This window comes from Mustela nivalis, assembly GCF_964662115.1.
Source record: "Mustela nivalis genome assembly, chromosome: 10".
Classification (NCBI taxonomy): Eukaryota; Metazoa; Chordata; class Mammalia; order Carnivora; family Mustelidae; genus Mustela; species Mustela nivalis.
The window spans coordinates 54,633,691-54,705,779 of NC_139029.1; positions in this window are offsets into that span (position 1 = coordinate 54,633,691).

Genomic DNA, 72,089 nt, shown 5'->3' on the forward strand with positions numbered 1-72,089 from the left:
ATTTTATTATTTATTGGTTTAAATAATTGGCTGCTCCCATGTTAGGGGCATAGATGTTTAAAATTGTTAGATCCTCTTGTTTAATGGACCCTTTAAGTATGATATAATGTCCTTCCTCAACTCTTATTATTGTCTTTGGCTTAAAATCTAATTTATTAGATATAAGGATCGTCACCCCAGCTTTCTTTTGATGTCCATTAGCATGGTAAATTGTTTTCCACTGTCTCACTTTAAATCTGGAGGTGTCTTCAGTTATAAAATGAGTTTATTGTAGACAGCATATTGATGGTCTTTTTTTTTTTTTAATGCATTCTGATACCCTGTGTCTTTTGAATGGGGCATTTAATCCAGGGTAACTATTGAGAGATATGAATTTATTGCCACTGTATTGTCTGTAAGGTGGCTGTTACTGTATATTTTCTCTGTTCCTTGCTGGTCTGTTACTTTTAGGCTCTCTCTTTGCTGAGAGGACCACTTTCAATATTTCCTGTAGAGCTGGTTTGGTATTTGCAAATTTTTATAGTTTTTGTTTGTCCTGGAAGCTTTTTATCTCTCCTTCTATTTTCAGTGACAGTCTACCTGGATATAGTATTCTTGGCTGCATATTTTCCTGATTTATTCCTCTGAATATACCTGGCCTGCCACATATATGGCAGTGAATGTGTCTGCTGTCAATCTAATATTTCTACCATTGTATGTTACAAACCTCTTTTCCTCCCAAATTTTAAAGAAAGAAAGAAAGAAAGAAAAAATATATATGAAAATAAGAGTAAGCATGATAGGGGATGGAATATGACCATAAAGATGAAAATTTAAAAAGTTTCTAAAATAAGAATTGATAAGGTAAGAAGTTGGTCAAAGAAAAAAAAAAAAAAAGAATGTGTTCAGGATGGAGACTAGAACAAAGCCATGAGCTAGATTTAGGGTATATTTTGATCTTAGAAGAAATTGTATCCCCCAAATTTAAAGAAATAAAAATCTATATGTATACAGAAAGTAAGGTTGAATACAATGAGAGGGTAGAATATGTCTGTAAAAATGAAATTTTAAAAAGTTTTTAAAAAAGGTATTGATAAGATAAAATAGTTAAAAACGTTAAAATAGGAAAGAAGAAAAATCAAAAAAATAGAATAAGAAAAAAAAATTTAGAAAAATTAACTTTGAAAGACTAAAGAATCATGAGAAGAAAAAGCCATAAATTCTATGTTCTGTATTCCCAGAGCTCTGAAGTTTTGCAGTTCTCATTGATTGGTGAACTTGGTCTTGGCTGGATGTTCTTGTTGATCTTCTGAGGGTAGGAGCCTATTGCAGTGCTTCTCAAATGTCTTTGCTGGAGGCAGAATTGCACCACCCTTGCCAGGGGCCAGGCTAAATAATCTGCTTGTGTTTGCTTTCGGGAGCTTTTGTTTCCTAAATGCTTTCTATATAGCTTTGGAGGAGGAGAATTAAAATGGTGGCCTCCTATTCTCTGACCAGGAGGAGCTGAGAGCTCAGGACCCACTCCTCAGTATGCCATCAGAGAAAAGCAGTCAATCACTCCTGTCTCCCTGGTCTCTGGTCACACTCTGTACTCACCCAGCCTGTGACTAAACATTTTTATCTCTGGCACACAGTCTGGTTTGGAGTCTCAATCCCAGCAGATTGCTGTAGTATGCTCCTATGCCACTTCTCCCAGAAGAGGAAGGAGGGAGTCTCCTCAGATCTGTCCCTTCTGGATTCCCTGCTTGAACAAGAGTGGCCCAACTGCCTCAGATCATGGTTTAAGGTAATCCTGAGCTGAGAATCCACTCCTTGGTTCTGTCTCTGCAGCCAGCTTCCCCTCTCTTATACCTGGTAGCTCTGCTGCACTCAGGCACCCCCTGGTCATTTTGTGACCCTTTGGGTCCTGAGACCACACTGTCCCCACAAGGGCTTCACCCCACGCTTAGCCTCTGGAGTGACAACCCAGGGTGGAGCAGACTTCTAAAAGTTCAGATTTTGTGCTCCACTGCTCTACCACTTGCCGGGAGCCGGCCCCTCCCCCAGCAGTCTATCTTCCCATTTATCACTTCGGATTCGCTTCTCTTCGTGACTTAGTTCCAGAAGGTGGTTGCTTTTCTGTTCCTAGAATTGCTGCCCTTCTTCTCTTCTATGTCCTATTGAGTTTGTAGGTGTTCAGAATGGTTTCAGAACTATCTAGCTGAACTCCTGGGACCCTGGTGATACTTACATCTCCTACTCCTCTGCCATATTGCTCCTCGTCTTTCTTCTAATTATTTTTTAAAGCAGTTTCATATTTTGGGAGCATTTTAGCTTTTTATTATAAGAAACTTTGGATGTAGAATAAAATGAAGATAATAGAATAATGAAGTCTCAAATGTTCATCATGCCAATTTAGTAACTATTAATTTATGGCCAATCTTATTAATCTATATTTTTCCCTATCACTAGATATTTTGAAGAGAATCCATGTATCACTCGACTCATAACTAATTTAGAAAGTATCTCTAAAGTATAAGATGTTTTTAAAAATATAGTAACAATCTCATTCTTACATCCCTTGAATTAATAATTTATTAATATCATCAAATAAGTATTCAATGTTCACATTTTACAAACTGTTTTTTTTTTTTTTTCCAGTGGTTGGTTGGTTTGTTCAAATCAGAGTCCAAACAAGGGCTGCACATTGAATTGGTTGGTGTGTCTCTTAAGATTATTTCAATCTGTATATATCTTTTCTCTTTCACTTGTTTCCTTAAAAATTTATTTGGTGAAGAAATGGGATCATTAGTTCTGTAAACTTTCCCATATTCTAGATTTTGATAATTGGATTGTCATGATGTCCTGTACAATATTTGTCCTTTGTGTTTTCTGTAAATAAGTATGTAGATCTAGAGGTTTAGTACATCTTAGGTTCTATTTTTTTGTTAATGACTCATAGATGCTGTTGGAGGGCATTTCTTAAATAAAAGGCAGCTAAAGACTGCTGGATATCTGAGAGTTGGAGGAGGGGAGAACTCACTAAATGGTCCAAGGCTAGGTAGTTTTTGGCTATACAGGCTTTGGAAACTTTAATTTTTCCTAATATGGGTGAGGTACCTTGTGAGGAATAACTCACTCAGACGACTCTCCTGGGAAGTGCTTATAAAGTTGTGTCCATTGGTTTCTTAGAAAGTGGTGTATGTGTCATGGCACAGAACTACCTTGGATTTAAAAGGATAATAGAAGCAAATTTTCAAATGTTATTAGATTCTTGGAATTTATGCAAGGGTTAGAATTTAAGAGGTAAGAGAAGAATGAAGCCTATTGATTTTGACCTAGATAATAAGATAATAAGAGAATGTGCTCTTTTTTTATTTTTTTATTTTTTGAGGGTTATATAGTGATTACTGAGTGTCAGAGATTAAATAACTTAGAAGTCAGATTCGAGGGTTTGTGGATACAATCACTGTCCCAAAACACCTTTTGAGGAACTATCTTACTGCTCTGCTAAAATCCTTTAGTGTTTCCCATTGAAAATATCCAAATTTGCTAATATGGTGTACAAGGCTCTTCAGACATTGCTTATCACGACAAGTTCATCTCTGGAAATGACGTTTTTCCTCTCCTGCCCATCCCTAGAAGCAAAGATAATACCGGATCCAATTGCACTGAAATAATTTTACTTCTTTGAATGCACCATGCTTTCCCACTTCTTGGCCTTTGATATGCAGTTTCCTGTATCTGAAGTAGTCTTTCTTATGTCCTTCCCACTGCCACCCTTCATCATATTAATGCTTACTTATCCTTCTGGTTCTCGGTTCAACTTTCTTTTCTCAGGAGTCTACTAATGACCTTCACCTGCATGTTAGCAGCTCCTCTGAGCAGTCATGAAATCTGTTTTTCTTTTTTTAAAGTTTTTAAAAAAATTTATTTTTAAAAACTTATATTTCTAAGATTTTATTTCTAAGGAATCTCCACATCCAAAGAATATGTGTTTCTGCTGTGGGGGCATTTAGTACACCATAATTCTATCCCTTCTCTGAAAATAAGACCAGAAGATCTGCAAAGCTATCTCATTCATCATTCTGTACTAGATACCCTACTGTTTGCCTGCAACATACAAAATGCTTGAAAATATGGTTTGAGTGAAGGGCAATTAGGCTAGTACCCTTAGATACAAAAAGGCTTAGCCAGAAAGAACTGCTCCAATGGACACTCAAACCTCACTTCTCTGATGATGCCCATTTGCTTCAAACTAATATCATAAAGTGAGGTTCTCAAATCCTTGCCCATTACTGTGGTCTTCCCTGACACACTTAAACCTTTTGGGGAGCTAATCTATTTTGCTTCAAGCCCTGTCCTATAAGTAAGTTGGAAAAGGCACATAGAATCTGTATTCCATGAGTACTAAAACCTCACCATGGCTGAGAATTTTTAAAATAAAGCATGTTTGTACACGGAACTGCATTTTATAAAACCCCATTAAGAGGCATGGGGGCAGCGATCTGTGGTGATCATTCATCACCCTGCCCACACAGCAATTTTAAGTTACTTTGAGGCAGTGTTTTCTTTCATCTGCAAACTGATAGTTCACCAGGGGGCTGGAATGCTGACTAATATATGTAGCATTATTGGTGGCTGCTTAGAAACCCTTGTTTCCCAGAATCATGTAAATTGTATTATTTTGACTCCTACTGACGATGTAGGACTTCTGTTAACTCTTCTTGCCAAACTTCCTTCTTTTTTCTTTGTCAAGTTCTCAAAGCACTTACTTCTCAGTAGGACTTAGAAAATTACTGAGGATGTTGTTAGAGCATATGTATTTTTATGTATAATACAACCTATAAAATAGCATGGATATTATAAGGAGAAACCTAGCCTCTCTTTTCCTTTTTTATTTGAAAGTATATATGGAATATTTAAATATAAGAGGGCATTTTGTCATTGTTTGTGTTACACCTTAGCTACCAGGTACTTCCTGACACAATATCCACTGACCGTGCTACTGGAATACTTGCTAGATAGTCATCACTCTAAAATGATTGGATTATCAGAAATCTGGTCCTTCCTCAAAGGATGGAGATAAAGAATGCTGTGCTGTCATGATCAATGAATCTCTTAAATAATTCCAAAATGATAATTGATTAGACTGATTTCCTTGTTTCCAAATTTCAACTCTTTTTTTGGAAAGTTGGCTTCTCAAGGACAGAAACAGTATTTTATTCATGTATGTATCTCTTCTAGGGCATAGTTCTGTTTCATGTATAAAACAAGTTATTCAATATATGTTTAATTTCACTGAATATTCATTGTCCTGAATTCTGAAGTGTTGGTCCTGATTAGAAAACATTAAAACATAAGTACATTTTAAGATAGATAGGGCATGCCACTAAATAGATATGATCCAAGATTTTAAAATATTAAAATATTCAACTTCAACACTTCAATAAAAAAAGTTCTGTTAGGTACAAAGGCCATAGAAAGATGATTGTGATTGATATCTGAATATAGATGCAATATAGCCAAACATACAAGCAAGGATTCAGTTATTCTGAAGGCCTTCTGAGTCAGCATTTTGTCAACTACTGGCTGCTTAATTGCATCTAAAAAAAATCCCTTCACCTATACCATATGCTGTTGGCTAGAAGCAAGTCACAGATTGTTATGGGCTAAATTGTATCTCCCCTTTCCCACCTTTCCTTCCCCTCCCCTCCCCCACCAGATTAATATATTGAATTCTTAACTCCCAGTACTTCAGAATGTGACTGTATTTGGAGATAGGGCCTTTAAGGAGGTAACTAAGTTTTAAATAAAGTCATTAGGGTAAGTCCTAATTCAATATAACTGGTGTCCTTATAAGAAGAGGAGATAAGAACACAGGGGTGGCTGGGGGTGCTCATAGGTTAAACATTTGCCTTCAGCTCAGGTCATGATCTCAGGGTCCTGGGATTAAACCTGCATTGGGCTCCTTGCTCAGTGGGGAGTCTGCTTCTCCCTCTCCTTCTGCCCCTTCCTCCCCACTACCTGCATCTGCTCCTCCATTCTCTCTCTCTCACATATAGACACACAGAGGAAAGACTGTATAAAGACAGAGAAGACAGCCATCTACAGCCTAAGGAAGAAGACCTCGGAAAAAATCAACCTTGATCAATACTTTGATTTCAGACTTTTAGCCTTCAGAATTGTGAAAAAATTAATTTCTATTGTTTAAGCCTATGGTATTTTGTTTAAGTCAATGTTTAAGTCTGTGGTGTTTTGTTATGTAATACACACATCCCACCCCAAATCAAGGAGCAGGTGTGTGGGTGGTTGGGACTAGGGATGCAGGGCATGAACACCAAGGGATAGAAATCATGGAATCCATCCTAGGGTCTGCCTTTCTTGGCAACCACCCCAAATAACTTAATCTGGGGAAGAAGGAATGGAGGAGCATTATTCATCAATTTTGGGATCTCCTTTATTTCTAAGAACATGGAGGATTATACTTCTCTATCCTTTTAAAACCAAAGAAATGGGAACAAAAGTGTCCAGTATCACTTCCAAAATGAATTATTTAGCGCTGGTTTTCACTGCTCTAGCCCTCATTCTCTTGCCTTTTTGGGGTGGACCTCAAGACTTTCTATTGCAGTGATAGCGACTTAATATGGTGAACCTCCATCAAACTGGGTCCCTAAATACTATGAATAGAGCCCCACTTAACAGCTCACACTTAACATGTACCTTAAAGAAGAAATAAACCTGTGTTAATTTTAAGCCACTGGCCCTTAGGAGTTGTTTATCCTAACACATAATCTAGCCTAACCTGTTAAGACAATTGAGACAGAGTTAAGTTTTACATTGTTAATGAATTTGTGGAGTTAAAATAACTAAACAGTAAAAACAAAAGTATTTGAACAAATTTGTGCAAAACTGTGAAGCAAGGTAGCCATTTTCTTTATAATCTATGGACTTTATACTTTTTATACTTTATACTCTATGTACTGCTATCAGAAGGTTGTACAATACCTGTTAGGACTATGAAATAATAATTGAAGTTCAGATGAAAAATAAGACCTGCCCCTCTGAAAGATTCCCTGATCAATAGTTTATATAAACAAATCTTCTGAGTCATCAGCTCCTGTAATAGAGCTGTATCTAATATTGTAGTAGAAGGAAACTATATAAGACAATCTTAGAAAATTCACTATATCTTTGAAATGAATAACCATCAAGGTGAATTAAAATTCTTACAGTATTGTGTCCATTTCACTTTCTCTCTCTCACTTGCTCTCTTTCTCTTTATTCCCAATCCTCTTGAATCTTTCTCCTTTCATTATTCTCTGGTGGTTTCTGTTTAAATAGTACACTGAAAAATCTTTTTTTTTCCTGGTTTGAGATCAAGAAAAATTAAGGAGGAGCTACAAGAGTATGTTTTGCATAACTGAGAAAAGGAGTTGCAGTGAGATATAGCTGAAGCAACAAGAAAGAATTGAAGATCTGGAAAAAAAAAACTTTTATAATATAATTCATACCTAATTCTTAGCTAGCATTCATGAATGGGGGCAGACACATCTATTCTATGAAGTCATTTTTGCCTTTCTGTATAGTGCTATCTTCAAATAAATGCTTTCAGGTAACAATACTTTAGCTCATATAAAGGGAAGGGGAGCTACCCTGACTAATAGGAAGAAAGTCAGCAATTTATCCACTTTTGGCAAGTGACATAATAATATGTCAAATTCTGTGGCCTTATCCCCTTTGTGAGAATCATCTCACTTTTCTCTTTCCAGTCCATCATCCCCACTGAAGCATTCCTTGGAAATGTCAAAGCCATCTGGAAAAGATCAATCTTTTTTGGTTAGGAGACTGTGAGAAAGAAGAGACATTGGGGGATGCATGCAGAAGAAAGAACAGGTTAGCTAGCATACTACTTAAAGATAAATTGGTTGTCACTGTCTAATATATATATATATATATATATATATATATATATATATATATTTATATATATATATATATTTTCAATTAGCAGAGAGTCAGACCAATAAGTATTCTGATTACTCTGGAGACCAAAGTAGAGCCTGGGGAATGTAAGAATTTTATTTTTGAATGTTAACATTTTGCTACCATTCTAGAATTAAAAAAAAAGTCTTAAATTACTTTAATTAGAAGTATTTAACACCTACTATGAAATGGGTTTGATTATGTCTAGACAAGCATAGAATTTTTAATGTGTGTCTTTGTCACTCCACAGATGTGTCTATTTTCCCACTTTGAAAAGAAGTTTTGAAAGCATGCAGTCCATTTCCTGAACATTGACAAGAAGCAGAGTATTATACTCCATTTGAGCATATTTGTATTCTTAAAGTTTAGGTAAACAAACAAGGGGGTTAAGTGAAACCAGAGAGAAGGCCAGGGGAAAAAAAAAACGAGCAATGATATTACCTCTCTCTGTGATGAATCTACATATTCGAGGGTTTCTATGTGTATGGATGTGTGAAATAACCTTGGTTTCTGTAATAGAATATGAAGTGAAATGGAAATTATAATTTTACATCTTAGAAAATCACCTGGATATTTAAGGTGAGTTTTAAATGGCTTGAATAGCTGTAACATGATTAATTTTACCTTCAGGAATTTAAAGCATTATTTTAGATAAACTGCTTTTTGAACTTTAAACTATAAGCCATTGTGTTTAGGAAGTCATATGAAGCACAATTCATGATTTTCCCCCCAGCCTTCTCAGGATTAATGAGAGAGAATAAAATGATTTTAATACAACTTAAGTTGTATAGGAGTGCCCAAACATGGTTGCCAACCATTCTCCTTACTAGTCCTTTTGCCTCTTCCCCATTCCCATTTGTAGTCCTTTTCTAGAATCCTTTTAATTTTTAACATTTGATTTTTCCCCTCTAATTTATCTACATCTTTCTACCCCCAAAGCATCCCCTTTTCTGTCATCTCATCCCTACTCCACTATAAAAGCCCACTAAATAATCCCCAAGCTTTGTTCTTGCCCACTTCTAATTCATATCCCACATTTTGGTAGAATACTGTATTTAAGACAAATTTGATTGTGTCACTCTCCCAGAATATTTCAAAGGGATCTTGTCCTCCTCGGCATGAAGATCAAGATACATAGCATAGCTTACAAGTTCCTATAGAATGCGTTTCATGCTCATGGTCCTCCTACCCTCAAATCCACAACCTAATCTCATACCTTTTCATGCTCTCTATCCTGCAGCCACTTTTGCTGACTTTCTCTTTTTGGACACATCATGTTCCCTCTGTCTTTGGGGCCTTTACACTTGCCATTTCATGTGTCTAAAGTGCTATTCTCTTTTTCTGCTTACCTGTTTAGTACCTACATCCTTCAAGCTTCATCTCAAATGTCAGTTCCACAGGGAAAACATTTTAGAGACCCCACACTGGACCTTTTGTCTACTTGTGTGACATCCCATAATTTTCTTTATAGTATATTTCACAGGTTGTAAAAGTAAATTGTGCTTTCATGAATTTTTAAAGTTACAGAGTTCAGATATGTGCAAGCATGTAATTTCCTTTATTTCTGTTCAGCAGGAATTAGGGGGATTCCACTTCTGTCTATGGTACAACTAAACCTTGCTACAAGTCACTTGCAGATTTTTTTTTTTTCAATTTATCTCAGATAAATACAGTTTTTTCAGTTCAAGAATTTTTCCTCCCTTATCTCCATTTCCTCTTTTAGAAAGATATGAGTTCCTGGACCTCATGGAGAATGGGGCACCTTTTTTGTAGTGATTCTCTATAACCTATAGTGAGATCTACCTGTTCTTTCCTCTTTGTGCTGTATTTACAGCTACTATACCTGATCCTGCAGTGACCTCTGATTGCCACACCCATGTCCCCTGTCTCATTTTATCTCCAACCCAGAGGCTATTGACTTGTTTTTTTTCTTGCTTGTAGGAAGTAGAGGTTCCTTTCTAACTTGGTTAATTTTCTATACCCTGCTGTGTTTTTTGCACTCTGTGAGGCTTCCTTCAGTCTCATCTACCTAGGACACCTCAGTCAACCACAGCCAGAACAGAGCCGTGATACCATGGTAGAATTTGGCTCTCCTAGGAGCCTTGACTTCTTCCCAGAAAGCAACAGGGAGAGCAAGGCCCTGCGCTAGCTTCTATCTACAGTTTTGGCTCAAGAGGAGGCAGAGCTAAGGGTCCTTTCTCCGCAATGCACAACAACTAGAGGTTTACTTTCTCTCTTTCTCTCCCAGTTGTGAAACTCCTACCCCGATGCAAACTGAATATTCCTTGATTGCCTTTCTAATATGAAGTTATAGATGAACTTTGTATCCACCTCCCTAAGATTCTGCCTTTTTTTGATATGCAGAGTTAGGCTTTTATTTTGAACCTCTTTTCATTATCTTTCAAGGCAGTTGTCCCTGCAATGAGCTTTTTAAAAATGCATTCAGAAACCTAATTGATTTTTTTTTTTAATTTTTAAAATGATTTTGTTTACTTGAGAGAGAGAGTATGAGAGGGGAGGGAAAAGCAGACTCCCTGATGGGCAGGGAGCCAGATGTGGGACTCCACCGGATCCTGGGACTCCAGGATCATGACCTGAGCCTAATGTAGTTGCTTAAACAACTGAGCCATGCAGGTGCCCGGATTTCTTTTTACTAAGCTGATTTGCACTTTCTCAGGGCAACAGGGATGAGTTTGAGGGAAACAAAACAACAGCAACAACAACAAAACCTTGGTTATTTTCGGAATATTATCTTTCTACCTGTGGTTGATTTTTTGTATATTTCATGGAACTATAAACTCTCCAAAGTCAAGAGTCAGGTTTCCATATATGATGGTAGCCGGTAACCTACATTAAAGCTCTCTATTAATAAGTATTACTGAAGAAATGAATATAATAACAAGAAACTTAGCAAAGGGAAATAAACTCTTACTTCACTTTAGTAAGTTGGGCTCAATCTTCTAAGTAGAAATCTCAAGCTTTGATGAAGTTGGTGGTCTGTCCTGGGGTTTACTTATTTCCCCCATCTAATATTAGGTTCTTTTCTCCCTCTGGGCCTGTCCTAAGGGGAAAGGCCATGGCATTTTTTGGTCTCTGGCTAAAGAAAGAGGTAAGAACATGAATGACACCCAGAAAAAGCTTACAACCCACAGAAAGTGTACAGAAGAGAACATCAGAAGCATGGCTGTGCTTCTTTCAGGTAAAAAAGGTGTCATGGGACATTTTGTTTTAATGGTTGTATGGATGAAAGCAGAGAAGAGAATAGTCACTCTCATTTTCATATAATGTATAGTGCCCTATCATTTATACATGCCTCCCAACTGGTGACTTGGAATCTGGCCAATATTCCTTTTCTTTGGGAATAAGAGGAAAGAGAGGGTGGAGAAAGTTCTTTCTGTTTTCTGCCTGCTGTACTTATTTCATTAAACCTTCTTTAATGATTAAATAATTAATCTTAACTTTGCCCAAAGAGCAACTAATTCTTATTGCTGTGCGTGACATCAAACAAATGTTGGGGTATGGCCAGTTGATGGAAGCATATAGTTTTGGGAGTTGGAATCCAAATGTAAAATAAGTTCCCATTTTCATTTGTCCATCTACTTTTTATTATTGACTTTTATAACAAGAGGAATTTTGCAGTGAAGTTTCCATTTTAGAGGTCAAGTCCTTTTTGTTTTATTTTGACCACATTTCAGATTCCACAAAGAAAAACATTACAAGGAAAATAAGACTGAACTTTGTTGAGCCTCACAGTGCAGCACAGTTTAGAAATGTTGTGGGGAAAAAAAAACAAAGAACATTCAGGAGGTTTCTTAAAATCACCATGAAACGTAAAAGGCCTAAAATTCTTTTTAGATTATAATCTCAGAGTTACAAAAAATTACTGAGATAATTTTGTCCATCATGCATAGTAATTACTTCATTTGGTAATTTGCTCAAAATTAAACTGTAACTCAGTGCAAACTGTTAAGCAGAGTTTTTATCTTTGATTCCTAACTAAGCTAGTCAGACTCTCTATTCAAGTAAAGTAAAAAAAAAATTTTTTTAGGTCTCTTTTATTTTTTACTTATCTTTAATTTTTTCCCCCTTTTATTAATTAACATATAATGTATTATTCTTTTCAGGGGTACAGATCTGTGATTCATCAGTCTTAACACAGCACCCAGTACTCACCCAGCACATACCCTCTTCAGTGTCCATCATCCAGCCACCTCATTCCTTCAACCCTTCTCCTGCCCAGCAACCCTGGGTTTGTTTCCTCTAATTAAGAGTCTCTTATGGTTTGTCTCCCTCACTGGTTTCATCTTGTTTCATTTTGTTCTCTCTTCCTATATAATCCTCTGCCTTGTTTCTTAAATTCTGCATATCAGTGAGATTGTATGATCATTGTCTTTCTCTGATTGACTTATTTTGCTTAGTATAATAACCTCTAGTTCCATCCTCATGATTGCAAATGCCAAGATTTCATTTTTTTGATGGCTGAGTAGTATTCGATTGTATATACATAGCATATTCTTTATCCATTCATCTGTCGATGGATACCTGGTCTCTTTCCATAGCTTAGCTCTTGTGGACATTGCTATTAAAACATTGGGTGCAGGTGCCCCTTTGGATCACTACATTTGTATCTTTGGGGTAAATACCCAGTAGTACAATTGCTGTTTTCTACTTTTTGAGGAACCTCCATATTGTTTTCCTGAGTGGCTGCACCAGTTTGCATTCCCACCAACAGTGTAGGAGAGTTTCCTTTCCCCTGCATCCTCACCAACATCTGTCATTTCCTGACTTAATTAATTTTAGCCATTCTGATGGGTGTGAGGTGGTATGTCATTGTGGTTTTGATATGTATTTCCATGATGCTGAGTGATGTGAAACATTCTTTCATGTGCCTGTTGGCCATTTGGATGTCTTCTTTGGAGAAATACCTGTTTGTGTCTTCTGCCCATTTCTTGATTGGATTCTTTGTTCTTTGGATGTTGAGTTTGATTAGTTCTTTATAGATTTTGCATACTAGCCCTTTATCTGAAATGTCATTTGCAAATACTTTCTCCCAATCTGTTGGTTGTCTTTTGGTTTTGTTGACTGTTTCCTTTGTTGTGCAAGAGATTTTGATCTTGATGAAGTCCCAAGGGTTCATTTTTGCCTTTGTTTCCTTTCCTTTGGAGACATGACTAGCGAGAAGTTGCTGCAGCTGGGGTTTAAGAGTTTGCTGCCTGTGTTCTCTGCAAGGATTATGATGGATTCCTGTCTCATATTAAGGTGTTTCATCCATTTTGAGTTTATTTTTATGTGTGTTGTAAGGAAATAGTCCAGTTTCATTCTTCTCCCTGTGGCTGTCCAATTTTCCCATCACCATTTATTGAAGAGACTGTCTTTGTTCCTTTGGATATTCTTTCCTACTTTGTCAAAGATTAGTTGACCATAGAGTTGAGGGTCCATTTCTGGATTCTCTATTCTGTTCCATTGACCTGTGTGTCTGTTTTTGTGCCAGTACCATATTGTCTTGATGATTATAGCTTTGTATTAGAGCTTGAATTGTGATGCCACCGATTTTGGTTTTCTTTTTCAACATTTCTTTGGCTAGTTGGGTTTTTTTTCTGGTTCCCTACAAATTTTAGGATTATTTGTTCCAGTTCTGTGAAAAAAAGTTGATGGTATTTTGATAGGGATTTCATTGAATTTGTAGATTGTCCTAGGTAGCATGGACATTTTAACAATATTTGTTCTTCCAATCCATGAACATGGAATGTTTTTTCATTCCATGTGTCTTCCTCTATTTCTTTCATGATTATTCTACAGTTTTCAGAGTACAGATCTTTTACCTCTTGGTTTAGATTTATTCCTAGGTATCTTATTGTTTTGGGTGCAGTTATAAATGGGATCAACTCCTTAACTTCTCTTTCTTCTGTCTCGTTGTTGGTGTATAGAAATGCAACTGATTTCTGTGCATTGGCTTGATATCCTTCCACTTTACTGAATTTCTGTGTGTGTCCTAGCAATTTTGAGGTAGAGTTTTTTGGGTTTTCCACATGAAGTATCTTATCATCTGCAAAGAGTGAGAGTTTGACTTCTTTGCCAATTTGGGTGCCTTTTCTTTCTTTTTGTTGTCTGATTGCTGAGGCTAGGACTTCTAATACTATGTCAAATAAAAGTAAATAACACAAAAGTAAAAACACAAGAATGGAAAGGAGAAGAAAGCTGGAACCAAGGTATCTGATAGCTGTGGCCTAAAGAAATTTTATAAATTACTGTGGAGGTGCCCACATCCTCCTTGGCTGGCCCCTGTCCTTCTAGAGGACTCCTTTATTCCCTGTTGGAATCGATGAGCTTTCTATACAGTATCTTTCTAGCATATCTCTTTGGTTAATTGAATCAGAGGCCAAAACAATGGCTTATAATCAAATAACCCAAAAAGATTAATTAAATTAACTTTTTAAAAATATTTTTCTACTGCTTAAGATTTCTCAAAGTCCTTTGTATATTAGTGTAAATTTTTAAAAGGAGGTACTAAATATACATTTGGTGATTTCCATATTTATTTAACCTTTCTCAAGGAATATCATTTGGACTTTTTTTTTTTTTTTCAGATTACATTCTGGAAAATAATGCATTACACAATTGCATTTCTGTCCCTTAAGGATTCATCTTAGCCCAGGAGCTAATTCTCATCCTACTTAGCAGAACTTCAAAAGACTTTCCTATTTACTAAATAAAGATGCTGCACCGATGATATGTTATGATAGGTATGTTTTGAGGATAGCACAGTCTCTGTGTTGTAATGTTGCAACAGTTAGAATACTGGTATGAATTTTACTTGAGGCTTTCTGTTTGAACTCTCTGGGTAGGGTTCCAGAGTTTCTCTGATTTTTTTTTTTTTTTTTTGTTATATTGCTGACTCAGTTATATTCCAAAAAGATTTTGTGTTTTAATTTTCCAAGAGGTTAAACAGAAAGGAATAATATTTACCTGATATCTCACTGAGTGATGGCAGGTTGAATTAAGTAATGTCTATAATGTGGCCTGAATTCTGCAGAGACAAGACTTCTAAAACACCAATGATAAATGTTTGTTAAAGAAAAGACTGCACAGTGCTTTTCATGTATTTTAACCCACTATTTAGGTAATTGCAAAGCCAGTATATTAAATCATTTTAAGAAAAGATAAAAAGACAAATTAGAGCAGTTCACATTGAGTTCTGCACATGTTTAAGAATGTTAGACCTTATGGTAGAGCTATAGCTTCCCACTAATCCTAGGAGTAGAGACACAGGTTGCTCCACAATCAACATCAGTGGGGGAGATGCATTTAATAAAGTGGCCTTATGGGTCATGTCCATGGCATATCATATCTTTACTGCATGGCTGATTAGGAAATGCATAAATTGTTTAATTGTCTTAGGTCAATAATCTGTCCCTTCATTTTGCCACAGTTACTCCAACCTGAGGGAAGGTAGTTGGGGAAAACTATGAAAATTTGATTAGAAGCCAATAGTACATTCTACTCATTAATCTCCAGAAAATTGCTCACATTCAGCCCTCTCAAACTGAACAGATATGTTAGTGAATATTTGAAAGACAAATACCTCTTGAAAGTCATAGCCTCTTTCCCTGGTCTTCACCTAGAGCATTTTAAAAATGCTTTCGAGGAAGTGAGTCTATTGCTTTTCCTGGTATCTTGGTATTCCTTGGTATCTTCCTGGTATCTGAGTATAGGTCCCACAGTGTAGGTTTGATGAACTATGAACCTAACAAACATAGAAGCACTGATAGTCAAGCAGCTGGTATGCGTGAGGAAGGGGACATTGACAATGACATTCTTGAACCTTGAAGAAGGGGGTGGGTTTGGAGGTTGCTGGCAAAGTTGAGTATAAACTCTTTGAGTTCTCTCTCTTAGTGGGAATCTTGGCTACTCTTGGAAAGGAGGGCATGGCAGAAGCCATGGCAGAAACCCCTAGATGAGGTTTCAAAATCTATTAGCTGTTGCTTCTCTGCTTGGGCACTTCTAACTAGAGTCACACAGTTAATTAGAAACACTCCCGAATAGGAGAGTATGCTCTTAAGTTCAGCCCAATTGTATTTTCATGATATTTAGATGGAGCTTGCTTCTGTCTTCCTTGCAAAAACATAGCATCCAATGTATCTCTTTTCTGACATGAGGTATTATTTTATGATGTTTGCTCATTAATTAAGTAACCCAATAAGTACATATTAGTATTATTGCATGCAACATTGTCCTATCTGTTGATATAATGGTGACTAGAGCACATTCCTTGCCCTAGCATATCTCATATACTAGTTGTGAATTTATTGCATAATAATAATAATGGCAATAATATAATTAATTGTATAATTTAACTTTGATAACAAAGTAGAACTTAAATGTTCTTAGGGGGAAAAAAGGGATGTGAAGTATGGAGATATTAGTTAACTCAATGGAGAGAGTCCTTTTACAGTGCATATGTACATCAGACCACTATGTTTTCACTTTAAATAGCTTACAGTTTTGTCAATTATACCTTAATAAAGCTGAAAAAACAAGACACAATTAACCAGGTGATTTTAGTACAGTGAGGTAGGCATTTGATAAAGTTAGGGAACCTGAGTGGAAGAAAGGAGCATTTAGAGTGGGTTAAAGCATACTAGACCAAGCATTCCAGAAGACAGCAGAACTGAGAAGTCTAACAGGTGGATAGGAATTAGATAGGTGTAGAAAGAATAAGGAGAGGAATTTCTCTCTCATGGCCTTGGAAGTACAACTTCTACTAGCCAACAGTTTTTAACACTGAAGTGCTCTGTGATTTATATAGATCACTTTTATTTCTTATAACAACCTTCAGAAGAAAGTAATATATATTATTCTTAAAAGGTAAAGTAATCTCTTAGAGGTTAAGCTGTTTAATCAAGGTCTCATGGTGAATAAATAAGTCGGGCAATCTAGATTCAAACTCAGGTTAGTCTGACCATAGAACCTGAGTTTTTCCCCATGATGCATACTGGCCTTCATCTCTTTCTAATTGGCCACTTCTAGTTGGACATGGGATGGAATTGTGATTAAAGTTCACCAGTTTGAGTGGGTAGGATCCAGTCAGATTATCTATCTTGTGAATTCTATCAGAGAAATGGTTACCACTGTAACTAAAAGCTGTGATATAGCAACCAGGGATGGTCAGAATGGACCATGTATAAAATGCAGAAATGGAATTTATTTAACAGAGAGTGAAAGTGGAGGGTTTGTAAAGAGAGGAGCTGAGGGGAATCTTCTGAGAGATGGAGAAGAGAACTGGTAGCTGCTTCTCTAGTCCTAGTGTTTATGAGATCATTATGTTTTGTCTTCTGCACTCTAGTACTCGTGAGAGCATCCATGACATCCTTACAATCAATAAGTATGTCAGTTTCTGATTCTGGCAGCCAAAAAGTTCCACCTAAAACACATTCTATGTGCCAGATATTGTGCATAGAATATTTCTAGTTTTCATAAACCACTCTAAATTCAGTATGTATTATAGTAAGTTTTCTTATGGTTTCTATTTAGCAAGAACCCATGGAGAGAAGCAAAAAAACCTGTTCAAAATTAAATAGCTGGTAAATACTGGAACTAGAATTTGAGTCTAGGACATTCTTACCCTAAGACTTTTCCACGTTGTGTACAAAATCACAAATCATGCCATTGGTACTTAAAGAGGCCAGAATACTTGTTTTGCCCTTGCCAATAAGTCACTGTATGATTTTGGATATTAGTATAAAATTATTTGGACTCATTTTTATCATGGTGTATAATGATGGGGTTTGGTCAAAGCAATGCAAATAAATAAATGTACATAAATTTAAAAAAAATCTGTGAACATTTTAATAATAGTTGGCACTTCCTTTCTTTTTCTACACTATACCTTGCTATTTTAGCAAGGCATGGATACCACCTGAAATATGTTTTCAAAACTGTGTAACTTCATGCATACATTTTAAACTTTTTGAGCATTACCATATTTTTATTTTTATTTTTATTTTTATTTTATTATTTTTAAAATATTTTATTTATTTAATTGACAGACAAAGATAACAAGTAGGCAGAGAGGCAGGAAAAGAGAGAGAAAGAAGCAGGCTCCCTGCTGAGCAGAGAGCCCGCTGTGGAGCTGGATCCCAGGACCCTGGCATCATGACCTGAGCCGAAAGCAGAGGCTTTAACCCACTGAGCCACCCAGGCGCCCCACATTATCATATTTTTAAAGGGAAATAGCAATACAGAAGTTACAAGATAGTTGAAAGGATTAAATAAAATAATGTAAGTGAAACTAGATTGAAATGCATGAAACACTGCATTTCCTTCCTCCTTTGCTCTCTCTTTTCATTACTGTCTTTTCTTCTTCCCTCCTTATACTCCTTCCAAGGGTGCTTTTTATGCAAGTTCAGGGCTTATATTTCAGGAATCATTTTTAAAGGCACATGAGAAACATGGTCCAAAAAGTTTAACGATAAGAGCCACATGGAGGAAGAGGAGGGCAGGAGTTCCTGTCCAGTGTCATTGTTTCTCCAAAGCAGTGCCAAGGAACAGAGTTGATGAGCTAAGTGTCATTGTTGCCTTTAATCACCATGATCATTGCTTCTGGAACTGACACAAGGGCCAGATGTGTTTCAGAGAAAACATGCATGCTTGGCTTTGGAAAAAGACATCAGATTTTTTAACAACCTCTTAAGAATGTTTAATTAACCTTAGGGAAGTAGTAAGGACTCTAAAAGAATTGTTCTGTGTCATTTTGCTCATAAAGAGTGTTTTGGAAGAGAAGAGATGAGATGGGAGGCAGTAGGAATACAAAAGTATAAGTAAAGTGTCAGGGTGGTTCATATAAAAGGAATCACCATCAGATCAGAACTAGAGGGCTTCCCGATATGATTTCCAAGTTGTCAAGTTGGCTGTGAAAGACTATGAGAGGATAACGAGAATTGCTGGCACTTTTAGAACTGTGATTGAAATTTTCTCCCATTGTCCATTTAGAATAGAGCCTATCTAGAGTCAGCCTATTTAGGCTGGGATTCTTAAGCAGGGCTCTTCCATTGTAGAGCTCCAAGGAACATCACATGCATTGTAATCAATATGAACGTCACTCCCTGGGCTGTGAAGTTGTATAGTACAAAGCCTAACACAGTCTTTAGTTTAATGCCTCATTTATAGGTGAAAGAGCTATTTGAGACTCAGAAAGAGCAAGTCCTGGGCCAAGGTCATTTAGGCTGTAGCAGAGTTGAAACAGAAGACAAATTTCTCTACTTTCAACTTGGTAATCTTTCAAATAAACTTGTGACTCCTAGCCTATGGGTTACAGTTCTCTAAATACAGTGGAATTGTTAAAAGGAGTACAAGGAGTCTTGTATGTTTGTGTGTGTGTTTTCTAATCAATATACATCAAAAGTACAAATATTGTAATGTCCTGGTCTTTTACAATTTCTTGTATTTAAAGAGGATTCCTTATGTAAGATTAGATTGGCAACTACTGCTTAAATCACTTTGTTTAACAATCAAACTCCTAATTATACATTGCTCACTTTTTTTTAATCAAAAGGAACATAAACAATACGTTTGAAACATGAGACCTTGAGAAGTACCTACCAGAGCTTATGTAATAAAAGAATAGCCAATGAGAGTCTGCTATTTTGTTTTTTTTTTATTAAATTGATTTATTTTCAGAAAAACAGTATTCATTGTTTTTTTACCGCACCCAGTGTATGCAATCCGTGCCCTCTATAATACCCACCACCTGGTACCCCAACCTCCTACCCCCCTGCCACTTCAAACCCCTCAGGTTGTTTTTCAGATTCTGCTATTTTGTTTTGAAAATACATTACAGTGAGATATGACATATTCATGGAAAAAGCTTCAGAGTCAAATCTAACTCTGTCACTAACTGCATGATCTTTGACAAGTCACTTAAAATCTCTTCTCTCATTTACTTTATAGGCAGTTATTGCGTGCTCACCATGTTCCAGGAATTTTCTGTCTGTAAAGAAACAGATAAGAGAATTCATCATAATCTTAAGGACCTCACAGTCTAATGAAAGAGAGATGAGAAAACAGTTGCTATAGAGCACAGTAAGTTCTGTGATCATTTTGTTAACTATTGACAATAGGACAATTGACAATTCCTATAGGGGTGAAATCTACCCTGGATCTGGAGGGGAGAAGGGGGTTTGAGGATATTTTCAGAGGAGTCCATGCTGAAACTGAATTATAAACTGAAACTCATCCCCAGTAAGTAAAGGGGGAGGGAAAAGAAAACTTACCAGACAGAAGGATGTCATGTCTAATGGCACAGGAGAATGAAACACTATGTACTGTCTGGCTCTTAATTTCTTACCCTCAGTTCTTTGAAACCTGAAATTGCTATCAAAGAGGAATCTGTGAACTATTTTTCATATTTTAAGAAACTTAAAGTCACAAAATTTCCCCCTTAAGTGCTGCCAAGGCTAACTAAAATATCAAGTTGCTTAGCCTTTGATTTAAATCATATCAACTAAGTTGACCTCTCTGGCTATGTCATGTCAATCAGAAGTACCATTTAATAATTATATATAGCATTAATTTGTAATAATGGAAAACATAAACAGTTACTTAATAAATATGAATTAGTAGATAAAGTTCTTTCAACCACAGGATGAAAGGGGGGATATAATTAAATACATGGGGTCCTAGAGTTCTGTTACATGCTTTTGAGAAGTAGGACATTAATCAATGTACTGGCTTATAGATATTACTCAGGGGTCACATGTTGAATTAATACGTAAATTGATATCTATTGGAGATAATCTTGCTTGGGGAGTCCCTTAATTCTTTTGTTGTTCATTAGATTTCAAATCCAAGTTTTATTTACTCCTTTCTCTCTTTGAGATTCATGAATCAAGAAGGAGATAATAAAATATGATCAAAATATCTGGATTGCCATCTCTCTCCTAAAGCAGTTATATTTAAAATAAAATCAATAAGAACTCAAAATATCAGACTAACTTACTAAGCTTTTACCTAGGATAAGGACACTAGAATGTTCTTTCTTGGATAAGGTTTTTTTTTTTTTTTAAGTTTTTATTTATTTCTTTGACAGACAGACATCACAGTTAGGCAAAGAGGCAGGCGGCCGGGGCGGGGGGGCAGGCTCCTCACTGAACAGAGAGCCTGATGCCAGGCTTGATCTCAAGACCCTGGGATCATGACCTGAGCTGAAGGCAGAGGCTTTAACCTACTGAGCCACCCAGGCGCCTCTTGGATAAGGCTTCTATCTTAGATTATAAATGCCTAAGAAGTTTAAGATACAGGGCATAACTTAAAGCATTTGTAATTAAATTAAGTACAAATAAATGCAGATGAAACATTTTAAGAAGAGAAACTAGATAGTCATGATGCCCATTCCGCTATGCCTCTCCATCTATTCTCTTCAAATAGATGCAATCTTCAGTTTTGGCATAATTTCTCTAAACACATAACTTTGCCATAACTATATAACTATATAACTATAGCCTCTGTAGTACTGTTTAGTTTTCTTAGCTGTAAAATAGGAATATAAATGTAATATTAACTTTTTAGATTTCCATGAGCATAAAATGAGGTTACATGTGTAAAATATCTAGCACATAGTTCATATATTAAACTGTTGCTGTTATTTGGAACAGGCAGCAAAGAATAGTGCAGATGGCTTGAATTTGAATGGAGAAGAGCTAAGTGTATACTTTCTCTCTGCTTGTTACCGGGTTTATGATCTTAGGCAAGTTAAATTCTCTGAACTGCTTTTCCCAATGTGTCAAGTGAAATAAAACCTATTTTCTGGAAATGTGAAGATAACAATTAACTAATCTATGGTACATGCCTAGCACAGTGCCTAGAACATAGAAGTTAATACTATCCAGAAATTTTCTCTCTCCCTTGTTGGACAGTGAGAAACTTGAAAACAGGGGCTTTCATTGAACTATTTATCATTGTATCTCCAGTCTCTAGTATCTAGGACAAAACTTAAAACCTAGGAAGTTCTTAACAACTATGTGTTGAGCTGAACTGAATTTTTAAAACATAAATTTAGTTAGCCTTATTTAGTGCATAGTGTATACCAAGATTTCTCAAATAAAGGTATGCACAGATCAGGAATATGAGAAATGTGGAAAATCAATATCCAGAATTTTAAGGGTCAAGAAACTCATTATGTTGTTTTGTGTCTGAATCAGAGGTTGTTCTGTATATATATCAGGATCATTAGCAGCATAGGTTTGAGAATCTTTGTCCTAATGCTCAGACATTATAGGACTCAGCTGTGTTCCAAATGCCTGCTGATGTCTCTCTTTATTCCCAACTAGTAAATTCTTATTCTTCCAGTTCAGTTTCTCATAAGTGGTTAATGAGATACTTCAACTCATATTTGGAATAGGCCACGAAATACTTTCCTATTCAGCCTATGAATTATCTGTCTCTTGGTCATATGGCTACTTTTGATGTACAGAGTTCATACCTACCCCCGCACCCCTCAAAGCAGAAAGCCCGGGTATAGTTGCAGCTGGAAGAGGGAAGCTGGGTATGGCAGTCAATTTAAAGGGCTTGTTCAGTATACTCTATACTTTGACTTCCATCCTCGTACATCCTTCCATTTCATAAAGTTTGTGATTATCTAAACTTGTTAAGATGCAAGAATAGTAAATATAGTTATTAGCCTGTCTGATAGGGATCTATTCATGGGATGTTTTTATATTTCTCACCTACACCTCCTTGAAGAAGAGATGCAGGGACTATTCTAATGCTCTTGTTTAAAATATGCAGTGCATGGGGCTCCTGGGTGGCTCAGTCTGCTAAGCATCTGACTCTTGATTTGGGCTCAGATCATGATCTCAAGGTGTGATATTGAGCCCTGCTGCACCCTCTGTGCCTTACACCTTAGGAGAAAGAGATAAGCAAATGAGAAGTTAGCTTAGTCCTAATGGTCCAGACTAAGGGAAGGGGAAAGGCACATTCAGGAAAGGCTGAATCTAAGCCAGGTGTGGTTGCTGCATCTTAAGAGGAGGCTCTAAGACCCAAATTGGTCCCACTCCATTTGCTTTGTAAGAGCGTGATAAGCGACTGGTAAGTTGTAGGCTGTGTTCTGAGCAAGAATACTGTCTGGGGAGAAAGGATATATGGGATTAAGTAAAATACAACTGGTCCTTTTCAATTTTTACTTCCATTTTGCTCACTATACTCAGTAAATAAGCATCCTAATGCTTTCTTTTAAAAAGGTGCTTAATTTGTTTGTTCCATGTAGGTTGTCTATGGAGAACTGAAATGGACTGTGTACATATTAAGGTAGTTAAGAATTATTTCTAACCATCCTTTTTCCTATTAGTATTACATACACTATCATCTCACATGATCCAGCAGTCAAGCATACAACTTTAATGTATTTAACTTGTGCACCGTAAGAAACGCAAAATCATATAAAACCATTTCATTTAGTGGTTATGATATCATGAAGTCCCTTTAAAGACCTTCATCCTCATCACCCATAAACTCTAGGTGATGTTAATTTTTCCTTTAGATCTATTATAATGCCATATGACCTCCTTACTGTTTCACAACCTGTAAACACTATGGTAGCTATTAACACCAGCAACATACCCAGTATATAATAGTATATAATGGTTGAAAAAGAAGGTTAAACTAGTGACTACCTTAATTGTTCCTGTGCTTAAAAAAAAACAAACCACCAAAAACAGAGAGAAGGGACTAGTATATTTCATTTCCACACATCTTATATTCCTTTAACTTTCAGACAACACTGCAGTTGGACAGGGATTTTATTTCAAGAGAGATCATCTTCATTCCTTTGGGGTCTGAGTCCTTGGTAGTCTTGCCAATATGAAATTGAGGTCATTTTCTATTAACCTTATCCATTGGATGTGATGATACAAGGAGTTACCCAGGAAGTCTCCCAGTTCCAGGGGTCTACCCATACTCCTTGCAAGCACAAAATACAGTAGAAACCAATTACCTCTTTAGACTTAGTGTCAACAATTTGGCTAATATTGGAACCATTTCCCAATTGTTACAATAGTAGCCCAAGAAGCTAGAAATATCCATGTGGCAATCTCAACTGCAATTTAAGCATTATTGTTCACCTAATTGGTTGTGTCATTCTCTTGGGAACTAAAAACTACAGGCTGGTAGAGTTCAGTTATTGGGATGGGAAACAAAATTTGAAAGTGATTGATTCTCAGACCTGTATAGTTTGGGTATGGAGGAAGCAGCATCATTTGTGGGTTTTTGGTTCAATTCATGTGACTTTAAATTTACACAACAATTCACAGGTTGATGTCTTATGATAGGAAAGTTCTAAATAGGCTTTTCCACAATTCATTGGTTAATGAAAGCTAGCTTTCATTATTTCATTAATGAAAGCTTGCTCTTTTTGTCTGTTTGTTTTTGCATAATAGGCTGCTAATAATTCCAGTTATCTCAAGGGCATTAGACATTGCCTTCCTACATTCATTGTGAAATTATGTCCTTTGGTTAGATACAATGTTATTATGAAGACAAAAAATGTTTGTCTTCAAAGTATTTAACAAATTCATAGATGCTAGTGTTCTCAAAAGCATAGTGGGTAGGGAAAGGAAGTCCAGAACTAGAGTATATTCCAGTGGCAGGTGAAGTGGAAGGAGTTTGATGTAAATAAGATAGCAGCTAATTGCTGAATCCTCTTGTTTTGGGGTGCCAAATTAGGGTGGCTAAGGGTTGCTCTCTATCAATCAGTGGAAACTTGTATTGATTTTGATGGTATCCAAGTTAGCCAAGGGGAAGTGCACATATAATTTTTTTTTCCTAATATCAATTTAAATTTTTTTAATTTTATTTTTTTTCAGTGTTCCAAATTTCATTGTTTATGCACCATACCCAGTAATCCATGCAATACATGCCCTCCATAGTACTCACTACCAGGCTCACTCAACCCCCCACCTCTGCCCCCAAAACCCTCAGTTTGTTTCTCAGAGTCTCCCCCTCTGATTTCCCTGATCTCACTTCTCTTCTCCATCTCCCAATGTCTTCCGTGTTATTCCTTATGCTCCACAAGTAAGTGAAACCGTATGATAATTGACTCTCTGCTTGACTTATTTCACTCAGCATAATCTCTTCCAGTCCCATCCATGTTGATACAGAAGTTGGGTATTCATCCTTTCTGATGGAGGCATAATACTCCATTGTATATATGGACCATATCTTCTTTATCTATTCGTCCATTGAAGAGCATCTTGGTTCTTTCCAGTTTGGCGACTGTGGCCATTGCTGCTATGAACATTGGGGTATAGATCACTACATCAGTATCTTTGGGGCAAATACCCAGTAGTGCAATTGCAGGGCATAGGTTAGCTCTATTTTTAATTTCGTAAGGAATCTCCACACTGTTTTCCAAAGTGGCTGCACCAACTTGCATTCCCACCAACAGTGGGAACATCCTCTCCAACACTTGCTGTTTAATGTCTTATTAATTTTCACCATCTTAACTGGTGTAAGGTGCTATCTCAATGTGGTTTTGATTTGAATCTCCCTGATGGCTAATGATGATGGACATTTTTTCTTGTGTCTGTTAGCCATTTGTATGTCTTCTTTGGAGAAGTGTCTGTTCATGTCATCTGCCAATTTTTTGACATGGTTATCTGTTTTGTGTGTGTTGAGTTTGAGGATTTCTTTATAGATCTTGGATATCAGCCCTTTGTCTGTAGAGTCATTTGTGTATATCTTCACCCATTCCGTGGGCTGCCTCTTTGTTTTGTTAACTGTTCCCTTTGCTGTGTGGAAGTTCTTATCTTAATGAAGTCCCAAAAGTTCATTTTTGGCTTTATTTCCTTTGCCTTTGGACACATATCTTGAAAGAAGCTGCTGTGGCCGATGTTGACGAGGTTACTGCCTATGTTCTCCTCTATGATTTTGGTAAATTCCTGCCTCATGTTGAGGTCTTTTATCCATTTTGAGTTTATCTTTGTGTATGGTGAATGAGAATGGTTGAGTTTCATTCTTCTCTACATAGCTGTCCAATTTCCCCAGCACCATTTGTTGAAGAGACTGTCTTTTTTTCCACTGTATATTTTTTCCTGCTTTGTCGAAGATTATTTGACCATAGAGTTGAGGGTCCATATCTGGGCTCTCTACTCTGTTCCACTGGTCTAATGTGTCTGTTTTTGTTCCAGTACCATGCTGTCTTAGTGATCACAGCCTTGTAGTAAAGCTTGAAACCAGGCAACGTGATGCCCCCAATTTTGTTTTTCTTTTTCAACATTTCCTTAGCAACTCGGCGTCTCTTCTGGTTCCATACAAATTTTAGGATTATTTGTTCCAGCTATTCGAAAAATGCCAGTGGAATTTTGATCAGGATTACATTGAAAGTATAGATGGCTCTAGGCAGTTTAGACATTTTAACCATATTTATTACGATCCATGAGCATGGAATGGACTTCCATCTTTTTGTGTTTTCTTCAATTTCTTTCATGAGTCGTCTGTAGTTCTTCAAGTACAGATCCTTTGCCTCTTTGGTTAGGTTTATTTCCAGGTATCTTATGGTTCTTTATGCTATAGTAAATGGAATCGATTCTCTAATTTCCCTTTGAGATCAGGAACATGACAAGGATGTCCACTGTAATTCAACATAGTACTAGAAGTCCTAGCAACAGCAGACAACAAAAAGAAATAAAAGGTATTTAAATTGGCAAAGAAGAAGTCAAATTCTCTCTCTTCTTAGATGACATGATATGACTCCACACCCAAACTACTAGAACTCATACAGCAATTCAGTAATGTGGCAGGATGCAAAAATCAATGTACAGAAATCAGTTGCTTTCTCATACATTAATATCAGCTTTTAATACTAAATTAAATTCTAATTTTGTTTATGGCTTTCCACTGTTGTTTTTTTTAAAGGAAGGAGACATTAAATGTAATAATGAATAAAGATTATCCTCTCTAGGGAACCATACATTTTGAGTGGAAAAAAATCACAGTAAATCCTTTTTTTTCTAGTTTCTGGTTCCGAATTACAGTGATGATACATATTCCTTGAGTTATCAGAAAGAAACAATTTTGAGGCCTTCAGATGCTCAATTTAGTAAGGATAAGAAATTATAGAAATCAGATTATGGGACTTAACAGTGGAAGGAAGAAATAAAGATACGGATATGATTACTTTAGGGAAGTCTGAAAGTGAAAAGTTGCAAAATGAGGTCTTACTGAGCAAAGATGTAAGCTCAAGTTAAGACCTTTAAAAATGAAAGATAAACAATTCCATTTGTTGTTAGGGGCTAAGTAGCTGGAAAAGAAGGAATGCATCAGGAACCATGAATCCTAGTTACAGTTTTGAGGTTACCTGTGTGACCTTGAGCAATTTGTTGGGTGTCTCTCTGATTCACATTGGTTGTTTGATAATGATAAATTAACTGCTTTGCCCAAAGCTTATCAGAGTAATTACATCTGGTTTGGCCCTATATAAGTTATCTATGTAATTTGGAAGGGAGTTAGAATTATTATTGTTGAAGATCCTGTTGTCCTTGTTAACCCCTGGAATTCTGGCCATTTAGGATTAAAGCATATAAATAACTATGAAAAATATCTTCTTGGCTCAGAAGGTAAATAATTGGTGGCCTTTTACAAACCTTAGCAAACATCCTACACAGAAAACGTCCTACTGCTGCCAGCCTTGCAAAGACAGCACCATGTGGCCGAACAAAATGCATTCTGTTCTGCGTCATGCATCATCAACAAAATTGCCACTTAAGCCCTGATTCCAGAATCTTTATTGTTGGTTCTAATTTATGAAGCAAACATCAGAACACAGCTTGATTTTTCAGATGCCAAGATGAGTTGGCAGTTGCTAAAATCTTGTTTTGACTTGCAAACTGATTGTATTTGAGCTTAAAGCTGTGAGGGAGGCACAAATATAAGACACCAATGTCCTGTGAAAATTTCTAGCTTTTAACTTTTGGAAATGGGATTCTTGTTAGGAAGGAATAGTGATTGGAAAGTAGACATGAAGATTTTTTTTTTTTTAACATTTGACTGACAAGTCAGTAAATAAAAATGCTAGCACCCGACTGTGCATTTAATCAACTAGTTCAGAATAGGAGGCAACTCTAGGGCTAGATGCTATGAGTTATGTAGAAAACTAAGAACCTATTTGGGTCAAACTAGCAGTATTGAGAAGGAAAATATCAGGGCATCCTTTGGATTGCATTGAGAGAAAGCAGACCCCTGTGAATTGTGGTTCCAGAAGTTGGTTGAGACAGCTGCTGATCTTCCAACTGTTCACGAAAAGCTGGTATAAAGGGAGATTTGAGAAACAGTCTGAGGTGAAGGAGAAGAACTATTCAAGAGTAGGGCTCCCAAGTTGTAGGGATGAGGAACTGTCTAAGGAAAGCCTTAAAGTTTGATTTTAGGTACTATATTACCTCTTTATCTGGTCACTCAAGGCCTTACATAACCTTGCCTTATGTCTCTTTCCCACTGTAATGCTAATGTTTTCTTTCATGTGTGTATCATGCTTGTCAATCTAGCAATAATATATAGAATTCCTTCAGCCTCTACTATATATTTCCATAAGAAATCTACAATGTAGTTATTATTATCTCTGTTTTACTTGAGGAGAACTAAGACACAGGAAGGAAAATTCATTTGCCAAAATCACATAGCATGTCCATGGAATAGGAAGGATTAAAAGTTAAGACTGATTCCCTAGGTTACAATGGAGGATAAAAGTATCATAATATGAGTAGTACTCCAAGAGACAAAGAGAATAAGGCAGCCTTACAACAGCTTGATCAATATACGTGGTAACTGGAGTCAGGCCTCCTAGTGGGGGTAGCAGTGAATTTGTAGCAAGGCCAATGAGGTGGATTTGGGGGAAACAAGAAATAAATCCAAAACCAACATACTAAAGCAATGTTAAGATTAGTTCACATCATTGCTCAATATGGTAAGGGAGCAGAATAGAGTAGTTCAAACCCTGTGTGGTAGGAGGTAGAAAGAATGTCTCCAGTTGCTATAGAGGAAACCATTTATGGCCGTGGTACAAAGACCTATAGTCCCCCAAAGAGGTTCAAGTCCTAATCTCTAGAATGTATGCATATGTTATCTTACACAGTAAAAATGACTTGGCAGATGTGATTAAGCCAAGAATCTCAAGACAGGGAGATTATTCTGAATTATCCAGGTATGCCCAATGTAATCACAAGAGTCCTTAACAAAAGGGAATGTGATGTGTCAATGAAAGCAAATTGAGAGAGACATTGACTGATTGATTGAAAGAGCTGGTTTTGAAGATGGAAGATGAATCCATGAACCAGGAAATCCAGTTGGCCTCTGGAAGCTGGAAAAGATAAAGAAACGAATTCTCTTGGGCCTTCAGAAGGAACACTGTACTGCCCACACGTTGGTTTTAACCCAGTGAGACCCATTTCAGACTCCTGCCTCCATAAATGTAAGAAAATAAATTGCATTGTTTTAAGCCACAAAGCTTATGGGTAGTAATTTGTCATTGCAGCAACATAGGAAACTAAAACAGTGATCAATAAGACGACTGGGTGAAACTCTGAGAAGAGAGAATTTGTGTGTGGGTGGTATAGAGTTAAACAACTAATGAGGATAGAGGGAAGGAAGAATGGAAGAAATGGATTAATAAAAAGAGGAATTTCTGTGCCTGTTTCCTCTAGAGTCACAGAAGTGAGGCGTTGGCTCTTTGTTTATTTTATATTCTCCTAACTCCTGAGAGAGTAGTTGTTTGGAAATCACTCAAGTGTATACTACAATTAGAAGAATTTAAAAATGGTTTCAGGTGGGTATATCTGATGTGTCAGAGGAAAGGTTTCCCTGTGTGGCTCATGCATGGAGCCTGAAATGATAGCTGCAATGCCTATGGCTTCCACATGTCAACATGGATGCATTTCAGAAATAGCATTGATCTTAGGAAACAGAGAAGGGTTTCCTGAGTCAGTGCTAAGAGGAAACCAGTAGGATTTATAGAGCAAACTAGGTCAAATGCAAGGGTCTAGGTGTAAAGGGTATTGAAATAGAGAAAGCTAAACATGGGAAGCTCAGAGCAAGAAATTGCATGTGTGAGGCTTTGCAAGTCAGTACTCATGCTTAGTTTGGCTTGAGGTGCTAAGCACTTAGAAGGTGATGGTGAGTGACCAGAGATAAGCCTGAGGGTAAAGTAGGTGTTTGGATGTAAAGAACAGCTGTCCACTGAAGCCTTTGTGGTTTAGAAGGCTCATTCCTGCTAGAAAGTAAGTTTCATAATGGCAGTGGCTATGTTGATCTCATTTGTTATCATCAGAGTCTTAGGGCATAGTACAGTTCTTTAAACATAATGGAGTTCAGTAAATATTTGCTAAGATGAAAGTAAAGGATAAATAAAGAGAGTGTGGAAGGGGACAGAAAGGAGCAAAGAGGGGGACTCAGAGAAAGAGGGAAGGTGTCAAGGGAAGGGACAGGGCAAGGACAGATTCCAGCAAACAAAGCCTTGTAAGAATAGTAGGTCTATTAGTGGCACCACCAGGAAGCACTTGCTGCTTGCTTTTGTCTCTGCCCTACATTTCTAGGGCTCGGTTTTATTAATCTTCTTTGTACAAAGAGCACTGAATATAGACAGACTCCCAAGTTACAGTCCTAGCAAATTCTGTGGCCTATAAAGGGGGTACTGACCTTATTTCTCAGTGTTCTAGTATAAAGGACAATGCCTGTGAAAAGAGTGTTGATTTACCTCCTTACTCTTCCCCACCTTTTAAAACTTCAGTATTTTCACTCATGCTGATAGCATTTACTGTGATGGACACAAAAAGACAAAACAATGAACAGGACTAGATGAAGAAGACTCTGGTAGATACACAGTAGGACTAGCTGGGATCCTATCCAACCTCTTTGCTCAGGAAAGTCTAGTTCTGCATTCCCTTCAGGAAAGCTGCAGAATGTGTATTTATCACCAACTTTTAACAGATATGTGGCTAATAAGTTTCTGGATTTGGAGTTTTCTTTGGAGGACTTGGGTTGATTCTGACACATGCCATATGACTGACTTCTGATGCATGTCTGAGATACTTGTCCTATCATAATGCCTGGTTGAAGGAATGAAATGAAATGAACAGGATTTTAGAAACTTGAGGCTTGAAATTAGACACTTCAGTCACCATAGCACCTATGTAGGAAAGCATTAACTCAGTAGGCCTGGGTTGCTCAAATTCTGCAAATTCCCCACAAAAGGCTGTTTCTCAGGATTGGGTCTTAGCTAGCCCATGGGGGCTAGGCTCTGAACCTATAAAATGTCTGTCTGATAAGTGTTTTTATATGGTTGAGGTTTTGGGACATGCTGTGACAGTTTGACCAGAGAGATTATTTAACAAAGTGATTAATGGTAAACACCTGTTTTTGCTTTGGGAGGTCTGAAATATGAGTAGCTGAGCTAGTCATGCAGGTGCTACCTGCTTAAGTGGCTAACTAAACCCCAGCAAAGATTCTGGATTCAAGGGTAGGATCAGTTTCCATGGTTGGCACTGTTTTACATGTATGGTCATGCATAACTGCTCGGAGAATTAAGTGCGACTACTGGTGTGACTACTGGGAGGAAACACTCAGAAGCTTGTGCCTAGCTTTTCCCAGCCTTTAACTCCTATGCCTTCTTCCTTTGCTGATCTTTATCCTTTCATAGTAATAAACCATAACCATGAGTATAACCATCTTCTGAGTCTTATGATTCCTCTAAGTGAATTATCAAGTCTGAAAATGGTCTTACAGACTCCTGACACAGTACTTTTTATAAAATGTAACAAGACTTTTTAGGTAGCATGTAGTATAGTACCAAAAATATAGAACAGAAAGGTTTTTAATTCCTCATTCAGAAATATTAGATAATAAATGTATTAATGTTTTCCCAGAATGAATTAATGTATCTCTATGTAGTAAAGATGGAAAATATATTTTGGCACTAGAATTCCTTTTAGAAGACTAGAAGATAGCCCTCTTTGTTTAGGAGAAGATTATGAAAGCTGTTTGGGATACAAAAGAGACTGAGTGTATGAATATAAAGACAGTAAGTATAAAGAGATACTTATTGCTTATATAAGAAAATGGGAGGGGTATGGTCCTGATAGAGGGGTAAAAGAAGAAAGAAGAGAAATGAATGGCAGCCAATAACAAGAGGTGGAAAACAAATGCCAGTAAAATGGCACAATCCTGCCACACTCCCTGGAATGAAATGGCCATGGAAAAAATATCCTGATATGAAGGCCAAAGGAGAATGTAAGGCCAGGAAAGTCTAATACCCAATTGAAAATATTTGCTTTATTAAAATGTCAGCTGTTTCTTGATGTCCTCAGATATTTAGCAAAGTCTACTTAATCAATGGGTGTGGTTTTTCTAACACCTGAGGAAAATTTTGTCTAGAGAGATACAATTCAGAATAAAGATACTAGGTAGGACAGTAAAGTATACAAATTAATCAAATGGACAGTGAAAGTCTGTGAACATTATTATTCTATTCCTCAATAATTTACAAAACTATCAGAGCTTTTGATGTTCAAGAGGGATGAAATGAACATGGGTTTAAATTGATCTTATTCTCAAAGGTCAGGTGGAACCTAGGTTGTATCTAGATCATAGCTATATCACAAATAGCTGACTAGACTAAGTGCCTATGAGGAAGGAAGGGCTGTTGAAGATTATTATCTTCATTTTTAAAAAAGATTTTGTTTATTTATAGAGAAAGAGAGAGAGAGAGAACAAGCAAGGAGAATAGTAGAGGGAGAGGAGACACTGGCTCTTGCCTGAGCAGGGACCCCGTTGTGGGTCTTGATCTGCAATCATGACCAAAGGTGAAGGCAGATGCTTAACCAACTGAGCCTCCAGCCCAAAGATTATTGTCTTCTTGACAGCCAACTTCCTTGTTTGAATTCATCACATAAGGTGGCCTATCAGGTTTCCCAGGGAACAGATTCTTAGACTGATATTTGTTTGCAGAAGGTTTATTGGGGAGTGCTCTCAGCAATGGCACAAGTTGGGAGAGGATAGGGAGAATGGGCTTGGGCAGAAAGAGGATATGAACAGTGGTTTTAGCCCATTGCACAGAATGTTATGGAGCTAGAATGTCTTTGGGACATGTCCTTAGTGGCAGCAAGAAATCAGGTCTTTGTAGCCTCACATAGATTAGTCATTGGATCCAAGCTGCCCCCTAGGGAGAGAGAATACCATTGTGCAAACCAGCTTTTTGGCAAAGGGTAATTCCTAGGGAGGGGCTCATTTGTGAGTCTCAGTGGGAGCACTCAACAGCTGTAGGCATGAATGCCTCCATCTTGAATGCCTCCCAAACTCCCTCCATTAGGGAATTAGAATTTAGCAAATTTAAGAGTTTCTACTGTGTACATGTAACTGCTACTGTTGAGGCTAAAAAAAAATTGAGTCATGCTGCCTGCTGTAATGACCCTCATAGCCCAATAGGGGGAGATAGATCTGTAAAAACAAATCAATCATAGCAATAGAATGTGTGGAAGGCATAGAAGTAAAAGAAAGGTGGGATACCACATGACTCAGCAATACCGATATCTACCAAGGGGAAGTGAGAACATATGCCCTCGCAAAGAATTGCATGTGAATGTTCATAGCAGCATCATTCACAATAGACAAAAGCTGGATTGGGCTAAGTATTCATCAACTGGTGTATGGATAAACAAAACCTGGTGTATTCATGCAATGGAAAACTCTTCATTAATTAAAAGAATGAGGTATTGAAAAATGCCTGCAACTCAGATGAATCTCAAGAAAGGAAATTATTCTAAATGAAAGAAGCCAGATGTAAAAGAACACATATTGTCTGGTTCCATTTGTATAAAATACCCTGAAAAGGTAAATTTTATGGAAATGGTAGATTTATGGTTGCCCAGGGTTGAAGATGGGAATGGGGAAGGACTGTAAAGGGGCATGCATTTCTTTCTTGGGTGATGGAAATGTTCTAAAATTAGATTGTGACGATGCTTGCATAGCTGTGTAAAAATACTAAAAGTCACTGAATTGTATACTTCAGACTGGTGATGTTATTTCACTTAAATCATTCCTCATTAAAACTGTTAAAAATGATAGTGAATTTTAAAATATATGGGAGAGACACATTTGGCTAGACTGAAGTGAGGGGAGATAGAGAATCTAAGAGAGAATTAATGATACCTGAGAATAAGTTTCCGAAGTAAATATATTTTTCTTCTGTGCAGAAATGCCAGGAAAGGGTATTTCAGGAAGAAATAACATACGTGAAAGTAAAAAAGAATATGCAGTTCAGGAAATGTTCAGGGTGTTTTCTTTGAGTGTGAAGGGTAGAAGGGTTAAAGAGCAGTTGGCATATAATCAGTACTTGGAAGCCACTTCATGAAGGATATTTTATGCCATGGTAAAAATTCTGAAAGTTCTTAAGGTCTTTGCACATGCCTGTTTCTATGCCCTTATGCCCTTCCCGTGGTTTTGTTTGTTTCTTTTAATGTCTGGCTCTTTCTCATTCTTCAGGCCTTAGCTTAAAAATAACCTTTTCTGTCTTCCCTGGTCACTTTATGTCAAAAAGTTCTACTCTCTGCTCATCATCATTCTCCATCAAAAAACCACTATTTTCATTTGTTGTCCATATGTTTTTGTTTACAGATATTCAGTGCCTCATCAGGCAGTAAGTGGGGATTAAGTCTGTTTTATTTACTGGAGCTAGGACACTAAAAACTAGACCCTGACTTTCCCACTTTTTTACTGTGTGACCGTGGAATATCTTAATTGACTCACCAAATTTCAGGTTTTTCTTCTGAAAAATCTGGAGTATTTAACATGTTTTTTTCTGGTTTTAAGTGAAGAATAAGTGTTATAATTGATATAAAAATGCTTTGTAAATGTTAAATTTTATGAAAATTTATTGAATTACAGTTGAGCAATGGATAATGTATTAATAAGTTATTACTAATTTATTAAAAGTTAACTCTCCCTATAAATTTATTGAACCCGTATAATTTGTTATTGTTAAGACATTATTAATAAATAATTATACATTAAAATATTTAAGATTCAGGGTGTATTTTATGCACATGAGTTATTCCTTTGACTTGTATTTTACTAACATTCTCAGGTACATAGGAATTATATGCTCTCATATAAATAGTCCCAGTAAACTACAGTTTAGAGAGGTTTGTGTTTGCCTTTTGTATTTTCTGACTTAATGAATTCAAGAGATTCTCTTAATGAATAGAAAGAATTAATTTAAGAAACATGTTTATGGGGCTCCTGGGTGGCTCAGTGGGTTAAAGCCTCTGTCTTCGCTCAGGTCATGATCTCAGGGTCCTGGGATCTAGCCCCGGATCGGGCTCTCTGCTCAGCGGGGAGCCTGCTTCCCTCTCTCTCTCTGCCTGCCCCTCTGCCTACTTGTGATATCTGTCTGTCAAATAAATAAATAAAATCTTTAAAAAAAAATTTATGTGTTAAAGCGCTGCACAAGGTATGTAAGACAAAAGTGACTCAGATATGGATCTAGTCTTTAAGGAGTTTGTATTCTAGAAGGAATGATAAGCTTAAAAAATTAGAATGGAAGGTAAAAATAAAAGTATGGTATGAAAGATGCAAATATGTGTTTGGAGGAGGGAAAAGATATCATCAAATAGAGTGAATAGGGAGGGTTTCAGTTACGGAATTGTGTTTGGAGTGACACTTTGATGATCCATACGTTTTCCACCAGGGAATGTGGCAGGGATGTGGTTCAGTAGACATTCCAGGCAGGAGAAAAACCATAAACCCAGAGATGTGGACAAAGTATGAGATCTCTGTCTGGATACATCTGTAGCCAAGAGGCTAGGAAAATAGCAGATTAAAAATAAAGATGAATATTAAGGAATAAAAAGACATCAATGGATTGTTCTGTAATGGGTCAGCTGATCATTTAGGGAGAGCAGTTAAAATGGAGTGCTTCAGTCACTTGACAGGCATGTAGTGTCTGAATTATTCCATGTAGAAGCCAACTTGCACTGGCTGTAATAATTACATTGTATGAGCTCTGTAAAAGTTACACAGCATGAAAAATACACAGATTCTATATATAAGATTAGCTTTTTTAAAACGGAGAAACCATGAATAAACACATTTGCACACACACAGGTACATCATTTGAACAGCTCAGAGAAATGCAAATACTTAAGAAGATGGAATATTTGAAAGTCAATGCTATTGTTATAGAGTTTCATATCCTTTTTTGAAAAGTGAACAGTTTCTTTTCCTTCCCTCCCCCTCCCTTCGTATCTTCCTTCCTCCCTTTCTTTCTTACTCTCTCTCCCTTCATCTCTTTCTTTTTCTCCCTTCCTCCCTATTTATTTATTCTATTTCTTTATTTCCCCTTCCTTCCTTCCTTCCTTCCTTCCTTCCTTTCTTCTTTCTTTTTCTCTCTCTTACTCTCTCTTTCTCCATGGATCAGCCTGTGGCCATTCTTTTGCATATTTTGAATTCATCAATAAAGAAACTTGAAGCTTCCATTTGCACAGTATTTAAGAATAACATGGGCTTTTGAAATTGCATTAAAAATGGATTCATTTAGGGAATGCTTTTAGGCTTTTTAAATATAGCCTTTTCTAAATTTAGTTCAGAGGGAGAGTTGGTATTTTTTCAATTAGTATTTTAGAGTAAATACTATGTTTTGACTTTTTACCAACTTCTGGCCCTTAGGGCAAAGTGCTTGTCCTGCTTCTGCCTTCTCATTTCTTTATCAGTACACATAGCCAAAGGAGCACTTTGTGCTAAATGTTATAGAGAGACTTCATTTTATAAATTTATGTAAACTGCTAACAAATGTTAATATTTTACCATATCTAGTCACATATGAATAAAAGGTAAAAAATACAGTTGAGGACATACTGGGTTGGGGTGGTCATGTAATATCTGGACAGAGATGTTTAGTAAGCAGGTGAATATTCAGGTTTGACAGAGATTGTAGGAAAATGTTTGAGAATCATTGGTTTATGAAGGGAGCGGAAGCTATGTGTATTGATGGCAGGCTTGATGACTAACTGGGAATATAGAGCATATGGAAGAGTAAAACTCTAAGAATAACATACAGATAATTACTTAAATATATAGATGTATAGATATTTGTCTCTTTGTAGCCACAACAGAGGAAAAATAAGAGGAGAGGATCAATCGAAGGGGATAACTAAATGTTTAGTTTTCAGGTCTCTGCCATGTATATTTCTGTGCTGATTTCATTAAAATCCATAGCTTTGGCTACCACTTACACACTAACAACTGAGCTCTGGTGGCCAATGACATGATTCCCATGTTACTATTATAAAACAAAATGTTTAAACAGTGGGCTAAGGAAATGAAGCAACCACACCCAAGTCACATAGGTAAAAATGTGACATCTTTCTTTTTTTTCTTTTCTTTTTTCTTTTCATTCTCATTGCCCATCCCCTACATAATGTATTTAGGCAATGAGTTCCCTAATCATAACTGGATTATTTTAGTAGCCTTTCATCTGTGACCATTCATTCTCCAGAAAGCTGTTAGATTAGTGTTTCTAAAAAGTGGGTTTTATTCTGTAATTTCTTTGCTCAAACATGTTTACTTGTTTTTCATTCCCTATGGAATCAAGTCCAAAATGTCTAGGTTGGCATTAACAGCCCCCTAGTATAAGCTCAACTAATACTTGTAATCTTGTTTTTCAATTAACTTAGTAAATACTAAGCACTTATTTGTCAAAAACTGCTAGACACCAGTTATGAAGAGCTATATAAAACACTTATATACCTACCCTCACAAATCTCAAAGACAGTAGAAATTATAGACATTGGACAAATAATCCTAAATGTGATAAATATTATGAAAGGGGAAATAGAACGTGAAAAGCAGGGTTCAATTTAGAAAAAAGTAGTGGAAGCTGAGGCTTTAGTACTCAGGCAGTACTAAGAGCCAGGAGGGCCTCCAAAGCCACATTTAAGGTTTGAAACTTCAATAACAATGGAAAATCATTGCAGATATTTAAGCTTTGCAGGCAATTGATCATAATTGCATTAAAATAATACTTTGGTTATAATGTGCAAAACTGGAAGAAGGCTGTCTGGAGGCATGTTTGTTGAGGGAATTTTAAAGGAATCCAGATGTGATTCAATGTTGATATTCATTATGTTTTTGAAAGCTGATATGGAAAGAAGTTAAACAAAAAATATTGAAAGGAGAATTGGCAGGACTCAATTTATTAATTGTCTGTTTATTTACATTTCCTTATTTGGTCTCATACTTTTTATGCTGGCTAGAGAGAGAGTTCTAGCATGACTAAGAAGATGGACTAAATAATCTATACTTTTCTTCCTTCCAGTTTTGAGAATTCCTACCTTAATATTTGGGTTCTAGGTTGATCATCTTGATTTGTCAAAATATTATGCCACTAGGCTGGGATCAAAAGGTAGATCTGTATCTACATTCTCAGGCATTTCTCAATTAAATCCATAATGTGGTTTCAAAACGTACCTCAACAAATACCTAAAACTTTACAGTTTAATTTCAAGGGATACCAGATTAGAGCATAGGCAATCTGCCCCACCCCAGCTTTACTGAATCAACACAAAACTGACATTTCAGGGACATCAAGTTAACAGTATTCTTTCTAGGAAAAATGGCTTTCAACAAAGAAGGATGAGTGTATCTCAAACATGATAAATGCCTATTTTGGCTAAGAGATCTTTCATTTTGTTCTTCATGAATATATTTCATATTATATACTGTCCAGATATTAACATAAAAGATCTATAACCTATGTGTACCATTGATGCATGGAAACTATTAAGGCTTCTCATGAGCACAAGAAATACCATCAACATCTTTCATTGTGAAAAATTGCATTTCCATTCTCAGAAGTGTTATATATTGGAGTAGATATATCTGGCATGTTTCTGAATAGGTTAGAGTGTCAGATCAAGTTTAGCAGGTAGTTTCCTTGCATTCACTCTGAATTCTGTGGGATTACACTGAGACATTCAGATTTTCTTTTCATATTTGCTCTGCAGTTCACTGACTTCATACAGTAGAAGTAGCTATTTAGAATGTGAGTGGTCCTGAGCCTACCTCTGAGAAGTTATCTGCATATTAATATGAATCTCTTTTCAGGAAAAAAATAACCTTGACCTTCTGAATCATACTTATTGGGGAAGGCTATGGATCACGAATTGCTAACCTATTCATATTAATAAACTGTGAGCTGGTGAAATCATATTCATTTGCATAAGCTGCTTCTCTCTGTAGCCCATGAAATTAACATTGTTTAATGGCTGGAAATAAGATCACCTTTGGCTATACCAGTCATACTCTCATCTCCAAAAGAAAATATAAAGAGGTCTTGACTCAGTAAGCAGAAAACTGTTTTAAATGACAAGTACTGTCATTAGACAACTGGTGTGAGCCCAAGTGACAAAAGCACTGCCAACTCTAGGTGAGTGTAGGATTCTAGGGCAAATGTTAGCATATAAAGCCCCTTTCTACTTAGCTTCCTTGACAACCATTTTATTCAACATGTATTTTTTAAATTAAATGCCTACTTTCGTGGTATATATCATGATAGTCCCAGACCTTCCTTTCGAAGGCTTCATAGTTTATAGGGGGAAAGAAATACCCAACTTTGTCCTATAAGCTTGGGAAACTTTTAAAAAGTTTCTTCCAGTCTCTCTCTTGACTTGTCATGGTGTTTTGTTTTGTTTTTTATTTTTATTTTTTTCATTTGGCTTTTACTGTTGTCCTAAGTGAAGAAAAATGAAAATTTTAATATTATCATGAATTTTTCTATTCATCTTTATATTGAGCAATGCCAGCTTTAAATGCAAACATAACAGCATTTCACTAGTGAAATAACCAAAATTTTACACAATTTTTTCAAGAACAAAGAACAAGAACATGCATATGTATTTTTTTTATCATAACAATGGAAATGCCACACAAAATTAACCTAGTTGTTTCTTTTTCACATCTTGATATGTGTACATTTTACCACCACTGTCAACATTCAGCTTACTGTTGGGTAAAAAGGTGAAAGACCACTATAGGTTTTCCTGTCTCTTCCTTCATCCTATATCATCGCATTTAAGAAATAACCATTTAATAAAGGGAAATAATACAAATAAGAAAGGATATGATGGAATTTCTTGGTCGCTTGTGCTTTTCAGAATACCATTGCCTTCATTTTTGCATTTAAAGTAACTTCTTCAAACACAAAGCATGCACTCTCAAAACTATCAGTGAACTTATTTAACTATTTTTAGATATAACACACATACTTTGTAATTGCTTTGAGTCCTGTTGAACGCCCACCCATTGGGGGTTCACTGAAATTCTGTGCTCATTGGGTCATCACAATGCTATGTGTGGATACAGTATCAAAGAAGTGCAGACATATACAATGTGTGTCTCCTCTATTCATATGCATGCCCCATTGTTCTGCTGGACTTATAAAGCAGAGGTTCAAAGATAAAATTATTAAGAATTTCAAGAAGGCAAAATTAGTGTATTAAACAAAGTGAAGGGGCCTTCTGAGGACAGGACCCTGTAATACTGCACATGTTGAACAACCATGATGCTGCCGTGGTATGATAACTGTAGGGTACATGAGACAGAAAGAGGTTATGTAGGGAAAGATTGGGCCCAGTTTGTAAATGAACATATATTCAAAACTATGAATTTTGGAATTGAAACTGTTTGATATAAGAAACCAAAACATATTTAGGTTTTACAAAGCTAACCCTGGAGGTGGTATGGAAAATGCAGTGGAAGGTAATAGGGGTGAGGGGGAACTAAATGATACCAGTGGCAGAAAGACTGTGTTGGAATGTAAGGCTGTATATGAATAACAGCTCTGAGAAAGAATCTTTAGAATTTGATACTTCAATTTAGGAAATGAGGTAGGTGAGAAGTATGGGAACAAAACTGGTTTCTGAAGTAAGCTTGGCACTTAATTTTCAACCTGCAAATCACACCTTCCAGCTCTAAGTCTCCTAAATTATAATCAGTAAATATGTAGCATTATATGTATTTCCCTTCTTTCAATGTCTTGGAACACTGATGACAAGTTGTGCTTAGATTATATGGCAAATCTCATTTGGCAAGAACATGTTGTTAACTGAGCTCATTGGAACCTTTTTAAAATGGGTGGACCAAAAATATCATTGTGGTTCTGAGCTTATAGTAGGTGACAAATATTTTGAACATGGAAAAACAATGACCTATTCATATTCCAAAAGCCAGAAAATGTGCTACATATGCAAAGCAACCCTTCAAATCCCGTGGTTTCACATAGTTCACTGATAATTAGGGACTCAGTTATAAAGACTTTTCAGATCAAGAAAATCCATTTCATGTCTTGAGTCAGTGATTAAGAATAAGTAATATGAAAGATACTACCTTTCTAGCTGTCAGGATCAGCTCTCTCCTAGTTAGAATGGGTGAGATGTGTTAATCACTCAGCTGGTGTTTACCTCAAAGGTGTTAATTGAAAAGGTGGCATATTCAACTTTTCATTTTATTAGCCAAGATGCTTTTCTGAGACTTTTGTTGTTGTTTTAAAGTATTCTTTAAAACGTTATCTCTTATTGTAAGGATATTTTTATTAACATTTTTTGGGGGAGCATCTCTTACCTTCTTAAAGGATGGTCGTTTTTAACTCTAGCTACCTATTAGAATCACCTGAGAAGATGCATCACAATGTACCTCTACCCTACTCAGAACAATTAAATCAGAATTTCTGGGAGAGAACCCCAGGCCTCTGTATTTTCAAAAAAGCTTCCCAGGTGATTCTTTTTTTTTTTTTTTTTTGATTGACAGATTTCTTTTTTTTTTTTTTTTTTTTTAGTATTTTATTTATTTATTTATTTGACAGGACAGAGAGATCAGAAGTAGTGAGAGAGGCAGGCAGAGAGAGAGAGGAGGAAGCAGGCTCCCCACTGAGCAGAGAGCCCGATGTGGGGCTCGATCCCAGGACCCTGGGATCATGTCCTGAGCTGAAGGCAGAGGCCTTAAACCACTGAGCCACCCAGGCGCCCCTTCCCAGGTGATTCTTAAACATAGTTCAGGTTAAAAACAACTAAGATGGTTTTTCCTCAGATCCTCAGAAACACAATTTTCATCTTAGTTCAAAGTAAATTTAATGAAAGTAGAAGAAGGAAAAATGGTTCAATCAGTTAGAGGTAGAAATAATTCAGCCAGCAAAGAAAACAAAGTTTAAAAATTTATTTTTTTGTTTCTCCTTTATGTTTCTTTTTTTGTTTTCTTCTTTGTTTCTCTTTTTCAAATAAACATGAATGTGTTTCTTTAATAGTAGTCAAACTAGTCAAAGATCAGTAACAATGCTTGAATACCATGGTTGCAAAGGGCATTAATCACCTTATGTCTCAATTTCTTTGTATTTCTATTAAATGTTTTATTTCTTATTTTCTTTGCTTAGCGACCTATCTAATTGTTCTTAGGAGAACTAGCTTAGAAGATACAAGTATACCATTTTCCAATAGTTTATAATCTCCTTATGTAATGAGCTGTTTCTGGAATTTTCTGTGCTCAGATAAATTTTCAAAGACCCAAGCATGGTGATTTTTATAGTAGTGTAGCAGATACTGTTGCAGTAATCTACATGACAAGCAATCTCCAAAATCTCAGTAGTTTATATCAACAAATATTTATTTTTAGCACCCATGGACTTGTAAGTCATCAGTCGTTTTGCTGATCTTGGCTGTGTTAGGCTGGGCTTGTCTCTGGCCTGTAGGTGAGATGTGGATCAGCTTCACATGTTTCCTTCTGTGGCTGTCAGGAGCAGAAGAGAACTGGGGCATTGCCCCTATTGTACACAGCTCTTATTATCAGTCTTATTGTAAAATTTTCATTTTTATCCTAGAAGGCAAGGTTATGGTTTAGGAGTAGGAATTACTGGGAACCTGAGTTCAGAAAACTTGATCAAGTTTCTTGAGAATATGGCTGGAGTATAGAAAACTAAAAGAAATAATTGTGTATTTTAGAAAAGCTATTTGTCTATGTTGGTGTTATTTCACTGTCTGTCTTAGGACAATTCTTCAAGCATGCTTTAGATGATTATCTTCTTAGACCTCAGCACTCACTGGCTTTTCTTCTGACTAGTCCACCTCAATCTAGCTTCTCTTGCTGTTAAGAGTTTAGGTGATGTCAGAGGAATGTAGATGTAGAAACTGCCTGACAGCTTTTGATCTTTTAGAGATAAGGTAGCATCAATTTATGGTATCTCTTAACATAATAAATTTTTTTAAATTTTTTTTAATAAGCCTAACCAAAGAGGCACAGAATCTATACTCAGAAAACTATAAAGTACTCATGAAAGAAATTGAACATAATAAATTTAACATTGGAAGTTATAGCTTCTTTCTGAAGGTCTCCATGAAATATTCGTTTCTGGTTTATAAATTGTTTAATTTTGTCATCCATAAAAAAGATAAGTATGCTCTTTTGTTTATGGGATAGAATTTTTTTTCTCCATGATCATCTTGAAGATTTTGTGCTTGTGGCAGGAGAAATGAGTTTTTTTTTTAATGTTAATTTTATGATTCTTCAAATAGCATATTTCTCTAAGTTTCCATTTTTAGATACAGCAGAATATGCCATTTAAACAGAATGGTCTATTTTATGGTGAAAAAACTGATATTAGAGTAAAAAAGAGCAATAATTCAATATTGCAGCATGACGTGCTCTTAGGGAAGATGGAATATGGTGGTTTGGAGAACCTCAAGCTCTACCTATAGTCAGTTCTTCTATTCCTGAAACCCAGCTCCAAAATACTGCCAATTCACCTTCTTTAGTACTGTTCACCTCAAGGTACTGAGCTCTATCAGTCTTTGTAGGGGGAAACTAATTTGCAGGATTTCTCTGGGAGACCCGTAGAATATAAAACGTGGGATATTTTCTTGAAATTTAAGGTAAAGAAGCTGTGTGATGTGATCTTTTCTGCACTGATTTGAAGCCTCTATAAGATCAAGGTAATTAGCTGGAAGATTAAACCACCACTTCAGATTTTTATTTATTTATTTATTTATTTAATAGTGGGTTTTGCAAAACTACAACAGGTGATGACAAAGTTTTCCTATTGGGTTTCTTGCTTTGTCAGCACACCTTCTCTACATATCCTATGTAGCTGGGCTGGTTCTCCATATTACTGAAGCGTCTCCATGCCATGGTAAAGAATAGAAAATGAATAAATAGCACTATGTATCTGTGGGGTACTTCACTATTTCCTTGTATCTCAATTTCTTTACTTCCTCTCTTCCCCACTTTACCACATAAGTTTCTTTCCCTCTTATTTATTTCTCACATATTTTTAAAATTCATTTGGTTGTCACTGAACAATATTTGAAACAATTGAGAAATGAAATAAAGGTCTGGACCATTTAGGGAAGTAAAGGGAAAGAACACCCACCATTATGGAATGTCTTAACCAGGTTTTCTCATTCCCCTTCACAAACTTTCATGGCAGGTATTCTTATTGCTTTAATTTTTCCGCTTGAAGAAATTGAGACCAATGCACCTTAAGTTGAAAGACTTAACTCTAATATTTGTTTCTAGGTCTATTTTACATTAAATCTCCCCTTTTTTCCCCTCCCACCACCATGCTGAAAAGGAATTGATTGAAAAATTTTTGTTCTTTCCTGTGATTTTACTTCCACCTTTTAAACCTACATTGTTCTCTCCCCCCCACCTTTTTTTTTTTTTTAAAGAATTTATTTGAAAGACAGAGAGAGAGGGAGAATGAGTGGGGGTGGGGAAGGGCATAGGGAGAAAGAAACATAAGCAGACTCTGCTCTGAGCGAGGAGCCTGAGGTAGGGCACAGAGTCCCACAGGGACTACCCTGAGATCAGGTCCTGAACAGAAACCAAGAGTTGGATGTTCAAATGATGTGCCACTCAGGCACCCCTACATTTCTCTCTGTCTCTCTTTTAAAGATTTTATTTATTCATTTGAGAGAGAGAATGAGTGAGAGAGAGAGAGAGCATGAGCAGTGGTGGGAGAGGGGGAAGCAGACTCCCTGCTGAGTAGACAGCCTGATGCAGGACTCTATCCCAGGACCCTGGGATCATGACCCAAGCTGAAGATAGATGCTTAAAAAATTAAACCACCCCGGTGCCCTCCTCTTTTCTTTTTTAATTTTTAATTTTTATTTATTAAAGAGAGCATGAGTAGGGGATGGACAGAGGGAGAGGGAGACGCATACTCCCCACTGAGTAGGGGGCTGATTCAGGGCTGGATCTCAAGACATGAGATCATGACCTGAGCAAAAATCAGATGCTTAGCTGAGTGAGCCACGCAGGTGCCCCCATTTCTTTCTATTTGACCTTGTTTAACTGAGTGGATAAGAAAATAAATTTTAAATTAGTAAGATGACAAGGAGCCCAAATTTAGAAATAAATTGAGTGATCTATGGGATATTAGAATATTTTATTTTGGAAAGTAAAAAGTAGACCATGGATAGATAAATCTATCCCTAAGATAATTTTAGAGTTAATCGTGTCAGCTTACTGGTGAATACCTACCATGAGCAAAATATACTATTGAAAATACAGAGGTAAAAAAGATGATTATTAATACAGAGTTTGAAGCTTCAAGGAGGGTCTTCAAATAGGCAAACACATAGGGATATTCTAATCTATGATACAAAGTGAACTAAAGTAGGTGCTGTTGTTGAGATAAAATTAATGGGTCGGGAAAACAGAAAATGAAGGAAATTCATTTTCATCAGAGTTATTTTGGCTCCATTTGTCAAGAAGGTGACATTTGAAATTTTCCTTGAAAGATAAGAAATTGATGGGAGGAGAAGATAAATATTAACATCTCCAATTGAGAATATAGCATGAAAGAGAAAATATGAGATGTTATTCTGTTCTGGCTGGAGCATAGTAGGGCTCTTGAGGATCATAATAGAAGATAATAACTGGGGAAATGGATTGAGATTAGATTCTGAAAAGCCGTAGTAAGAATTTGTACTTCAATCAAGAGGCAATTAAATTATTGATTTTTTTTTTTTTTACATTAGAAAATAACATTATTTGACTTGTGCCCAAATAATTCTGACTCTGCATGAAGGATGTACTGGGCTCTATGGTCAGAGAAAAGAGTTTGAAGGCTATTGAAGTAATGTGGACAAGAGAGGAGAGGTGATGTATTAGTTATCTATCACTGTATAATAGATTCTCCTGAACTTATTGTTTAAAACAGCAAACATTTATTATTGCAAAGCTTCTATGGGTCAAAACCCAATATAGCTTAACTGGGTGCCTCTAGCTTAAGGTCTTTAATGAGGCTGAAGTGAAGTTGTTGGCCCTGGTTGCAGTCATTTCAAGGCTTGACTTGGGGGCCATCCACTTCATATGACTGGGGGCCATACTCATTCATATGACTGTTTTCAGGCCATCAGGTCTCTGATGGCTATGGTCTGAAAACATCAGTTCCATAATCCATGAGCTTGCATAGGGAAACTCACAAACAGCTATTAACTTCCCTCAGAACAAATAAGAGAGGATGCCCAAGACAGGAAACATAGTTTTTTTGTAACTTAATCTTGGAAGTGACAACTCATTGTTTTTGCCATATTTTGTTCCTTAGAAACAAATTGTCAGATCCAGCCCAAATTCAAGAGAAAGAGATTGTTTAAGGAGGCAACCTGGACTTCCAGCTTCCAGAAGTATGAGGAAATGTTTCTGTTATTTCAGACACCCAGTCTGTAGTACTTTGTTATGGCAGTGTAGCAAACTAATGCAAACTCCCTGGGAAGGGAGTTAGGGGAGGATAGGATGAGCAGGAAAGGAAGGGATGGTTAGAAGCATTGTGTTTTGTTTAGCAATCTCAATGTTAGTTCTTAGGCAGAAAAATGGCAACTACCAGTAAGAAAAAGAGATTCTTAAGTATAAATCAAGTGAAACAAAACTATTGGTCTTTGCTTTCTTGCTTAGTTTCTTACTTTTGTTACTTACTTTATGTGTGTGTGTGTGTGTGTGTGTGTGCATGCACATATGTGTTTTTTTGTTTGTTTGATAGGGTAGAGAACTGATAGAGCACACACAATGTAACTTGATTCCAGCCACACATTTGACAATACCATCTGTCACAGGTTGAGTTCCTCAGAAGCAGATGCTAAAACAGAGATTGAGATGCAAGATGTAGAGATTGACACACAAGAAAGATGAAGCAGAACCTCGCAAAGGGAGAAGTCAAACTGTAATGCAAACACTTCTCAGGAGCTCTGGAAAAAGTATTGTCTGCTTAAATTATATTGGACTTACTTTTGAGTTAGATTTAGGATACATTGGACTCAAATGCCTGCATTTTAATAATCCTCCACATCCCATTAGTTCACGCTGTCTTGGAAGGGCATGGCCCAAGGCAGGGTGGCTCTGTAGCTGAGGCAAAAAGCTGGCGATGTCTCCAGTTTGCTCATTGTCCTCTCTTTAATTAGGTAGAAAGTTTTTTTCTTAAAAAGGACCAGGTGACACATCTCCAGGTTTACCAAATCTTCCCTGTTGTAGGGCGAAATAAATGTTATAAGTAGCATGATTACCTAAACTAAGAACTAGGCTGTAAAAGTACATGAAATGTAAAAATGTAAAAAAAAAAATTTACTGTTAATCAGAATAATACTTAACATTTTAAAAAAGCTGAATATGTGCCATTGCAATGCTATTGTCTATAAATAATCTTTTTTCATTTATTCTTCAATAAGGTTTTACTATTATTATTTTATGAGAATATCTTCTTTTTATTTATTTAAGATGAAAACCCTTAAGATTTAGACATGTGAAGTTATTCCTTCCAAGTCATGCCATAGGTGGCAGACCCAGGGATACAAATCTAGGTCTCTTGACTCTAGAATCCATGATTTTAACTACTAATTTATATTGCAAGTTGACTGATAGATGATGTCAAACTTAAAGCATTTCTTAAATGATGCACTACAGGATTTTGTTCAGATATCTGTACTGTTGGATAACACTTTAAATGACTGGATGGAGACATATCAGCAGATGAACTTGTCAGATCTATAGATGACAAAAAGCAGGGAAGGATGAAAAAAAAAAAACTTTGGACACAAAAATCAAAGGGAATCCTAGACTGCAATTTTGTTTGAAATTATCAAGATGAAATTTAGAAAGGAATACACATAAAATTTTACAATAAGGTTCAGCATTTTCTTATACAAATTCTGAATGAGGAAAAACTAACTTAAGAGCATTCGTGTGGGAAACAAAACCTTATGGGATTTAACTGACTCTAAGGAAATCAGCAAAAAAGGAAAAAGGCTAAGCTTGAATATCAACTAAACCTGAGTTTAGATTCTGGTTTCAGTACTCAAACTTGGCTGCATACTTTGACTTTTTGAGACTTTTTTTTTTTTTTTAAAATCTAAAATGAGGATAGTAATAATATCTGTCTTGATTACTTCAGAGATGTCTCAAGAACATTTTGTTAAAAGAAGTTAAAAGAGCTTTATAAACTGTTATAGATTAAGTAAAAGCCAAATATTTGCCATTATTTTTATCATCTCATGTCAGACATGTAGTAGGTCTGCAATGTGAAGAATGAGATTAAAGTAGGGCTATCCTAGAATATACCTAATTTTCACTGGGCTACTTCCATGTCAGTTCCTTTCCTGTGTGATTTAGGGTCTAGCTATGGCTGAAGGCATAGTTTCACAAGGTAGACTTGGAAAAAATGGTTGTAGTTAGATAACTTTTTGTGGAAATCTAATAAGAGTGAGAGAGCTACAGATTCCAAGAGGATTGAGTAGGGAAAAGAAAAGAAAAGGAAAAGAGAGGAAAGGAAAGGAATGGAAGGAAAGGAAATGAAAGAAAGGAAAGGAAAGGAAAGGAAAGGAAAGGAAAGGAAAGGAAAGGAAAGGAAAGGAAAGGAAAAAGGAAAGAAAAAAGAAAAAAGAAAAGAAAGTTAGTTATAACAAAATTTCCTACTCTGAAAGTCTGTGGATAATGTTTAAGGTTACTTTCTAAGTAGGAAAGTCTTTCTGAGTAGGAAATTCTGTTATAATGAATTTTTTTTTTTGTCCTTTTCAGTCCTCCTGGAATCTGTAGCATTTTGTTTGAGTTTGTGATTTCCACAAAAAGTTATCTAAATAAAGAAAAAGAAGAAAATAGTATTGAGTATCAATTTATAATAATTATTGTGCTAGATCTTATACAAATATTTTGTTTCACTTGTCCTCACTTTGTATAGCTAGAAACACTGAGGCTTGTGGTTTTTTTTTTTTTTTTTAATTAAGATTTATTTATTTATTTATTTATTTGAGATAGCTGGAAAGGGAACAAGAGCCAGAGGGGAGGGATTGGAGGGAGACGGGCAGTCAGGCTTTCCACTGAGTAGGGAGCCCAATGTGGCCCTCGTTCCCAGGACCCCAAGATCATGACTTGAGCCTAAGGCAGGTGCTTAACCAACTGAGCCACTCAGTCACCCAGGGGTTTGGTTTAAATAAATTTTTTATAAATAGTTGAATAAATTATTCAATTGCTAATTAGGAAAGTTGGAATGGAATCCAGATTTCCGACTCCAGAACTACATTAAACGTCTTTATATCTCTGCCATGGAGACTGAAACACTGAACAAAGTATGTTTTTAACTCATCACCTTCTGTCTTAGTGTCACCTTTGCCACTCTGTGAGGGAAAATAAGAGAGTTACTCACAGAAGGATTGTCAAAGGTAGTGACAGCAGTTCTTGTTTTGAACAATAACCTCTTATATGGAATGAGATGAGGTTTTAATGACATGTGAATCTTTGTACTTTTATCCTTCTTATAGATGTGACCTCCATGGGATTCCAGAAACCAGTCAGACCAAAAGTTTTTAAAAACAGTTTAAGGAGACTATGAATCAGTCACATAGGTGATGTAATATCTCAAGCCCAGCCTCAAGGAGTCAACTATGAACATTGAGATAAGTTATAGGTCCTCTGGGACCCCGTATAACATTCATTATGCCCTCTCAGTTCAGTGTCTTACTTACACCATAATGATCCATATTCCAGAACAAAATAATGTGGTCAGTCTGGACTCAGGGTTTATAAACAAAGATGAAGGAACTTGCCTGCAAGTTCAACTTGCATTCATAAGTCAGAGGCACAGAGTCTCTCTGGATAACATGGTAATCCTTTAGTTCATGGGCCAATCAGTAAGTCTAACACCACAACATGGTACTGGACACAACTGGTCAGACCAGGCTACTGTAACAAAATACCATATGCTATTTAAAAATTTGGAGGTTTTATTATTTTCATTATCTTATCTTTGGCCAGGAGCATAGTGATATGATATTAGAGTTGGAACCCACCAAAAAAAGAGAATATTGTTCTCTGATTGATTTAAAAAAGTACTCAGAAATATAAATTAATCCTGGTAGTGAACTAGAAGCATTCCTGGCATATCATATAAATGAATCCGGGGGATCAAAAATAGAGGAAGAACACAAATCTTCTCTTCTGCTTTGAAGGAATTTAATGCTCACAAATGTAGTTGATTAGAATGAACAAACCAGGAGCGCCTGGGTGGCTCAGGTCAGGATCCCAGGATCCTGGGAGCGAGCCCTCCCTCAGGCTCTCTGCTCAGCAGGAAGCCTGCTTCCTCCTCTCTCTCTGCCTGCCTCTCTGCCTACTTGTGAGCTTTGTCTATCAGATAAATTAATAAAATCTTAAAAAAAAAAAGAACGAACAAACCAAATGAAAGTTGTCCTGATTCTAAATTATTACTTGATGTATTAGCATAGGGTGAAAAAAAAACATACAGCAGAATATATTTGACAGAATGAACCCTTGGCATTTGGAAAGCATAAGGTAAATTAGGAGTTAACCTTATCAAACCTGAAAAAAATGAGCTAGCCTGAAGTTAGCTCAGTGGTTCTTAAGAGGCCTTTAAAATTTGTCCTGTTTTCTGTGTAAGGTGAAGTAATTAATTACTTTAATCAAGGAATTTGATTTCTTCTCTCTCTCTCTTTCTCTCTTCTTTAGATTCCAAATATAAGTGATAACATGAAGTATTTGTCTTCTATGGTTGCTGGGGGAAACAGAGATTGATAAAAGGGTACAAACTTTCAGTTACAAGTTGAATAAATTCTGAGAACCTAATGTATAAAATAGTAACTATAGTAGGTAGTACTATATTATACAATTGGAATCTGCTGAGAGAATAGAAATTCATTGTTCTCACAAAACAACAACAAGAACAACAAATAAAGTCCTGCAAACAAACCAAACAAAACAAAATGACAACAACAGTAAGAAAACAAAGAAAAGAGAGGGTAAAAATATGAGGGGATGGTAGTGTTAATTAACTTGTTGGATTTATGAAAGGGAGTCCTTTCATAATGTATACATATGTCAAATCACATTGTACACTTTAAATATTTAACTTTTTTTTTTAAGATTTTATGTATTTATTTGTCAGAGAGAGAGAGAGAGGGCAAGCACAAGCAGGGGGAGTTGCAGGCAGAGGGGGAGCAGACTCCCCATGTAGCAAGAAGCGTAATGTGGAACTCGATCCCAGGACTCTCAGATCATGACCTGAGCCAAAGGCAGCTGCTTAACTGACCGAGCCACCCAGGTGTCCCAAAATATCTTACTGCTTTGTTAATTATATCTCACTGAAACTGAAAATAATTAATCAGAACCCAGTTAACTGGAACATTTGAGTTAACAGAATGTCTTAGATATTTTCTTATAGTCTTCGCTTTTGTTGATTAAAAGTTGAGTTATCTGGTTATTTTTGAAGTTTTCTTCTATAATTGTCCTAATAATAAAGTAAGAATTTCAGACTAAGAAAGAAATTAATGAATAGTAATTGTCCTAACTCTGTTCTTAATCATAAACTCAGTACCCACTGAGGTCTCCCAATCAACATTTAGGCTGTTAGAAATGACATTAAATGCTAAAGTAAAATCTGTCTCCTTATAAACTGGAGATATTTTACCTTCTTTCCTCTGGTATCACAAATCCTGGTCAGGCTTTGGTGCCCATTTGTCTACTGATGCTGCTCATTTCAGTGTCACCAATGACCTTCACATCACTAGCTATAAGGACCAATTGTGTTAATTAGCTAGGGCTGTCACAGTGAAGTCCACAGACTGGAGCCATAGATAACATTAATTTTTTCACAGTTCTGGAAGCTAGAAATTTGAGATCAAAATATTGGCAGGGTTGGTTTCTCCTGAGGCCTCTCTCCTTCACTTGTAGATGGCCATCTTCTTATGTTTTCACATGGTCTTGCCTCTGTGCATGCCTATGGTAACATTTCCTCTTCTAATAAGGACACCAATCATATTGGATTAGGGCCTATACTAATGCCTTCATTTTAACTTAATTACCTTTTTAAAAAAATTTTTTTTCTTTTTAATTTTTTATTTTTATCCCCCGGGGTACAGGTATGTGAATCACCAGGTTTACACACTTCACAGCACTCACCATAGCACATACCCTCCCCAATATCCATAATCCCATCGCCCTTCCCCCAACCCCCCTCCCCCAAGCAACCCTCAGTTTGTTTTGTGAAATTAAGAGTCACTTATGGTTTGTCTCCCTCCCTATCCCATCTTGTTTCATTTATTCTTCTCCTACCCCCTTAATCCTCCCTGTTGCATCTCCACGTCCTCATATCAGGGAGATCATATGACAGTTGTCTTTCTCTGCTTGACTTATTTGGCTAAGCATGATACCCTCTAGTTCCATCCACGTTGTCGCAAATGGCAAGATATCATTTCTTTTGATGGCTGCATAGGATTCCATTGTGTATATATATCATATCTTCTTTATCCATTCATCTGTTGATGGACATCTAGGTTCTTTCCATAGTTTGGCTATTGTGGACATTGCTGTTATAAACATTCGGGTGCACGTGCCCCTTCAGATCACTACGTTTGTATCTTTAGGGTAAATACCTAGTAGTGCTATTGCTGGGTCATAGGGCAGTTCTATTTTCAACATTTTGAGGAATCTCCATGCTGTTTTCCAGAGTGGTTGCACCAGCTTGCATTCCCACCAACAATGTAGGAGGGTTCCCCTTTCTCTGCATCCTCGCCAGCATCTGTCATTTCCTGACTTGTTGATTTTAGCCATTCTGACTGGTGTGAGGTGATATCTCATTGTGGTTTTAATTTGTATTTTCCTGATGCCGAGTGATATGGAGCACTTTTTCATGTGTCTGTTGGCCATCTGGATGTCTTCTTTGCAGAAATGTCTGTTCATGTCCTCTGCCCATTTCTTGATTGGATTATTTGTTCTTTGGGTGTTGAGTTTGCTAAGCTCTTTATAGATTTTGGATACTAGCCCTTTATGTGATATGTCGTTTGCAAAAATCTTTTCCCATTCTGTCAATTGTCTTTTGGTTTTGTTAACTGTTTCCTTTGCTGTGCAAAAGCTTTTGATCTTAATAAAATCCCAATACTTCAGTTTTGCCCTTGCTTCCCTTGCCTTTGGCGATGTTCCTAGGAAGATGTTGCTGCAGCTGAGGTCGAAGAGGTTGCTGCCTGTGTTCTCCTCAAGGATTTTGATGGATTCCTTTCTCACATTGAGGTCCTTCATCCATTTTGAGTATATTTTCATGTGTGGTGTAAGGAAATGGTTCAATTTCATTTTTCTGCATGTGGCTGTCCAATTTTCCCAACACCATTTATTGAAGAGGCTGTCTTTTTTCCATTGGACATTCTTTCCTGCTTTGTGGAAGATTAGTTGACCATAGAGTTGAGGGTCTATTTCTAGGCTGTCTATACTGTTCCATTAATCTATGTGTCTGTTTTTGTGCCAGTACCATGCTGCCTTGATGATAACAGCTTTATAATAGAGCTTGAAGTCCGGAATTGTGAAGCCACTAACTTTGGCTTTCATTTTCAATATTCCTTTGGCTATTCGAGGTATTTTCTCGTTCCATATAAATTTTAGGATTATTTGTTCCATTTCTTTGAAAAAGATGGATAGTACTTTGATAGGAATTGCATTAAATGTGTGGATTGTTTTAGGTAGCATAGACATTTTCACAATATTTATTCCTCCAATCCAGGAGCATGGAACATTTTCCCATTTCTTTGTGTCTTCCTCAATTCCTTTCATGAGTACTTTATAGTTTTCGGAGTATAGATTCTTTGCCTCTTTGGTTAGTTTTATTCCTAGGTACTTACGGATTTGGGTGCAATTGTAAATGGGATTGACTCCTTAATTTCTCTTTCTTCTGTCTTATTGTTGGTGTAGAGAAATGCAACTAATTTCTGTGCATTGATTTTATATCCTGACACTTTACTGAATTCCTATAAAAGTTCTAGCAGTTTTGGAGTGGAGTCTTTTGGGTTTTCCACATATAGTATCATATCATCTGCGAAGAGTGATAGTTTGACTTCTTCTTTGCTGATTTGGATGCCTTTAATTTCCTTTTGTTGTCTGATTGCTGAGACTAGGACCTCTAGTACTGTGTTGAATAGCAGTGGTGATAATGGACATCCCTGCCGTGTTCCTGACCTTAGCGGAAAAGCTTTCAGTTTTTCTCCATTGAGAATGATATTTGTGGTGGGTTTTTCATAGATGGCTTTGATGATATTGAGGTATGTGCCCTCTATCCCTACACTTTGAAGAGTTTTGAACAGGAAGGGATGCTGTACTTTGTCAAATGCTTTTTCAGCATCTATTGAGAGTATCATGTGGTTCTTGTTCTTTCTTTTATTGATGTGTTGTATCACATTGACTGATTTGCGGATGTTAAACCAACCTTGCAGCCCTGGAATAAATCCCACTTGGTCATGGTGAATAATCCTTTTAATGTACTGTTGAATCCTATTGGCTAGTATTTTGTTGAGTATTTTTGCATCTGTGTTCATCAAGAATATTGGTCTATAGCTCTCTTTTTTTTTGGGATCCTTGTCTGGTTTTGGGATCAAGGTGATGCTGGCCTCATAAAATGAGTTTGGAAGTTTTCCTTCCATTTCTATTTTTTGGAACAGTTTCAGGAGAATAGGAATTAGTTCTTCTTTAAATGTTTGGTAGAATTCCCCCGGGAAGCCGTCTGGCCCTGGGCTTTTGTTTGTTTGGAGATTTTTAATGACTGGTTCAATCTCCTTACTGGTTATGGGCCTGTTCAGGCATTCTATTTCTTCCTGGTTCAGTTGTGGTAGTTTCTATGTCTCTAGGTATGCATCCATTTCTTCCAGATTGTCAAATTTGTTGGCATAGAGTTGCTCATAGTATGTTCTTATAATGGTTTGTATTTCTTTGGTGTTAGTTGTGATCTCTCCTCTTTCATTCATGATTTTATTTATTTGGGTCCTTTCTCTTTTCTTCTTGATAAATCTGGCCAGGGGTTTATCAATTTTATTAATTCTTTCAAACAGCCAGCTCCTAGTTTCGTTCATTTGTTCTATTGTTTTTTTGGTTTCTATTTCATTGATTTCTGCTCTGATCTTTATGATTTCTCTTCTCCTGCTGGGCTTAGGGTTTCTTTCTTGTTCTTTCTCCAGCTCCTTTAGGTGTAGGGTTAGGTTGTGTACCTGAGACCTTTCTTGTTTCTTGAGAAAGGCTTGTACTGCTATATATTTTCCTCTCAGGACTGCCTTTGTTGTGTCACACAGATTTTGAACTGTTGTGTTTTCATTATCATTTGTTTCCATGAATTTTTTCAATTCTTTAATTTCCTTGTCGACCCATTCATTCTTTAGACGGATGCTGTTTATTCTCCATGTATTTGCATTCTTTCCAAATTTCCTCTTGTGATTGAGTTCTAGCTTCAGAGCATTGTGGTCTGAAAATATGCAGGGAATGATCCCAATCTTTTGATACCGGTTTCAGACCTGATTTAGGACCGAGGATGTGATCTATTCTGGAGAATGTTCCATGTGCACTAGAGAAGAATGTGTATTCTGTTACTTTGGGATGAAATGTTCTGAATATATCTGTGATGTCCATCTGGTCCAGTGTGTCATTTAAGGCCTTTATTTCCTTGTTGATCTTTTGCTTGGATGATCTGTCCATTTCAGTGAGGGGAGTGTTAAAGTCCCCTACTATTATTGTATTATTGTTGATGTGTTTCTTTGATTTTGTTATTAATTGGTTTATATACTTGGCTGCTCCCACGTTGGGGGCATAGATATTTAAAATTGTTAGATCTTCTTGTTGGACAGACCCTTTGAGTATGATATAGTGTCCTTCCTCATCTCTTATTATAGTCTTTGGCTTAAAATCTAATTGATCTGATATAAGGATTGCCACTCCTGGTTTCTTCTGATGTCCATTAGCATGGTAAATTCTTTTCCACCCCCGCACTTTAAATCTGGAGGTGTCTTCGGGCTTAAAATGAGTTTCTTGGAGGCAACATAAAGATGGGTTTTGTTTTTTTATCCATTCTGATACCCTGTGTCTTTTGATTGGGGCATTGGGGCATTTAGCCCATTCACATTCAGGGTAACTATTGCGAGATATGAATTTAGTGCCATCGTATTGTCTGTAAGGTGACTGTTACTGTATATTGTTTCTGTTCCTTTCGGATCTACTACTTTTAGGCTCTCTCTTTGCTTAGAGGACCCCTTTTGATATTTCCTGTAGACCTGGTTTGGAGTTTGCAAATTCTTTCAGTTTTTGTTTGCCCTGGAAGCTTTTAATATCCCCTTCTATTTTCAATGATATCCTAGCTGGATATAGTATTCTTGGCTGCATGTTTTTCTCGTTTAGTGCTCTGAAAATATCATGCCAGCTCTTTCTGGCCTGCCAGGTCTCTGTGGACAAGTCAGTTGCCTATCTAATATTTTTACCATTGTATGTTACAAACTTCTTTTCCCGGGATGCTTTCAGAATTTTCTCTTTGTCACTAAGACTTGTAAATTTTTCGATTAGGTGACGGGGTGTAGACCTATTCTTATTGATTTTGAGGGGGGGTTCTCTGCACCTCCTGGATTTTGATGCTTGTTCCCTTTGCCATATTGGGGGAAATTCTCTCCAATAATTCTCTCCAGTATACCTTCTGCTCCCCTCTCTCTTTCTTCTTCTTCTGGAATCCCAATTATTCTAATGTTGTTTCATCTTATGGTGTCACTTATCTCTCGAATTTTCCCCTTGTGGTCCAGTAGCTGTTTGTCCCTCGTTTGCTCAGCTTCTTTATGCTTTCTTATTTGGTCTTCAATATTGGTAATTCTTTCTTCTGCCTCATTTATCCTAGCAGTGAGAGCCTCCATTTTTAATTGTACCTCATTAATAGCTTTTTTTAATTTCAACTTGGTTAGATTTTAGTTCTTTTATTTTTCCCAAAAGGGCTTTTATATCTCCCAAGAGGGTTTCTCTAATATATTCCATGCCTTTTTCTAGCCCAGCTAGAACCTTGAGAATCGTCATTCTGAACTCTAGATCTGACATATTACCAATGTCTGTATTGATTAGGTCCCTAGCCTTCGGTACTGCCTCTTGTTCTTTTTTTTTGTCGTGAATTTTTCTGCCTTGTCATTTTTTCCAGATAGGAGTATATGAAGGAACAAGTAAAATACTCAAAGGGTGGCAACAACCCCAGGAAAATATGCTTTAACCAAATCAGAAGAGATCCCAAATTGTGAGGGGGGAGAAAGGGGATAAAAAGAGGTTCAGAAAGAAAGTAAGAAAAAAAAAAAAAAGCAAAGAACAGAAACAATTAAAAAAAGAAAACAAATAAAGAAAAAGTATAAAAAGAAAAAAATATATATATTAGATAAACTAGTTAAAAATATTAAAAAAGAAAAACATAAAAGGTAAAAAAAATTAGCAGAAGAATAGAAAAAAAATTGTAAAAGAAAAAAAAATTAAATTAACTGCACGACTAAAGAAAGCCAAGAGTTCCATGCTTTGCTTTCTCCTCCTCTGGAATTCCGCCGCTCTCCTTGGTATTGAAACTGCACTCCTTTTAGGTGGATTTGGTCCTGGCTGGATTTCTTGTTGATCTTCTGGAGGAGGGGCCTGTTGTAGTGATTCTCACGTGTCTTTGCCCCAGGCGGAATTGCACCGCCCTTACCAGGGCTGGGCTGTGTAATATGCTCGGGTTTGCTTTCGGGAGCTTTTGTTCCCTGAGTGTTTTCCGTAGAGTTGCAGAGGACGGGAATGAAAATAGCGGCCTCCTGGTCTCCGCCCCAGAGGAGCCGAGAGCCTGGAGCCGCACTCCTTAGTGCTCCCTCAGAAAACTGCGCCCAATTACTCCCGTTTCCGTGGCCTCTGGACACGCTCCGAGCTCAACAAGCCTGCGACTCGTTCAAGGTAACCCCGAGCTGGGAGCTCACTCCTCGGCTCTGTCTCTGAAGCCGGCTTCCCTGTTCTAATGCCTGTAAGCTCTGTGACACTCAGACACCCTGATCCTTCTGTGACCCTGTGGGACCTGAGGCTACTCTGACCCCGCATGGGCTTCACCCCGTTTTAGCTTCTGGAGCAATGTCCCTCAACGGGACAGACTTTTAAAAGTCCTGATTTTGTGTTCCTTTGCTCTGCTGCTTGCGGGGAGCTGGCCCCTCCCCCGGGGTCTATCTTCCGCATCACTTTGGATTCACTTTTCCGCCAGTCCTATTGTTCAGAAAGTGGTTGATTTTCTGTTTCTAGAATTGCTGTTCTTCTTCTCTTCGATCTTCCATTGGATTTGTAGGTCTTTGCAATCTTTAGATAAGCTATCTAGCTGATCTCCTGCTAGCTGAAGTAGTCTCAGCCTGCTACTTCTCAGCCATCTTGACTCCTCCTCCTAACTTAATTACCTTTTAAAGACCCTAATATACCTCGAAATATATTTACATTTTGAGCTACTGGGTGGGGGTTAACTTCAACATCTGAGTGAATTGTGGGGGACAAAATTCAGTCTGTAACATCAACTTTTTCAAATATCATCTACTTGAATTTTTAAATGTGACTGCCTAAGTATCATTATTCTCCAGCCTTTCTTGTATTTTGTTAGTGTCTCTTTTTTGTTTTAACCCAAATCCTTCATCTTTGGAATTTCCAAACCTTTGAGTGTCCCAGGACACCTAATCACATTTGTCTCTACTCACACCTTAGGTGATCCCATCCTGTCCCATATATTAAGAACTATCTCTATATGCTGATGGCTATTAAATGTATTACTCAAGACTGAGAATTTTCCCCTGATACCCATTCATGTAAGTCATATATCTAACTGCCTACTTAATTCATTTGGAATTAAATTCCTGCTCTAACTCCTACCTTGAATCTATTCCTTATTCCTCTTCTCCAACCAGTTACTTATGCCAGATTTTGGAAATTTCCTCAACTCAATTCTTTTTTCATGTCTGACCTATTCTAACAACACATTTTGTTTACTTCATTTTTAAAGTATATCCAGAATATATCTGCTTCTTAATATCTTTACTATTACTCTTTATGCAGGCATCTGTCAGCTGGAAACTAGCTGTAGCCTTCTACCTCATCACTTTGCTCCCACTATATTGCCTCCCTTGTAGTCTATTCTCCACGTAGAGACCATAGTGATTCTTTTTTCAAGCCTGTTGGATAATGTGACTTGTCTTTTCTAACTTTCCAATGGCTTCCTTTCTTACAGAATAAAGCCTAAAGTCTCTACCATGGTGTACAGTTCCTCAATTATTTTCCCCTTAACTTTTTCTAATCTAGCTCCACTGTGCTGTTCATGCTGTTTTTTAACCTCTGAACCTCAGAGCTGTTTCTTGAACATACCAAGAGTACTGCCATGTAAGGGTCTTTCCTTTTGTTCTTTTCTATTTCTGAAAAGCTTTTACCCTAGTTTTCCACATGGTTCCCTTTCTCACTTTATTTTTCTTTGCTAAGAAATTGTCTTAACAGACATGCCCTCTATGACCTCATATTTAAAGTGAGGATCTTCATTATTCTTCTTCTTTATACTCTGCTCTATTTTTATTTATAGCTCTTATCACTTTATTTGCATTTGTATTATTTGTTTACTGTTTATCACCCACTCCTAGAATGTCAGCTCTAGGGGTCAAGATATTTATTCACTTATTCATCTTTTCAGCACATAATATGTATTGGACACTCTGGAGACAGAACAGAGTCCATTATTGAGCACTCCTTCTATAAATATGCATAGTTTTAGATGTTGTGGATTCATTAGTGAATCAAAGATTGAGTCCATGATGGCCCTTTAGGTATACTCTTTGAAGATCATCATTTGCCTGCATTTATGACTCAAAGTAATTCTTACTAGTTCTGTAAGGGGCAGAGAAAAGGATATTAACTCCAGGTCATTTATAATAGCAGAAAGTTGGAGGAACTCCAGAGGACTACAAGATGGAGAATGGATAGATAAAATACAGTGGATGGACATTATGAACACCTATGCCATAGTTAGAAACAGATTAGTATACAGAGCAATATAAATAGATCTCTCTGGCATAGTACTGAGTAAAAAGAATAAGATATTTAATAAAATAACTTTTATGTGAATTTAAAATATATGTGCACAAATACCAATGTATTTTTTGTAAAAAGTAGAAAAAGATATATATTAAATCCATTAGAATGCTGCCATGGGGGGAAGGAAATGAGACTGAAATCTGAAGAAAAAAAAAAAAAAACCAAGGAAATGAATCAGTGAATGGATAACTGAGCAGGTGAGATATAAAAGAGCAGCACTGAGTGGACCAATGATGCTACTATGTCCTCATTAACTTAATTGACAGCCCAAGTCTTCTCATTTCCAGGGGAAGTAGGCTGTTTGAGCAGTTCCTCATGTGTCACAGTTTTCAGAACCTGTAGCATTCTGGATCATCTCTTCTGAGAGATCATCTCTTCATTCTGTGTCCAGTTTATCTAATATTCAGACAATTTTCCAGAATTCCTACAGCTATATGTGGAGCAATAATTACTAAGATTTAAAATTATGTCCTTGGGAACCTAGAAGATTTTAAATTTGAAAAGAACGATTCCATTGTATTCTGTATTCTACTTACTAAGGCAGGGGAATGGATACTAAATTGTCAAAAAAATTCAGTTAGCTAGATGTTATGAGTTTTCTATCTGACTGATATTTTATGGCATTTGACTTAAATAAAAATCACAGAGTACACTCAATAATCATGAGGAACAGTAAAAATGAGTCACATAGTGACCCAGACCACTGAATATTGATGTTTTAGAAGACAGTGTGGTAAAGTGGTTAGGAACAGGGATTGTGGATTCCACCTTCTAATGTCTGAATTCACTTTCTCCAGTTTTTGACCATGTGATTAAACCATCATCCCTTTATTTTTAAAAGAGGGATAATATCCTGGCTTATGCGTTGCTATAAGAATTAAGTGAAATATTTTGTTTAAAGCCCTTAGAACAGTATTTAGTACCTAATGCATACTCAATAAATGCCAGCATTTTTTTTTAAAATCTCAGTAAAGTAGCACATTCCTTTATATAAGATATATCCAGATTCCACTACCATGTCAATTGTTATGTTTGATGTTGAGAGAAAAGACCAAGGGCTAGATTTTTTGTTTGATACTCTACTACTCTAGTGGATACAGTAAATACATACACAAATTTCTGGTGTCCAATTTTTAGGAACTCACTATGTACAAATTGCCGGACATAATGGGTTAATTTTGTATGAAGGAGTCACAGAACCTTAGAGGTGGTGACACTTGGAGATAAAACATTCAGCCTTTCATTCAGCAATCATTTGTTAAGAATCTACTTTGTGACAGAGCTTGTAATAAAGGCAAGGAATATAAAATAAATATACATAATTCCTTTATAACATTTCAATTTAGTGAGAGAGGTAGACACATAGAGGTAGACATATCATATGCAGTGATATAAATCCTAATATTTCATGGTAAATATTTTGATAGAAATATGAGTAAAATACTATAGGGTGTCATGTCCTATCATGTCATGTCATGTCACAGCAGGCATCTCCAGAGATGAGGTAATAAGTTAGCTGCATATGGAACAATGAGCAGGATATGGCAAATAGAGAAAAGCTAAAAGAGACTTCTAAGCTGAATAAATTATGCCTAACAACCATCAGAAAGATTTGTAAGGGGTAGATCTATGAAGCATACTAGACTTAAGTTTCAGGACCTCTTGTTTGAGTGTGCCTCTTCTATTTTTCCATGTGTTATTCTCTGAGAAGGTAAGAATTGATAGAAAAATGGCATATTGAAGGTATGGAATTCTGCTCCTGCTGGTGGTCTGGAGACTGTGGGTGGGGCTCGAAAGTTGCCTGCACTACTTCTCCTTCTGCCAGGTCTCCATCAACACCATGCCCCCAGTCTGCTTCACTAATTGTCCCAACTCTATTCTTAGATTGCAGGAAGAAGGATCTAATAAGATGCTGCTCTGCATCCCTTTAAGGGTCACTGAGATCCAAATTATGACAAGTGAGGAGCTTCTTGGGATGTGTTAGACTTAGGGAAAGCAAAGGACTAGAGTTCTCAGTGGGCTTGCTGCAGAAGTGGCACCAGAGCAGAACCACAAAGTTATAGATGCAATGAAAAGAAGCATTTCTAAACTATCAATCAATCAATCAACATCATCATCCAGATCAACCATGATGAATTTCTATTCACAAACCCTTACCATTGTACAGAGAATATTAAAAATCATTGCACGTGAAGAGGCAGTCAAAGAACTTGTAGCCTCCAGATTTAGAAAAATAGGTATTGGCTATGCCAGGACATTAAAAATGTTAATTTTCTGGATTATTTTTTGTTGTTATATTTTTAGCTTTCTAAAATTTATAATTTTTCATGATTTTGTAGTTATGTAAATTTTTCTCAAGAAAAACCCCGATATCTTCTCCCATTCCGTGGGTTACCTCTTTGTTTTTTTGACTGTTTCCTTTACTGTGCAGAAGCTTCTGATTTTGATGAAGTCCCAAAAGTTTATTTTTGCTTTAGTTTCCTTTGCCATTGGAGACATATCTTGAAATTGCTGTGGCTGATATTGAAGAGATTACTGCCTATGTTCTTCTCTAGGATTCGGATGGATTCCTGTCTCACGTTGAGGTCTTTTAACCATTTTGAGTTTATCTTTGTGTACGGTGTAAGAGAATGGTCGAGTTTCATTCTTCTACATATAGCTGTCCAGTTTTCCCAGCACCTTTTATTGAAGAGACTGTCTTTTTTCCACTGTATATTTTTTCCTGTTTTGTCAAAGATTAATTGACCATAGAGTTGAGGGTCCATATCTGGGCTCTCTACTCTGTTCCACTGGTCTATGTGTCTGTTTTTATGCCAGTACCATGCTGTCTTGGTGATCACAGCTTTGTAATAAAGCTTGAAATCAGATAACATGATGCCCCCAGCTTTATTTTTGTTTTTCAACATTTCCTTAGTGATTTGGGGTCTCTTCTGATTCCATACAAATTTTAGGATTATTTGCTCCAGCTCTTTGAAGAATACCGGTGGAATTTTGATCGGAATGGCATTAAAAGTATAGATTGCTCTAGGCAGTATCGACATTTTAACAATGTTTATTCTTCCGATCCAAGAGCATGGAATGGTCTTCCATCTTTTTGTGTCTTCTTCAATTTCTTTCATGAGTGTTCTGTAGTTCCTCAAGTCCAGGTCCTTTACCTTTACAGTTAGGTTTATTCCCAGGTATCTTATGGTTCTTGGTGCTACAGTAAATGGAATTGATTCTCTAATTTCCCTTTCTGTATTTTCATTGTTAGTGAATAAGAAAGCCACTGATTTCTGCACATTGACTTTGTATCCTGCCACGTTGCTGAATTGCTGTATGAGTTCTAGTAATTTGGGGGTGGACTCTTTTGGGTTTTCCATATAAAGAATCATGTCATCTGCGAAGAGAGAGAGTTTGACTTCTTCACTGCCCATTTGGATACCTTTTATTTCTCTTTGTTGTCTGATTGCTGTTGCTAGGACTTCTAATACTATGTTGAACAAGAGTGGTGAAAGTGGGCATCCTTGTCTTGTTCCTGATCTCAAAGGGAAGGCTGCAAGCTTTTTCCCATTGAGGATGATATTTGCTGTGGGTCTTTCATAGATAGATTTGATAAGGTTCAGAATGTTCCCACTATCCCTATACTTTGAAGTGTTTTAATCAGGAACGGATGCTGGATTTTGTCAAATGCTTTTTCTGCATCGATTGAGAGGACCATGTGGTTCTTCTCTCTTCTCATATTAATTTGTTGTATCACATTGATTGATTTGCGAATGTTGAACCAACTTTGTAGCCCAGGGATGAATCCCACCTGATCATGGTGGATAATCTTTTTAATGTGCTGTTGGATCCTGTTTGTTAGGATCTTGTTGAGAATCTTTGCAAATGACAGTACAGACAAAAGGTTGATATCCAGGATCTATAATGAACTCCTCAAACTCAACACACACAAAACAGGCAAACATATAAAAAAATGGACGAAGATACGAACAGACACTTCTCCAATCAAGACATGCAAATGGCTATCAGACACATGAAAAAATGTTCATCATCACTAGCCCTCAGGGAGATTCAAATTAAAACCCCATTGAGATATCACCTTACACCAGTCACAATGGCTAAAATTAACAAAACAGGAAACAATATGTGTTGGAGAGGATGTGGAGAATGGGGAACCCTCTTACACTGTTGATGGGAATGCAAGTTGGTGCAGCCTCTTTGGAGAACAGTGTGGAGATTCCTCAAGAAATTAAAAATAGAACTTCTCTATGACCCTGCAATTGCACTAGTGGGTATTTACCCCAAAGATACAGATGTGAAAAGAAGGGCCATCTGTACCCCAATGTTTACAGCAGCAATGGCCATGGTTGCCAAACTATGGAAAGAACCAAGATGCCCTTCAATGGACGAATGGATAGGAAAGATGTGGTCCATATACACTATGGAGTATTATGCCTCCATCAGAAAGGATGAATACCCAACTTTTGTGGCAACATGGACGGGACTGGAAGAGATTACGCTGAGTGAAATAAGTCAAGCAGAGAGAGTCAATTATCATATGGTTTCACTTATTTTTGGAGCATAACAAATATCATGGAGGACAAGGGGTGTTAGAGAGGAGAAGGGAGTTGGGGTAAATTGGAAGGGGAGGTGAATCATGAGAGACTATGAACTCTGAAAAACAATCCGAGGGGTTTGAAGTGGCAGGGGGGTGGGAGGTTGGGGTACCAGCTGGTGGGTATATAGAGGGCACGGATTGCATGGAGCACTGGGTGTGGAGAAATAATAATGAATACTGTTTTTCTGAAAATAAATAAATCAATTTAATAAAAAAAAGATCCTGATATTTGCATAAATATCTGCTCTCACAAAAAATAGATTCCTCCTTGATTTATAAGATAAAATATTTTTTTCTATTGAAGTTTCCTTCCTTTGCTCCATGTTGTTTTTAACCAAAAGTTCTATATGAAGGACGATAGCTATATGTATGTATATGTGAACACATACACAAATACATACATACTCTTAAAATTTATTAATAGCTGGGCAAAGGCATCTTCTATGGTACTACTTAAATACTCTCTAGCAGAATCTTGTTTGGGGGATATAGCATAGGCTACAGGTAGGGCCTCCTGCTTGTTTTGTTGTTGTTGTTATTGTTGTTGTTGTTTTATTTTTTTCCCTTTTTGAATTTGACATTGTTGTTTCTGTAAACCAGGGACCAACTTAGCCTACCCTTATAATTGCCAGTGCAGAGAAAATGAAACACAAGACCTTGCTGTGTCTAAAGGCGGAATAGCAAAGGAATAACCATTTTATATAATGAATTCACTCACTAGTAAATATGGCCCAATCACTGTTCCAGACTCTGATTAGTCCACATTTCCAAAGCTTCTTTTCCCATGGTCAAAGTTTCTTTTCCCGTGGCCAGTTGTGTTCGATGAAGGAAGATGGGAAGAGGCAGACATCCTTATTCAGAAAAAGGCAATTTTGAAGGATCCTATGTGATAAACTTGATTTTATATTATTCACAATTAAGAGCAACTGTAGGTTTTTAAAAGATCAAACTCAGCTGCCTAGACTTATTTTTGAGGAAAGTGACTTTGGAATAGGTGAATAAATATAAATGTGAGAGGTTCTATTCAGAGACATAGTTGCCACATTTCGGGTAAAAGATTGTGAAGACCTAGGCAAAGACAATGCCAAAGTGAATGGAGAAGTGTCTAGATTTCAAAGATATTCCTAAATGGTATTTGAAGGTAGTAGATGACTTGCTTGATTCTGGGACTGAAGAATTAACCTAGGGTTCGTTTATTTTCTAGGCTTCTGGTTTTGGAGAGTGGATAATTTATAATATTGTTTGGAGCAAATGAAATTCAGAAAATTGGGTTTATGGGAAAAATAATGAGTTCATTAGGTAGATAGAAATTTGGATCTTGAGCTTGGGTGAGATGTTAGGGCTGGAAATAAAGTTGTAGGTGTTGTCCACAGGTGTAGTTGAATCCATGTAAAAGGAGAAGGTATATAAGGAGAAGAGTTAGAAAACAAATGGAAATTTCTGAAAGAAAAGAAAGGAATAATTAAAGCAGGAAAGGAAATAAAGCCCGTGAATAAAAATGAGGAACTTTTACAGAAGTTGCAACCAAGAAACGTGTAACCTGAAGACTAAGGGAAAAGAAAATATCATAAGGTGGAGAATGGCCAGTTTGAAGAGTTTTAAATAGGTATGGAATATAATCAATTTTCCTTTTAGAAATTGAAACAAGTTAAACAAAACTTGAAGCAGGAAAATCAGCTTGAAATTATCGTCATACTTTGAAAGAAAGGGAGATGTCCTCAACTAAACAAAAGAAGTAGAGATACAAAGAAAAGAAAGAGACATTTAGAAATCACTTTGGCAGAAACTGATAGGACTGACATGAGGAGTGGAGGAAGCGGAAGTCATGACTGATTCTGAGGTTTCTATCTTTATGAATGGTGGTGCTATTATCTGAGATGGGGAATGACAGGGAAACTGGTTTGGGGAAATTTGGGGGAAGGTAATGAATCTTAATTTGAATTTGTGGATTGCGACATACCTTAAGACATAAATTTTAAGAGTATGTATATATATGTATGTGTGTTCATATATACATACATATGGCTATTGTCCTTCATATAGTCCTTTTGGTTAACATATAGTCCTTTTGAATAACATCATTATTCAACATATTCAGATGTCCTGTATAGGTCTAGAACTTAGGAAGGAGTTTTGAGTAGGAGTTAGAGTGCAGAGTGGGAGAACCATAGGTTCCAAGTTAAGCCATGGGGAGACTGAGATTGCATAGTAAGTGTACAGGAGTATGAGAAAAAGTGCTTAGAACAGATGACTGATGACGTTGTGACAGAAGCAAAGTCAATAAGTATCCTAAATAAAAATTTTGCTCAATATCTTCATGAAGGTAACCAGCAAGTTTATAATGAGAAAGTAAATTCACACTAAGCATTTGGCTTGGGATGTGTGATGTTTATTAACATGTAAACTAGATGAAAGGAGAAAAAAGAACATGGATGTAAGAATGTTCTAGAATTGGATTCAAATCTTGGTCCTGCCAGTTATATCTTGTGGGACTTTGCATAAAGTAGGTACTCAATAATGTTAATTATCCAACTATCCCATTTCTCACTCTCTCATCCTTCTCTTGCTCTCTTCTTTCTCTTCATTCTTTCCCTATTGTGGGATCAATCATTTGATATAAAACTGCTGGCCTTAAAAATTTGCATTCAAGGGGCGCCTGGGTGGCTCAGTAGGTTAAGCCTCTGCCTTCAGCTCAGGTCATGATCTCGGGGTTCTGGGATCAAGCCCTGCATCAGGCTCTCTGCTCGGCGGGGAGCCTGCTTCCCTCTCTCTCTCTGTCTGCCTCTGCCTGCTTGTGATCTCTCTGTCAAACAAATAAAATTGAAAAAAAAGAAAAAAAATTTGCACTCAAAATACAAGGGTTGTATACTATATTGGTAAGGATGGTTTCCTTATGTGTAACTTAAGTATACCTTCTTTTATGTATTAAGTATACATACCATTAAGTATATAATGATATAATTTAAAGCAACTATCCTGGTACCCAGCAAAACAGCACTCATTTGAAAATATCCATTGAGCAATTTCTCTTTCTGAGATGAGTTACCTATACTCCAAGGAGAAACTCAAAAGAGAAAGAGAAGAGAGAGAGGGAGGGAGGGAATCTTGCCTAACAATGTTAATTCAAGCTAAGTAATTTCTACTTCTTTTCTTTCAAAATAAAGACAATTAAGAAATTCTTTGTCTATAGACATAGAGTTATTGAAGGAGCTAATGAGGGTTTTAGAGATTATGGAATATGGTATTTTCCCTTTCTTTTGTAGCAGAATCTTCCTCCCACAAATGATACTTTATACACCTAAAAAAGTTAACAAAGTTAACAGAGTTTTCTCAGATTGATATAGGGGTAGGATTCTTTGAGCCCTGCTTTCTCAGTCTCCCCTAATTCCCTTTTTCAGTTGGTCCCTGAGGTACCATAGCACCATTCTGAAATTCTGGGACTCAGTGGAATAGAGTTTCTAATCACAGCTTTAATACAACTCTCTTATTTAATGAAGGGGAAACTGAGTCAAATGGTGAGGAGGCATGGGGTGTAAGTAGGTATCTCCATGTCCTGGTAGTGTAATGGCAGTGTTGTCTTGACTTCTCTTCTGGGATTTTTTTGGAGGGGCCTTTTTTAAAGTCTGTATTTTAAGCAAATCATCATCTTCCCACTTTATTTTTGCATCTATTGTTCTATAAAAATAAGAAAAAATTCAGAGTGTGTTACTCCAACCTCTCTGTCTCTAGGCAGAGTCCCAGAAGTTTGACAGCTGCATGAGAAAATATATAAAGCATTTCATTCTGAGGACTGACTAGCTGCCTGCCAAATTTGATTAAATGGGAGTGGTAGTTGGCCAGGGAGTTGGGACTGAATGAGTGGATTCCTTGAGGGCAGCCAAGAAACAGAAGTCTCCCATGTGGACATGCAGCATGGATTCCCACTGGGACTGAAATGCATGTCCAGGAGCCAGGACTTAATGACCACACATTCATCTCTGGTGCTTACATGAGGTGGCCTATGCAGTGCTTTCTGAAGACAACATAGGATTTTACATGGCAAGAGGGCTGAGAGGGCTAAGTTCTATCATGGCCAGGAGGGCATAAAAAATAATTAGGGGATGATGAGGAGGGCATTTACTAGTTTTAGGAGGAGGCAAATCTAATCAATGACTTTTCCAAGTCAAAGTCTTGCTGAGGCTTTACCTCAGTGGAATATTCAACTAATTTAAAATCATTTTCATAAAAATTTTCTGAGCCCCTACTATGTCCAAAAAGTTGTTTGGTGAGCTTTAGATAATCAAAGTAACTTACTTACCTCAAGAATTTTATATCAAGGGCGCCTGGGTGGCTCAGTTGGTTGGGCAACTGTCTTTGACTCAGGTCATGATCCTGGAGTCCCAGAATTCAATCCCGTTTTGGGCTCCCAGTTCCGTGGGGAGTCTGCTTCTCCCTCTGACCTTGCCCCTCTCATGTTCTCTCTTTCTCTCTCTCAAATAAATAAATAAAATCTTAAAGAAAATTTATATCAAAAAGACATGAAATCACTATCTCTATTAGAAAATTTCTGCCCTTCTAAGTTCATTGCAGCACTAGTCACAAAGAGCAAGATATGGAAACATGTCTTATGTCTCTAAATACATGAATGGATAAATAAAATGTGATACTTGTGTGTGTATACACACACAGAACAGTATTATTCAACCATTAAATGGAAATCTTGCAATTTGGGACAATATAGATGAAACTTGAGGGCATTATACTAAGTGAAATAAGATAAAGAAAGACAAATACTGTATGGCCTTAATTATATATGGAAACTAAAAACATTCAACTCATAGAAACAGAGAGTAGAACAAAAGTTGCCAGGAGTTGAGGGGTGGGGGAAATGGGGAGATGCTGGCAGAAGGTATGAACTTTCAGTTATCAGAAGAGTAAGTTCTGGGGATCTAAGGTACAGCATGGTTACTATAGATAACATCTTATATTGTATACTTGAAAATTGATATGGGAGTAGAGCTTTAATGTTCTCATCACAACAACAACAAAATTATGCAAGGTGAAACATGTATTAATTTAATCTTATTGTAAAAATTTTGAAATATATGTATCAAATCATTACATTGTATACTTTAAGCTTACATAATATTGTATGTCAAGTATATCTCACAAATTTGGAAAAAAAAAGAATTATAATAGTGAGAGAAATAGGTGTGTGTGTGTGTGTGTGTGTGTGTGTGTGTGTGTATAGACTTAACAGCTCACTCATCTTCATAGTCTAGCAAGGTGCTTAGCTTAGTGTATGTATTTGTTGAACACATTTATAGTCCATCTAGGAAAAGGATTTAAAGCAATTGCAATGTGCTAAATAAGTATATTAGTAGGGTGGAAAAACAGGACTAGAATTGAAAGAATAATTTTATAATTTTCTTCTGCAAAGAGAATTGCAGTAAATTGGTTCAAGTCATGGATCTACCACTTATTACTTGTGTGAACATTTGTAATTATTTAACCTCTTTATGTTTCAGTCTTCTCTATGAAATGGTGATAATAACAGTGTCTACCTCATGGATTTTTGTAGGACTTAAATGACTTTTAATACATATCAAAATAGTAACTTGTCAATAAAGTTCCTATATTTTGCTTTGCTTTTTGGGAAATTTCTTTCACATTATCTTCCTACTGTTTTGTGGAGTTTTAGATTATTATTGTTTCTCAGTGGTACTGTTTAACCTCAAAGGGCTCTTTTTGGTCTTATAAGTGTTTCTTTTGCTTTTTTGTAACTTACTTCATTAATGCAATTATAATTTATCTGCATATAGTAAGGGTCTTCTATTCATAATCCATTTTAGTTTCTTGTATTTACATAGATTCTGATTCTTCTAGGTTTTTTTTAAATCATTTTGTTCTAGTGATTATCATTCAAATTAGAGTATTAACTTTCAAAACTGTTTGACTCTGACTCTCAATAAAATCACTTTTTACATCAATATCAAATATTTATCTCACATACACAGACAACAAATACATTTATTCACAAACCATCCAAGATTAGCAATTTATGTAATATAATAGTGCTTATTTTTACTGTGGCAACTATTGTACATCTGATAATCTATGAATTAAAAAGCAGGTAGAGGGCTCTAAGTGTGCACATTGGCATTATTCACCAGAACTTTCAGTAAATTGACCTAGCAAGCCCATCCAGTTGATGATACTTCAATATTAATATTGTTAAGTCTTTTTCTTAGGCTGGGCACTTTACTAGGGATTTTGCTAGCAGTTTCCTTTCTGGAGGATAAGGTGTAGATACTGCTGCCAGCACGGGGAGGGGTGCTCAGGATCTCAGCATCCAAATGCCTGTTCATTTCCTCTTTTCAATGCAATATATCAAACCCCAATTCTATCTGGTTAGACATTACAAAGATTCTGTTGTTACATTTCTAGAAAATAAACCAGTTTTTTGCCAGGGGAAGGGAGAAGTAATTGTCTGATTGCATGGATGCCGTAAGGGGTTTGATTTTTATAATTGATTTCTAAACAGACTTTCAACCATTCTTCCTAATTTAGCCCCTGTTTACCCCCTCTTTTAGAGTACTAAAGCTGCCAATTCCTGAGTCTTTTGAAAATTCTGGAGGCCCAAGTTGATTAGGTTCTCATCTCATCCCTATCATCCTGTGACTCACATTATCAGATCTCCTGAATTATTTACCCTTCATTCATCTACTGTTTAAATTCCATAATTTGGGGGGTACCTGGGTGGCTCAGTCCATTGATTATCTGACTCTTGGTTTCAGCTCAGGTCATGATCTTCTGGGTCATGAGACTGAGGCCAAAGTGGAACTCTGCATTCCTCTCCCTCTGGCCCTCTTCGGCTTGCTCTCTTTCGCTATTTCTTGTAAGTAAGTAAGTAAATAAATAAATAAATAAATATCTTAAAAGAATAATTCTGTAATGGTTTTTGTTGATGTCCTTTCCACTTTTCTCTTCCTTTTTTGTATTTATTCCCTAAAAAATCCTTTATTGTGGGTTCAGTAGAGTTTTAGAAGATGGTAAAGGAACATGTACCTTCAATTCATCATCTCTATTTGGAAATCCTGGATTCATTTTCCATCTCTATACCTTAGTAGCTGTGTGTCTTTGAACAAGAACATGACAA